Source organism: Trichomycterus rosablanca, chromosome 19 (genome assembly GCF_030014385.1).
Source record: "Trichomycterus rosablanca isolate fTriRos1 chromosome 19, fTriRos1.hap1, whole genome shotgun sequence".
Classification (NCBI taxonomy): Eukaryota; Metazoa; Chordata; class Actinopteri; order Siluriformes; family Trichomycteridae; genus Trichomycterus; species Trichomycterus rosablanca.
In genome coordinates this window covers 12,200,806-12,261,753 of record NC_086006.1, presented here as the reverse complement: position 1 = coordinate 12,261,753, position 60,948 = coordinate 12,200,806, and the positions used below count along the sequence as shown (strand labels likewise).

The following is a 60,948-nucleotide window of genomic DNA, read 5'->3' as shown; positions in this document are numbered from 1 at the left end:
AGCTTCTTTTATTCGCTTTTTTAGCTTCATTTAGCTAGTAAACAAAACACATTTACATTTTGTCTGTACATGACCAATTTATTAGCTTGTTTTATTCGCTTTTTTAGCTTTATTTAGCTCATTTAGCTAGTAAACAAAACACGTTTACTTTTTGTCTGTACATGACCAATTTATTAGCTTTATTTGCTTATTTAGCTTCATTTAGCTAGTAAACAAAACACGTTTACTTTTTGTCTGTACCTGACCGATTTATTACCTTCTTTTATTCGCTTATTTAGCTTTATTTAGCTCATTTAGCTAGTAAACAAAACATGTTTACTTTTTGTCTACCTGACCGATTTATTAGCTTCTTTTATTCACTTGTTTAGCTTTATTTAGCTCATTTAGCTAGTAAACAAAACACGTTTACTTTTTGTCTGTACCTGACCAATTTATTCGCTTGTTTATCTTTATTTAGCTTCATTTAGCTAGTAAACAAAACACGTTTACTTTTTGTCTGTACCTGACCAATTCGCTTGTTTATCTTTATTTAGCTTCATTTAGCTAGTAAACAAAACACGTTTACTTTTTGTCTGTACCTGACCGAGAAACAGTCTCACAAAAAAGTTTAAAATAAATGTAAAAAGAGATGACAAACAGCAGTCACTGCCTAGTGCCAAAATCAAGTAATTTAGTACCCAAGGTAAATAGTGTTAGATATAAATTAGATATTGCAATTACACACTTCAAGGATTTAGATCAAACGTTTAAAATATAGGCAAAGAGGAGTATATGGGGGCTGACCTCGTATATTTGATTTCTTACACTGTGACAGTGTGAAATAATAACTTATTGTGAAATAGGATAAAGTGAGTAATGTAAACTTTATATGATAAGGAAGGCAGGTCCATGTGCCATGGGCTGCTACTCACCCTGCCATTTTGTGCTGTTTCCTCAGGATACACAATTTATATGAACCTGTTCTACTACAGTGTTATTACCCACTTGTAATAACAATCAGTGGTTGGTTATTAGTTTAAGTTAATGTTAATATTTGCATTACAATAAATTCATTAATTTATTAATGAATATATTGTTTGTTTGTAAAAGAAAGAAAGCAAGACTGGAATATTTAGAAGCTTTGGCAGTAGCAGAGTCTCTTATTTTGAATAAGGAAGTCCGGGCTTGTGGTTACTCTTTTACTATAGTATTGTTTAGTTAGCACGGAGCTGTTGCAGAGCTCAGAACAGCACCAAGACATCAAGCACCTACAGTAGTTACTGACAGCACTCCATACTGGTTAAGTGATCATCACTACCGGCAATCTTAACTGGTTACGCGATCTTAACCGAATCGTTTATCACCAATATTAAGGTAAGTGGCAGATTAAATTTAAATTGTTAATAATCTGCACGTTTTAAAAAATTGCACTTATTGTTGGATTAAACTTTGGTCTTTTACCGCGGTGAAGTTAATTTTGGACATTCGCCTGACATTCAAGTTTTCTTCCTCTCGTTCTGTGTCAAAAGACATCCAAAAATTAATAAAAACTAATTCTGCAGTACACAAGAAACAACCTACAATTAGAGAGGTGCATTACATGAAGAAAGTGCAAATGTCATTGCAGCTCAGCAGTTATATGGGGGGGGCCATAACATTAAAACCACCTCCTTGTTTCTACACTGTCCATTTTATCGGCTTCACCTACCATATAGAATCACTTTGTAGTTCTACAATTACTGACTGTAGTAGGTGGGAGTGTCTAATAGAGTGGACAGTGAGTTGACACAGTATTTAAAAACTTAAGCACCACTGCTGTGTCTAATCCACACATACCAGCACAACACACACTAACACACCACCACCATGTCATTGTCACTGCAGTGCTGAGAATGATCCACCACCTAAATAATACCTGCTCTGTGGGGGTCCTGACCATTGAAGAACAGGGTGAAAGCAGGTTAAAAGTAAGTGTATAAACAAGGAGGTGGTTTTAATGTTATGTCTGATCAGTGTGTCACTTAGCTCTGTATGTCTCACTTAGCTAATGGAACACCTAGAATCTAGATTTTAGATCAATCATTGATTTGTTGTGTTGGTTTTACCTCAGTGCATGCATATTTTGACCCAGCTAATTGGTCATATTTGTAGAAAACCCTTAATAAACATAAAGTTAGAACCAAGTAGTGACTTTTCACTATTTCTTGCTATATATTAAAGGTTCCCAAATTCCATATAATCACAGACATATTGTTTAATTTAATTCCAGGTTAACTTCAATGGATTGTAATGGGATTCCAAATGAGGTCTTACAAAATGAAGAATTAATTAAATACTTGGAGGAGATAGCAAAAGACACTGCACTGCTACATGGGATATTAATGCGCACCAAAGAATCTCCAAACTCTTCTGAGGTAACAGTAGAATATCCTTGTTTCTTTTTTTTTAATTGCAAATAAAATTGTGGCTGCAGGCTGAACTAAAGGAAAGACACTGTGCAAACAGTCACATGTCTTGTTCAGAAGTCACAGCTTCATTTGCCCAAATCCTAATTTAGGACAAAATCTACACCAGTGACCAAGCACAGGGTCAACAGCAGGAATAAATAATAAATAAATTATATAATAAAGAGACTTGACTGAAATACTGTCTCTCTTTTGACCATGTTTGTCACTGTATAACAAAGTTAATTTTGCACTGATGCACTGGCAAAACATGTCTTATGTAATAAATTTGTGTTAAGCTGTAGTGTATGTAATAGGTGTGTGTTTTTGATTCATTGTAGGTGGTGAGCTATGCACCGTTTACACTCTTTCCCTCACCAGTGCCCAAATCATTCTTCCACCAAGCTCTCAAAGTCCAAACTCATTATAATCGCCTAGTAGACAGAATCAGTCAAAATCCACATTACCTGGAGGAGGCTCTAGCCAGGTTTGTTTGTTTATTTATTAGGATTTTAACGTTATGTTTCACACTTTTGGTTACAGTCATGACAGGAACGGTTGGTACTCGTTACACAAGGTTCATCAGTTCACAAGGTTATATTGCACACAGTCATGGACAATTTTGTATCTCCAATTCACCTCACTTGCATGTCTTTGGACTGTGGGAGGAAACCAGAGCACCCGGAGTAAACCCACGCGGACACAGAGAGAACATGCAAACTACACAGAAAGGACCCGGACCGCCCCACCTGGGAATTGAACCCCAATAGCTTATTACTGTAGCTTTTTTTATTTTTACATCTTTTACTATTGTAGTCTGAATATTGGCATACATTCTAATGCTCAGAATTTGCATGCATCTCAACAGCACCATCAAAGTTGATGATTTCACTAAAAGACTCTTCAACATTTACAGACAAGTTCAACAGGAGCCTCAGAGCAAGGTAAAAATGTGTTTACACACTTTCAATAGGAAATAAAAATCATATAACTATATAATCATGTATGTTTGCAAATGAATTTATCTTACTTGGAGGCTTTAGATGGGAATTTTTATTTGGCATAGTTTGACATAATGTTGTTTATTGCATTTTGGGTAATAAAATAAGAATGAAGCACTTATATACACCAATCAGCCATAACATAAAAACCACCTCCTTGTTTCTACACACATTGTCCATTTTATCAGCTCCACTTACCATATAGGAGCACTTTGTAGTTTTACAATTACTGACTGTAGTCCACCTGTTTCTCTGCATGCTTTGTTCGTCCCTTTCATGCTGTTCTTCAATGGTCAGGACTCAGGACCACTACAGAGTAGGTATTATTTGGGTGGTGGGTCACTCTCAGCACTGCAGTGACAATGACATGGTGGTGGTGTGTTAGTGTGTGTTGTGCTGGTATGAGTAGGTAAGTCACAGCTACGCTGATGGAGTTTTTAAACACCTCACTGTCAGTGCTGGACTGAGAAAAGTCCACCAACCAAAAATATATCCAGTCAACAGCGCCCCGTGGGTAGCGTCCTATGACCACTGATGAAGGTCTAGAAGATGACCAACTCAAGCAGCAGCAATAGATGTGCGATCATCTCTGACTTTACATCTACAAGGTGGACCAACTAGGTAGGAGTGTCTAACTGAATGAGTGGACAGTGAGTGGACATGGTATTTAAAAACGCCAGCAACGCTGCTGTGCCTGATCCACTCATACCAGCTCAACACACACTAACACACCACCACTATGTCATTGTCACTACAGTGCTGAGAATCATCCACCACCCAAATAATACCTGCTCTGTGGTGGTCCTGTGGGGGTCCTGACCATTGAAGAACAGGGTGAAAGCAGGCTAAAAGGTATGTAGAGAAACAGATGGACTACAGTCAGTAATTATAGTACTACAACCCCTGGCAAAAATTATGGAATCACCAGTCTCTGAGGATGTTCCTTCAGTTGTTTAATTTTGTAGAAAAAAAGCAGATCACAGACATGACAAAAAACTAAAGGCATTTCAAATGGCAACTTTCTGGCTTTAAGAAACACTAAAAGAAATCAAGAAAAATAATTGTGGTAGCCAGTAACAGTTAGATTTTTAGAACAAGCACAGGGAATAAATTATGGAATCACTCAATTCTGAGGAAAAAATTATGGAATCATGACAAACAAAATAACACTCCAACACATCACTAGTACTTTGTTGCACCACCTCTGGCTTTTATAACTGCTTGCAGTCTCTGAGGCATTGACTTAATGAGTGACAAACAGTACTCTTCATCAATCTGGCTCCAGCTTTCTCTGATTGCTGTTGCCAGATCAGCTTTGCAGGTTGGAGCCTTGTCATGGACCATTTTCTTTAACTTCCACCACAGATTTTCAATTGGATTGAGATCCGGACTGTTTGCAGGCCATGACATTGACCATATGTGTCTTTCCTCAAGGAATGTTTTCACAGATTTTGCTCTATGGCAAGATGCATTATCATCTTGAAAAATGATTTCATCATCCCCAAACATCCTTTCGATAGATGGGATAAGAAAAGTGTCCAAAATGTCAATGTAAACCTGTGCATTTATTGAAGATGTAATGACAGCCATCTCCCCAGTGCCTTTACCTGACATGCAGCCCCATATCATCAATGACTGTGGAAATTTGCATGTTTTCTTCAGACAGTCGTCTGCATAAATCTCATTGGAACGGCACCAAACAAAAGTTCCAGCATCATCACCTTGCCCAATGCAGATTCGAGATTCATCACTGAATACAGTGTATCACAAAAGTGAGTACACCCCTCACATTTCTGCAAATATTTTATTATATCTTTTCATGGGACAACACTATAGAAATAAAACTTGGATATAACTTAGAGTAGTCAGTGTACAACTTGTATAGCAGTGTAGATTTACTGTCTTCTGAAAATAACTCAACACACAGCCATTAATGTCTAAATGGCTGGCAACATAAGTGAGTACACCCCACAGTGAACATGTCCAAATTGTGCCCAAAGTGTCAATATTTTGTGTGACCACCATTATTATCCAGCACTGCCTTAACCCTCCTGGGCATGGAATTCACCAGAGCTGCACAGGTTGCTACTGGAATCCTCTTCCACTCCTCCATGATGACATCACGGAGCTGGTGGATGTTAGACACCTTGAACTCCTCCACCTTCCACTTGAGGATGCGCCACAGGTGCTCAATTGGGTTTAGTCCATCACCTTTACCTTCAGCTTCCTCAGCAAGGCAGTTGTCATCTTGGAGGTTGTGTTTGGGGTCGTTATCCTGTTGGAAAACTGCCATGAGGCCCAGTTTTCAAAGGGAGGGGATCATGCTCTGTTTCAGAATGTCACAGTACATGTTGGAATTCATGTATCCCTCAATGAACTGCAGCTCCCCAGTGCCAGCAACACTCATGCAGCCCAAGACCATGATGCTACCACCACCATGCTTGACTGTAGGCAAGATACAGTTGTCTTGGTACTTCTCACCAGGGCGCGGCCACACATGCTGGACACCATTTGAGCCAAACAAGTTTATCTTGGTCTCGTCAGACCACAGGGCATTCCAGTAATCCATGTTCTTGGACTGCTTGTCTTCAGCAAACTGTTTGCGGGCTTTCTTGTGCGTCAGCTTCCTTCTAGGATGACGACCATGCAGACCGAGTTGATGCAGTGTGCGGCGTATGGTCTGAGCACTGACAGGCTGACCTCCCACGTCTTCAACCTCTGCAGCAATGCTGGCAGCACTCATGTGTCTATTTTTTAAAGCCAACCTCTGGATATGACGCCGAACACGTGGACTCAACTTCTTTGGTCGACCCTGGCGAAGCCTGTTCCGAGTGGAACCTGTCCTGGAAAACCGCTGTATGACCTTGGCCACCATGCTGTAGCTCAGTTTCAGGGTGTTAGCAATCTTCTTATAGCCCAGGCCATCTTTGTGGAGAGCAACAATTCTATTTCTCACATCCTCAGAGAGTTCTTTGCCATGAGGTGCCATGTTGAATATCCAGTGGCCAGTATGAGAGAATTGTACCCAAAACACCAAATTTAACAGCCCTGCTCCCCATTTACACCTGGGACCTTGACACATGACACCAGGGAGGGACAACGACACATTTGGGCACAATTAGGACATGTTCACTGTGGGGTGTACTCACTTATGTTGCCAGCTATTTAGACATTAATGGCTGTGTGTTGAGTTATTTTCAGAAGACAGTAAATCTACACTGCTATACAAGCTGTACACTGACTACTCTAAGTTATATCCAAGTTTCATGTCTATAGTGTTGTCCCATGAAAAGATATAATCAAATATTTGCAGAAATGTGAGGGGTGTACTCACTTTTGTGATACACTGTATGACTTTCATCCAGTCATCCACAGTCCACGATTGCCTTTCCTTAGCCCATTGTAACCTTGTTTTTTTCTGTTTAGGTGTTAGTGATGGCTTTCTTTTAGCTTTTCTGTATGTAAATCCCATTTCCTTTAGGCGGTTTCTTACAGTTCGGTCACAGACGTTGACTGCAGTTTCCTGCCATTTGTGCCTCATTTGTTTTGTTGTACATTTTCTGTTTTCAAGGCATATTGCTTTAAGTTTTCTGTCTTGACGCTTTGATGTCTTCCTTGGTCTACCAGTATGCTTGCCTTTAACCACCATCCCATGTTGTTTGTACTTGGTCCAGGTTTTAGACACAGCTGACTGTGAACAACCAACATCTTGTGCAACACTGCGTGATGATTTACCCTCTTTAAGGAGTTTGATAATCCTCTCCTTTGTTTCAATTGACATCTCTATTGTTGGAGCCATGATTCATGTCAGTCCACTTGTTGCAACAGCTCTCCAAGGTGTGATCACTCCTTTTTACCTGCATACTAACGAGCAGCTTTAATCTGATGCAGGTGTTAGTGTTTGTAATGAAAATTTGCAGGGTGATTCCATAATTTTTTCCTCAGAATTGAGTGATTCCATAATTTATTCCCTGTGCTTGTTCTAAAAATCTAACTGTTACTGGCTACCACAATTATTTTTCTTGATTTCTTTTAGTGTTTCTTAAAGCCAGAAAGTTGCCATTTGAAATGCCTTTAGTTTTTTGTCATATCTGTGATCTGCTTTTTTTCTACAAAATTAAACAACTGAAGGAACATCCTCAGAGACTGGTGATTCCATAATTTTTGCCAGGGGTTGTACAAAGTGCTTCTATATGGTAAGTGGAGCTGATAAAATGGACAGTGAGTGTGAGAAACATTGATTTGTTGTTTCCAAAATGCATTGATACATTTTTTTCCTAAAATTTTGTGTTGAGGAATTTTGTTTTTGTGTTGTCTTATTATTTTGTTATTATGCTGTTTATTATGCTGCCAAGATTAGCATATAATTACACACTTGTAGACATTTTTATGGACTTAAAGTTGAGGTTGTGCTTGTTTAAATATCCATGCCATGTGAAATCAGGATTTTATGTGTTCTTACATTGGGGTCTATATTTTAGACAATAGTTCTTGGACTGAATCGTTCGGATTACATGATTGATCAGACAGCTGATGGAAAAACCGCCCTAAGGCAAATTGAAATTAACACTATTGCGGCCAGTTTTGGAGGCCTTTCCTCACGCACACCAGATGTTCATCGGTAAGTATATGTACTGATTACAATGTTTACAAAATGCTAAATGCTATTTATATTCAGTGTTCTTGTTTGATGATTTTTATTACAATTCTTTTAGACACATTCTTAAAGTTGCTGGTCGGTTAGAGGACAGTAAACTGATTCTGGATAACAATCCAGCTGCAGGTCTGGCCAAAGGCTTGGCAAAGGCGTGGGAGCTCTATGGCTCTGAAAAGTAGGTTTCACATTTAAAGTGAAATTTCCTCTTTAATGTTGTAGCCATGTAAGCATTTGATTTTTTTACAAAGAATGATGTCTTATAAGCTCAAGAATAAGGTATTAGCATTATTCTTTATTTATCTCACTGAAATTTTCTTACTGTCACTAGTACTAGGAAGTGCATTTGCCATATTTGCTTCTTAGGGTACTTACTTCTGCTTGACAAAGTTATAAAGCTCTAAATCATTTGTCTTTTTTCAGTTTTTATTTCTACCTGTTTATATTGTTTGCATGTATAGGTAGGGATTGAGCAATTTAAAACCACATACGGGGTAGAAAACAGTCTGCTTGTTACTAAAATAATTTAAATTGATTTATTAAGCCCCCACATAATATGAGCCAAACTATTGTTACCTATGGCATGTTTGGCTCACCAACTTAGAATTGCTGATTGGCTGAAGGCAACATAAGATGATAAACCTAGAAAACACAAGACAAACGTGCTATAGGTTGTATCTTCTATTATATCCCTAAAAAGCACTGGCTCAGGGTCAGCTGAGCACCAATAATACCTGCTGAAAAGCCCCTTACAAAACTCTTCCCATTTGTAATCCAAATAGGCACCAGGGGTAGTGCTGTACTGTTAAATAAGCTAAGATCAGGGCAGATATTTGGTCTTGGTGAGCATTAATCAGTGCAATGGCCTTCCCTCACACTTTGCTAAATAGCAGCAAGGGAGTTATTCGATGCAGGGATCTAGAGGGGATGGAAGTGGACAAAATGATAATTGAACTAGCCCCCCAAGGCCCTACCTATACCAGATGAGTTGTAATCCAGATACAGGACAAGCAGTTTAAAACAAAAACCCTTGTCATTACTTTCAACAAGAACACCCCTCCAGCAAAGCTAATAATCAGATTTTAACGGATGGACGTAGAACCATATATCCCCAACCAATTAGATGCTTCAAATGTCAAAAATATGGACAAGGCTTAGCAATGTGCAAGAGCTCCCGACCTTGCTGCAACTGTGGCAAAGTGGGCCGTGACATGCAGAAAATGCAGAGGCCCTTACATCTCATCAGACAAATTCTTGAGTCCTGGGTGGAGGATCAAGTCGAGTGAGACTAGTGGCTCGGAGGTTGCGTGGTACAGAGCGAGGTTTGATTAGACCTCGGAGGTAGCTTGGGGCTGGTCCATTTTTGGCTTTGTAGGTGAGCATCAGTGTTTTAAACTGAATGTGTGCAGCTACAGGAAGCCACTGAAGAGAACTCAGCAGTGGGGTGATGTGGCAGTGTTTAGGTTGGTTAAAAACCAGGCGAGCAGCTGCATTTTGAATGAGTTGCAAGGGTTTAATAGTGGCAATATAGGAGCACCTTCCAGGAGGGAGTTGCAGTAGTCCAGCCGTGAGATTACAAGTGACTGGACAAGAATCTGAGTGGCTTCCATGGGGAGAAATGACCAAATCTTCCTGATGTTGTAGAGGAGGAACCGGCATGCTCTCGTCATGTTGGCTACATTAGGAGAGAAGGTCAGTTGGTTATCCAGGACGACACCAAGGCTCCTTACATTATTAGACGGTCTGATTTGGTAGTCATGGGTTGGAGATTGATCAACCCAGATCAGCAGCAGAAAAATCAACTTGGGGAAGTGCTTGTCAGACGTACTTCCCATGGTAAAACAAGGAGAGACCACAACTGATAAAACCTCTAGAACTAAAAACACTACTGTTTTTTTTGTGTGAAAACATTAATAATCTATTCTTTGTACTTTTGTCAGTTAAAGTGAATAAAAAAAAAATTGAAAAGCTTTAAGAAAATTACAAAAATTACAGATTCTTGTATTTATTGCATTTTTAAAAAATGTCCCAACTTTTCTGGAACTGGGGTTTGTACATTAATAAGTATAAGTAAACAATTAAACCATTTGGAATAGGGATAGCCAGGTACAACCGACATTACATTTTTAGTAGTGTTACATTTTTAATGTGTTTAATCAGTTGTTTTTACTTAGAGTTAAATGTTGTGAATGGCTACATTCTAATCAATAAATTAAAACCTTGAACTATATAAATTAACTACCTTGAGCTTATTACAGAGCTGTGGTGATGTTTCTAGTTGAGGATGTTCAAAGAAACATTTATGATCATCGATATGTGGAGAATGAACTTTGGTCAAGGTAAGAAACAAAAGGACTGTAGAAAAGTGTTAAAGTTATTCTAATTAATGCCCAGTTAAAAAAAAACATTGATTGCTTTATAATCATTGTTGCCTTATTTAAATAGAAGGTTTTGGTTAAAACCAATAGCATTACATGCAGCATGTGTCTGATTGCAGAAACATTCCTGTGATTAGAAGACAGTTTGAAGATGTTAGCAGAAGGGGATCTTTGGACCAGAACAAAAAACTTTTTGTGTAAAGATTTCTCTTCATGACCAAATCATTTTAACTTTAACAAAAAAGTAAACACATGTGACTGAAATAAATATTTCTGTTTTTTAAGAGATGGACAAGAGGTTGCAATTGTTTACTTCCGTAATGGATATGTACCTCAAAATTACAAAACTGAACAAGTAAGTACACAATTGGGGGCCGCACAGTGACATTAATCTGGGCAACCTTAATTTGATTCTCAATTTTGGTCACTGTTGATTTTGGCTTCCTCTGTGGGTTTCCTTTAGCTACTCTAGTTTAGCTACTCTAGTCTAACCCTTTCAAAGACAATGTACACCGATCAGCCATAACATTAAAACCACCTCCTTGTTTCTACACACATTGTCCATTTTATTGGCTTCACTTACCATATAGGAGCACTTTGTAGTTCTACAATTACTGACTGTAGTACATCTGTTTCTCTGCAAGCTTTGATAGCCCCCTTTCATGGACCACTACAGAGTAGGTATTATTTGGTTGGTGGATAATTCTCAGCACTGCAGTGACACTGACATGGTGGTGGTGTGTGAGTGTGTGTTGTGCTGGTATGAGTGGATAAGACACAGTAGTGCTGATGGAGTTTTAAACATGAAGGTCTAGAAGATGACCAACTCAAACGGCAGCAATAGATGAGCGATCGTCTCTGACTTTACAACTAGGTAGGAGTGTCTAATAGAGTGGAACGTGTGTATTTAAAAACAGTGAGTATTTAAAAATCCAAATTGTTGTTGTTATGTTCCACAGAGCTGGGAGGCTCGGTTAATGATGGAGCGCTCATGTGCTGTGAAATGTCCAGACATAAGTACCCACCTTGTTGGCACCAAGAAGGTTCAGCAGGAGCTGGCACGACCTGGTGTCCTTGAGAGTTTCTTTCTTGATGAGCCAGGAACAGTGGCTGAGATCCGTGCCACTTTTGCTGGCTTGTACACGTTAGACATGGTATATAGTAATTTTTTACAACTTCACAGATCATTTCTGTACCTCTTATGACAGTGTTTTCATTACTTATTATCAATGTTAGGGGGAGGAAGGAGACCAGACTGTGACAATGGCTTTGGCCAATCCAGACCGTTATGTGCTGAAACCACAACGAGAGGGAGGAGGTGAGATTTCTATTACCACAGTATACAACACAATTTTGAGCTCATCTATTGTACTCTAATGCAACATGTTAAAATATCTTATAGTGGTTTAGTATGATTTGAAACAAGTACATACATTTTACTTATTAATGTCTAATACTATTACAACCCCAAATCAGAAAAAGTTGGGAGTTTCTTACATTTACTTTGACTTTTATTTGATTGCAGACAGGATGAACCTGAGATATTTCATGTTTTGTCTGCTCAACTTTATTTCATTTATTAATAAACTTCCATTCCTACATTTCAGGCCTGCAACACATTCCAAAAAAGTTGGGACAGTAAAGCATTTACCACTTTGTAATGTTGCCATTCCTTTTCACCACACTTAAAAGACATTTTGGCACTGAGGATACCAAGTGATTTAGTGTTTCAGCTTTTATTTTGTCCCATTCTTCCTGCAAAAACGTCTTAAGATGTGCAACAGTACGGGGTCGTCATTGTCATATTTTTCATTTCAAAATTCTCCACACATTCTCTATTGGGGACAGGTAAGCACTGCAGGCAGCCCAGTCCAGTACCCGTACCCCCTTCTTTCGCAGCCATGCCATTGTAATGTGTGCAGCATGTGGATTTGCATTGTCTTGTTAAAAAGTGCATGGACATCCCTGGAAAAGATGACGTCTTGAAGGCAGCATATGTTGCTCTAAGATCTCAATGTACTTTTCTGCATTAATGCTGCCATCACAGAAGTGTTAACTTCGCCAAGGGCACTGACACAGCCCCATACCATGACAGACCCTGGCTTTTGGACTTGTTGCTGATAACAGTCTGGGTGGTGCTTTTTGTCTTTGGCGTTTTTGAGCATTTGGCGTCCCTTTTTTTTTTTCAAATAAGACCTAAAATGCTGATTCATCTGACCACAATACACATTTCCTCTGTGTGATGGTCCATCCTGGATGCCTCTGAGCCCAGAGAAGTCGACGCCGCTTCTGGACATGGTTAACATAAGGCTTCTTTTTTGCACAGTAAAGTTTTAAGTGCTATTTGTTATTTCAATAATTTTCTCACACATTTGTTGACAAACTGGAGATCCTCTGATCATCTTTGCTCATCAAAGACTCAGCCTTTCCTGGATGCTGCTTTTGTACCAAACCATGATTACAATTACCTGTTGACATCACCTTATTGGAATCACATCATTATTTCGTTTTTTCACCTCATTACTAGCCCTAAATTGCCCAGTCCCAACTTTTTTTGAAATGTGTTGCAGGCCTTAAATGCAGGAATGGAGGTATATTAACAAATGAAATGGAGTTGAGCAGACAAAACATGAGATATCTTGGGTTTAAACTGACTGCAATCAAATAAAAGTCGAAGTAAATGTAAGGAACAAATACTGTCCCAACCTTTTCTGATTTAGGGTTGTAGAAAGAATATAATATTACTTTTCCTACCAAGGTACCTCCCTGAAAATAATTATTCTCAACTGAGTTACTGACACAATCCACTTCTTAATCTTATTCAGCACTGTTGTACTAACTGGCTCTGCATGAAAAAGAAAAGTAATTATACCCTTAATTAAAACTGATTAAGTTTATTTAAATGACATTTGGGTTCAAATAAAAAAGACACACCCAGATTTGTACACTGCCAGCCCTGCTAAATCTAAACATCTGTTAAACAGAAACCTTTTAGCAATGTCAAGTTAAAATGTCTTAGCAAGAAAATAAATTAAGTTACCACAAAAGGGACACAAAGCCATTTCTAAGATTTTGGTACTCCATTAAACAAAGGTAAGAACCATTCTCTTCAAATAAGGAAAGGCTGACACAATGGTAATTCTTACTAGGGCTGCCACTAACGACTATTTTTCTATCGATTAATCTATAGACAATTTTTATTGATTAGTCGATTAATCTAAACGATAAATTTTCCTCCAAAATATTACTTCAGAATCTCATTTAAGCTTCTTTTATTTTAACAACAAACTGTATGGCATAAAAATATGGCACAAAACTAAATGTAAAATGTAAATTTATGTCCATATTATCAAATTGCTTAAACTTATAGCAGAAATAAAATAGAGGTAGACACGTCTCATTAAGTCCAACGTACAGTAATGACAGAATGAGCCCAGATTCTAACCTACACATTTACTTAAAAATTACTTCACATTCTAAGAGATGTAAACAAAGTGGTAAGTGTTTAACATGAGAAGCTGTTTGCTCTTTGAGCGCTGCGGCAACCGCAAAAATCGCAAGCCCATTGCATGAAAGTGTGTGGCGGTCTAACTGAACTCGCTAAGAAATACGGTATTCCAAGATCTCCGTGATTAAGAAGCATAATGAAACAATATAGACATGCAACAACACGCTAGTGCTGCTGTGGTACCATCAAAGCTTTGCACAGTGTACAAACCACCTTTTTGTTTTGTGCCAGTTTTAAGTATTTCCAAACCTTTGATGATTTGGGTCTTGGAAAACTTTTAGCTTTTCTTTGAAAACTCTTTACAATCGGCCAGTGACTGCTTCAGACGGCATTTTTTTAAGACTGCGCTTAATGACGCCAACCAGTGACTAAACCAAAGATGATTTAGGTCATGCTGCGTGCAAGTAGTGCTGAGGGAAAATCATATGAACGGTTATTTGAATGGAAACAATGTAGAAATTAAAAAGGATCATTTATAAACATAGTTTTAAAAACGATGCATCGACTAGGTTGACCAATCGCAGTAGCCCTAATTCTTACCAGAAGTTGCTAACCTACTAAAATTGTTCCAAAAGCACATTGATGACGTATATACTAAACTGTTGTAAGGTGTTCTTAGCAGTAAATATTAACAGAAGTGTAATGTAAGCTTCATAAAAAAGTGGTATATGTATATAGGTATATATAATGGTATATGTGATAGAGTTGCAATTCAAAAAAACATTGATTACCAAGATTAAAATAACTTCTCTCATATATTATTTCATATTTGCCAACAACTCAAACTTTTAAAGTTAAAAAATAAACTTTTTGGACATATCCAACAAGCTAACACATCATTTCACTATAAAAATTGTATACCAACAGTCAAGGATTCTGCCCTCTACCAGAAAAACCTACAGAACATTCTTTGGACAGTCAGCGATCTGAAGCTAAAGCATAATTTTGTCATGCAACAACACAATAACCCAAAGCACATTAGCTCCTGAACCTCTAAAAGGCTTAATAGCAACACAATTAAACTTTCTGAACAACCTAGCTAAAGTCCTAAAATCCTAAAATTAACTTTGAATTCTTGGTGCCAAAAGGAATGGCAACATTGTTAAAGTAGTTAATGCTTAAACGCTGCATTTTTTTAATGTGTTGCAGGCCTAAAATACAGAAATCAATGTTAAATTTAGTGAGGTTAACTAGATAAAACATGAAATATCTGTACTGTCTGTCTGTACTGTACCATACTGTCTGCAATTTAAGAAACACTGCATTTTTATTTGCATTTTCCACACTGTCCCAACTATTTTTAATTTTGGGTTGTAGATCTGTCAGCAAATTAGTAATGTAATTTGTACCAGTGCAATGTTGGAACTTGAGTGAATTAGTACTGGCGAGCGTGATTAAACTGGAAATAGCTGTTCTTGCTCTCTTGCACTGTTCAAAATACACACTTTTGTAAATATTTAAACACTTCAAATGTCACACATCTCTCCTCACAGGGAACAACATTTATGGAGATGAGATATGCAGAGTGCTGGAACGCTTAAAAAACAGCTCAGAGAGAACCACCTACATTTTGATGGACAAAGTTCAACCAAAGCCCACATACAACTACTTGTTGCGAAAGGACGAGCCATTGAGGCTGAAAACATGCCTCAGTGAACTGGGTGTTTTCGGAGCTTATGTTAGGTATGCATAGTACATGTACAAACACACTATATAACACACTATATGTATGAGTTTGTTAAGTATAAATCACAAGTCACGAAATACAAGTCCAAGTCAAGTCACAAGTCTTTCGGTTAGAGTCCAAGTCAAGTCTCAAGTCAATAACATACACAAAGCATACACCGATCAGCCATGCATTAAAACCACCTCGTCGTTTCTACACTCACTGTCCATTTTATCAGCTCAACTTACCATACAGAAGCACTTTGTAGTTCTACAATTACTGACTGTAGTCTATCTATTTCTCTACAAATTTTTTTTAACTTGCTTTCACCCTGTTCTTCAGTGGTCAGGACCACCACAGAGTAGGTATTATTTGGGTGGTGGATCATTCTCAGCACTGCAGTGACACTGACATGGTGGTGGTGTGTTAGTGTGTGTTGTGCTGGTATGAGTGGATAAGACACAGCAGCGCTGATGCAGCTTTTAAATGCCTCACTGTCACTGCTGGACTTATGGTCCTTCAACCAAAAATATCCAACTAAAAACCACGTGGGCAGCGTCCTGTGACCACTGATGAAGGTCTAGAAGATGACCAACTCAAAAAGTAGCAATAGATGAGCAATAGTCTCTGACTTTACATCTACAAGGTGGATCAACTAGGTAGGAGTGTCTAATAGAGTGGACAGTGAGTGGACACGGTATTTAAAAACTCCAGCAGTGCTGCTGTGTCTGATTCACTCATACCAGCACAACACACACTAACACACCACCACCATGTCAGTGTCACTGCAGTGCTGAGAATGATCCACCACCTAAATAATACCTGCTCTGTGGGGGTCCTGGCCATGGGCTCATTCCTTAGGGTGATCAGGCGACGCACCACCAAAGGGCGGAAGGGAAGACATTTTTCTATCACATTCAACCAGTGTTAAACTAGCTGTGACTGTTCTGGACAGTCTGTCTTGCCTCCGAATATCGTAGTCCAATCAGCGTCGAGTTGTGTTCCGTACAGTACCGCCCCTTTTGGGTGATTTCAGTCTGATTGAAAATCGCCCTGGATTGCTCTCATAGACTCTCATATTAAGGCACTTTTTTTTCGACCTGTAGGCACTGCAATACAATCTGTATGGGTTCCGGGAGGGCTCGCACTTACGTGCTTGCGTCACACGTAACCTGGTGAAGCGATAATTGGAGCAGCTAGCGATTTTGTCAACATGACAACCATTACCTCAGTTCGGAGCAACTCCATCGTGTCATTTAGGGAAATGCCATTTAGTCGTCGTAGTAATCAGGATGAATTAGCAACTAAAGAATTAGGGCCACCCAGACCAAATTTAAACATCAAGCAAGTATCTGCAAAGGGGGGAAATCATATAAGTTACAAGTAAATTACAAGTGAGTAATGTAATTTTTAAATTGTTAATTGTGATTGCACTTATTGTATCTCCCCAATTGTTTAATTGTACTTCTTTATTCATTGCACATCAGCCCCGATGCCAATCTTTATTCTGGATCTGCTGCACCTAAAATAAAATACTATCTGATGAAGGCTGAATTAAATTGTTAGTGTGAAGGCTTTACTTAATTTTATGATTAATGGTAAAGCTGGTCTCTCTCCATGTTCAAAGTTATTTGTGAGGGCAAACTGACAGATGACTTAAGATGTTAATTATTTAAGCTTTAATTTACCCATTGAACGGGTCACCTTGGCCATCATTGCAACAATTGCCCCCCTTGAGAGATTTGGCAGGAGCCGCCACTGGTCCTGGCCATTGAAGAACAGGGTGAAAGCAGGCTAAAATGTATGTAGAGAAACAGATGGACTACAGTCAGTAATTGTAGAACTACAAAGTGCTTCTGTATGGTAAGTGGAGCTGATAAAATGGACAGTGAGTGTAGAAACAAGGAGGTGGTTTTAATGTTATGGCTGATCAGTGTAGTATAGTAACTATGTCAAGCCAGGGTAAGCTTTAGTTGAGGAGATTGAAAAATTTTTTATTTTATATAGCTGGAATGACGGCTAAGCGGCTAGAACAAACAAAGGAAACCTATCTTGGTGTGTGTTCAGATATCTTATGAAGTTTGATATGTGTAAACATGTGTGTGTGTATACTATAAAACCTACTGACCTGTTTCAACTCCATGCAGGAAGGGTACAGAGATGGTGATGAACGAGTGTGTGGGACACCTACTTAGAACCAAAAGCTCAGAACATGCAGATGGGGGTGTTGCTGCTGGAGTTGCGGTGCTTGACAATCCATTGCTGGTTTAAATCTCAACACCCTCTGTGAGAAGAGAAGGACTGCACAGAGCTACACACACAGGGCTTTCATTCCAGTGTAACTTATTCTGTTGTCTCACAGTAGAAAATACCAGCACAAATCAGAAAAACTTTGGGAAAGTGTGGAAAATGCAAATAAAAATATGCAGTGTTTCTTATGTTTACTTTGACTTCTGACTTGCTCATGGGACATTTAATCCATGATTAAGGTAAATATCTTGGTATTTTCTGATTTTGGCTGATGTAGTGGGTTTACTTCTGGTGAACTGGTGGTAGGAGCTTCCTTACCTTTGTCTGCTTCAACAACTGGAATCTTTCGTAGTCGCCATCCATTCTCAAAGACCCAACATTGGCTATAGTCAGTTAAGTAGTAAAATAGTCACAAAGTGGTAAAAGCTTTACTGTCCCAACATTTTTTAAATGTGTTGCAGGCCTGAAATGCAGGAATGGATGTTTATTAAAAAATGAAATTAAGTTGACCAGAAAAAAGACTTTTTAATTAAATATATTAGGTTGATTTTGTCTGAAATAAAAAAAAGTCAAAGTAAATGTAAGAAACACTGTGTCTGAAGGCTGAAATAAAAGTAGGAAACACTGTGTTGATATAATTTGTGATTTAAATAAAAAAAAAAAATTAGTTCTCTTGTCCATGTGCATTATTGTTTAATCCCCAGCTCCAGTACTTGGTGGAACATCCTTTCGCCTTAATAATCTCTAATAAGATTTTGGTAAGTGCTAAGAAGCTGCTGACTTGATAAATCTCTACCCATTCTACTCGTGCAAAAGCATTTAGGCTATTGAGGTTTGATGGCTTTCGTTCTGCAACTGCTTTCTTTAAATCCCACCAAAGTTTTTTAATGGAATTTAAATCTGGAGACTAAGAAGGCCAAAAGAGGTTTTAAACGTTTGCAGCTAATATTGGCAGCCTGTTAATAAAACCTAAAGTTTGGTAGTGCCAGCCCTCTGGGTGATTTAGGCCTTTAAAGTGTTGTTTACCTAACCTTGGAATCTTGTAATTCCAGATATATTAAAAAATCAGCCTTTCAACTTTGTAATAGAAGATCTGAAGAAAAAAAGGGTATGCATTGAAATAAGGTGGGAAAATGTTCATTTTAACAAAACGAGTAATAAAGATAATGTAGTTCCTTACTACATTTTATCTGGTTAAGTTCCTTGCAGTTATAACTAGTAAATTAAATCTTCCCTGTCAGATAACCCTACTGGATGCGGAGGAGCCATGATCTAGAGCAGGGGTTTTCAACCTTTTTGGACCCAAACACCCCAACACCTTTGCACAAAAAACAGGTGAAAGCTCTTGACAAGCTAAAATAATATAATACGATGCAACTTTGCTGATTGAAATATTTACTTCAAAAAGATGATAAAGCCATAGTCGTAAAATCGTAAACGGTACTTGTTTTGATGTAGATGAGAGCAGAAAATGTTACTTCACAGAGCCAAGTAGAGGCAAAAGTACATCAATTGCTAAGTTTGCTGGTTCAATATATTCTGCTTTGACTGACAGAAAACTCAGGTGAGCTAACTTTTAGCTCCACGGACAGAACGAGCCTGACTTGGCTGTCGCCCTGTGGTAACAGCAAGTTTAATTAAGCCTCCGACCAGTAAGGAAAGTGAGTCACACAAAATGTTTCAGTAGCTGGTGTCTATTTAACGAAGAGATGTCTGAGGAGAGAAACTTACGAATCGATTAATCGACTCCTGAAGCACTTGCAGCGATATTGTGAACAGAGCATCTCCCACTATAGACCTCTCTTAAGGACACACACACACACGTCCTATAACAGCTGTTGTTGTTTTTGTCACCGATTTATTTCCACTGTTAGCCCTATTTTTAATGTTTGTTTGTTTTTTTCAGACTGAACTGGATAACATTAAACGTACGTTTCTTGTGGATGAAAAATGAATTGCTTTAGTTTTAGAAGTAAAAAATCTTGTAATGTCGCGCCCCCCTGGACAGATACTCTAAACCCCTAAAAACCTCTGGTCTAGAGATTGGGAGTGTCATAAAGTTAGGCCATAATAATCCGTGGCCATACTCCAGCTGAACCCCTGACTAAGCAAAAACAATCCAGCAGAAGCAACCCCCAAGAATGGGGTGCACACCACCAACCCTCCAAAACAAAACAACCATGCTTTCTAGCAACACTATGTCACAGCTACATGCTTGGCATTACCTGAGAAATGTGACTCATTACAAACTTATCAGTGCACCTAAATAGATTTACTCACAACTTCAAATATACGTACACCAATAAATGTAAATACAAATAAAAAAGCAAAACAATGAAAGGTAAACCATAGCCTAGTGGTTAGGGAACTGGACTAGTAAACAGAAGGTCGCTGGTTCAAGCCCCACCTCTGCCAGGTTGCTGCTGTTGGGCCCCTGAGCAAGGCCCTTAACCCTCAATTGCTCAATTGTAACTGTAATGTAAGTTGCTTTGGATAAAGGTATCTGCTAAATGGCGAAAATGTAAATGTGAAATGTAAACCCGTTCAAAATTGGTGTTTATAATACTGTAGGTTTCCTAAAATATATTTAAAAAATAAAATAATAAAATAAACACCTTTAATAAAAACCTGTATGCTGAAACTTCCAAAGCACACTTCAGTCAGTTGAATTATTTACTGAACAGCGGAATGAAGGTAATATACACACATTTACATTTGCATAAAGAACAAAAGTTAAGTGTGGTCATCCCCAGCAGCTCAACTGAACAGAAAACCTGCAGTGAGTGAAAAGTTTAATCCTGAGATTAGCAGCAGCAGCCAACACTGGTGCCAGTACCTCATCAACCGAGAGCTGCAGGGTTTATGTCTTTGTTTCCTGTCGGATGCCAGTGTCAGATGAATCCATCTGATGGGCAGGTTAATGCATAATGTTGCTGGATATATAAGTTCAAACTTAACATTCCAGCAGGAATGCAGTTTTTCACTTTAGCCTATTTCTTAGCCACTGTATGTAAAGGTTAAAAACGTTCAAAACCTTCAACACAACTTTTATGAAGTAAAGTAAAAGTGACATTCATTCCCATAACCGTAGTGCAGTTGTAGGGAGGCATGAGAGATGCTCACATAGCTGTCTTTCTCCACTTTGGCCTGTTCTTGACCTCACACAGCAGGCTGTTCATGTCGTGACCGGTCCAAGCTTTGACATTGTCTGTCCAGCATTTTTGTGGCCAGCCTCGTCGTCTTCCTCCTTCAACTGTTCCCTGGAGGATTGTTTTTGACAAGGAATTGTGTCTTGCAACGTGTCCGAACCACTAAGATGTGTCCGTCTTTTCACTGTTGAGAGCAGGGGTTCTTGAGGTCCTGCTAAGGCGGTGACTTGTCCTCTGACAACTACTGCTTATGTTCCATCCACGAGATACCAAGGAGCCTGTTGTCAGAGTCCAGCTTTTGCATCCATAGGACCAGAGACTTGAAGAGCTTGAGTTTGGTGGTGAAGCTGAATTCTTTGCTTTGCCATGTTTTTCTGAGGCCCAAGTACTTGATGGCATCCACTTCTTCTAGCTTTTGGCCATTCATTGTGATTAAAGTGGAGGATTTAGTTTTTTAGGTGGTAAGCCTTCTAACACTGCTATGTTTATAAATTTAAATGCATATTTATATGATTTTAGAATTTTAATACTATAAGGCTATTTTACTAGCAAACTACATCTAAATACATCTATTTACTTTTCTTATTTATTAAATCTTCATTTACAATGTCAGATGGCTTTTATGATAATTTGTCATTTGTGAGCCACACTATTGGTCACATATAATAGTTTGGATGTACTTCTGGTTTTTAGCCCTTAAAAACATTTTTTTTTCCAAAATGGACATACTAATACTTAAGCTTCAATCTTTTACTGATTCAATAATGCTGGACCAGTGTGGGCTAACTTTTGTGTGTTTAATTTTTTGAGGCATAATTATGAGCTGTCTACAAAGGGCTATCATGTGGCTTTACTCATTTTGCAACATTAGCACCATCACACCAATGTAAGCTACCCATGCTATAGGGCAAGTATTATCATATTTTTATTTCCCCAACATGAGCATTTTAATTCCGTTATGGTTGAGTTTAGTTCAAGTCCTTTCCTCTTGCCACTATTGTCTTGAGAGATCTGTTTATAAGATTGACCTATCTTATGCTTATCAAAAACACTATAGTAATAATAATAATAACAACAATAATAAATAATGTGTGCATGTTCTTGGCTTAACTGGGGTAGCCACATTAGAAAGCTATCATGCACCAAAGCCTCACAAAAGCAGTCATGGCAACAGAGCATCAAAGAGGCTGTTGCCATGGCAGTAATGACACCACCACTGAATGATTAATTAAAGAGATTCAGAAATGTTTTGTGGATATGCATAAGTTTGAAATGCAAATAAAGGGCTCAAAATGTGTATATCATTTTTTAAAATGATTGAAAAACGAGTTTGGCAATAAACTCTCACTATAAACTGTATCCTAACAGAACACTCATGCTACATTTTGTTTTTAATAGGTTTGATTTACACACACATTTGATTAAAGATTGAAAAATTATTTTGTAATGGTTGTGCAAAAAGTAACTTAAAATGTTTAGATTAGAGCATCAGGAATGCCTTAAAAGTACATTTGTCCAATTTTTTTTTTTTTTTTCATTGTATGTGAATGGTTTCTAGTTTTGCAGCAGTAAATAAAATTGGGGAGTGGTCTCTGCATTTGGACAACATCAAGCTTGCTTTGAAACCGAAGAACCCATTTCTACCCAACACACTCTTCATTTGTATAAGACCATACAGAACATCTGGTTCAGCATGACTCTTCGGGAGGTAAGGACAATTTCAGCAAAAGACTAAATAAACACATAACTATTACTGTAATTAAATCATAATTCAATATTTCCATTTTTATAATGGTTTGTCTGTGATAACATTTATAAACATGTTAAATTAAGTTTAAAGAGAAAGTAGAATGTTGAGGGAAGACACTTTTGGTACATGCTTTGTTTATTTTTCAAAATTTAGATATTTATTAATTAGGAAAAGGCAACCATTTTCTATTTAAGTGTTTTACAATAACACACAAGGTTCTTCTTACTATGATTTCACATTATTGCACAATGTAGAAGTGCCTTTTGTTATTTTAAAAAGAATAACAATTTTACTAAGTAATTTTACTAAAAGAGTGATCCATACACTACACAAAAAACCCATACTTACACAGGAACCCTCTGCTTGCCTATAAAATTTGAGCATGTAAGCTTTGCAAGTTTGTAAGTTAATTGAATGTATTGTATTTTCACATTTCCTATTGTATGCTCATATAACTTTTGGAACTAGTTATAAGATTTTCATCTCATCAAACTTTGTGAATACAAAACAACAGTTAAACAGGATGGGTTTGGTTCTCCTGTTTCAGTTCATTTAAAACTTAATCATGCTTTAAAAATAGCATACATTCACAAGAAAACACTACAATTTGTGTAACTGTGCTACCCACTTAGCCACCGTGCCACCCTAGCTACTTCTATAGTGTACTACTTCTCTTCTTTCCTGCTCTAATGTTTTCTTTACTTCTTTTTACTCCAATGCTCAATTCACTATTTATCCATCTAGCATGATCTAATTATGCAAAAACAAAAATGACACAATTGAAGTTTAAATGTTCTTTTAAATAAATGTATAATCTTTACATTATGCTGAATTACGAAGCCCCTGAAGGGACATGTATACATTAAAAAAAAAAAAAAAAAAAAAAAATTAAGTAAAAATGTGGTGAGAAATAAGCACTTTCTTGCACTGGGGTTGGCACCATATTTACATAAGGTGGGGAAAAGGGACAGAGTATGCCAATTTACATTCACTATATACAACATATACACTGATCAGCCATAATATTAAAACTACCTCCTTGTTTCTACACTCACTGTCCATTTTATCAGCTCCATTTACCATATAGAATCACTTTGAAGTTCTACATACCTTTTTAGCCTGCTTTCACCCTGTTCTTCAATGGTCAGGTCCCCCACAGGACCACCACAGAGCAGGTATTTTTTAGGTGGTGGATTATTCTCAGCACTGCAGTGACACTGACATGGTGGTGGTGTGTTAGTGTGTGTTGTGCTGGTATGAGTGGATCAGATACAGCAGCGCTGCTGGAGTTTTTAAATACCATGTCCACTCACTGTCCACTCTATTAGACACTTCTACCTAGTTGGTCCACCTTGTAGATGTAAGAGTTGAGTTGGTCATCTTCTAGACCTTCATCATGTTTCACAGGACGCTATTTTTGGTTGGTTGACTATTCTCAGTCCAGCAGTGACAGTGAGGTGTTTAAAAACTCCAGCAGCGCTGCTGTGTCTGATCCACTCATACCAGCACAACACACACTAACACACCACCACCATGTCAGTGTCACTGCAGTGCTGAAAATGATCCACCACCCAAATAATACCTACTCTAGTGGTCCTGGGAGAGTCCTGAGCATTGAAGAACAGCATGAAAGGGGGCTAAAAACGCATGCAGAGAAACAGATGGACTACAGTCAGTAATTGTAGAACTACAAAGTGCTCCTATATGGTAAGTGGAGCTGATAAAATGGACAGTGTGTGTAGAAACAAGGAGGTGGTTTTAATGTTATGGCTGATCAGTGTATATACTTGTCTTCTGCAATATGTTTAAACTTTGTAACATAAACTGTTCCCTTACAAGTTTAAAATCAAATTAGGCAAGCATTCAAATGTTGTTAGAATGGTATCTTGTGAAAATTACCCTATTTTGGTTAAATCAAGTAAAAAAAAAACCAGGCAAATGCTTATGAGAAATGAATCAGTACAACCCAGCCCACATTGATATGAGGTGCAATTTGCAAAATCTTGTAAAGCTTTAGTATTTCAAATGCCAAACATGGTTCACATTGTGTCTTATCATCTTTATACATCTCTCCACAGTGCAGAAAGCTCTGGTGGAATATAATTCATTTATTTGTCATTATGATTATTATTATTATTATTAATTAGAGATGCATGAGTACCGATACTGGTATCAGGTATTTGCCTGATACAGCGTTCATTAACTTGTACTTGTACTCGCAAACGAGGCTCCGATACTAAACATCCGATACCGTGTGCCTAGTGCACGTTGCTGCGTTATGCCTGGTTCACACTACACGATTATTGCCCTGATTTTTGCTCGACGACTGGTCGGCGCTAGATTTGCCGGCTCGTGAGCAACTCGGCATTCGCTCGGCGATCAGAACTCGGCTCTCGATCGCTAAGTGTGAACTATCCAACAACTTGATCCGACCGGCTCGCCAAGCGCTCGGATCGAGTTTTCTAGCATGTCAGATATCTGATCTGAGATGTGCGACTGGGAATGAGTGACATGTCGAACAGCCAATGAGAACGCAGGATACGGTGTGAGGGGAAACGCAGGAGAGGAGTGTAAACAGGTGGGACAGGGGGATAATATAGTTTATATCAGAATACATCAGCACACACACACGTTTTACAGTATTTCTGACCTGATCGTTCTCTACAAAACATAACAACAAAACACCAACATTGCAAAAATATTTATTAACCTCCAACTCCATTAACTCCATCTTTCTAAATAGGTATTGGTATCGGTATTGGCAAGTACAAAAATACATGTATGTACTTGTACTCGGTTGGGAAAAAATGGTATTGATGCATCCCTATTATTAATAGTTTTTATTATTATTATTACAAACACTGTACTTCTACTTGACTCTGTTTAACATATACTATATACTATAGTATTTGGACACCACCAACTGCATGTCCAAAAGGATTTGGGCACCACCAACTGCATGCTGTCACAGACAAACATGGTAACCTGCCTGAGCAAAAGTATTCACACCCCCACCAACTGCATGACAAAATGTTTTCGGACACCACCAACTGCATGACCAAAAGTATGTGGACACGACGAACTGCTTGACCAAATGTATTTGGCCACCACCAACTACACGACCAGAAGTATTCGGACACCACCAACATGCTTGCACAGACACACACGCACTCACCTGCATGACTAAAAGACACCACCAACTGCATGACGAGTTAGTGTTTTACTTCACAACCGGGAAAAGTTAGGAGGTTTTTAATTATAAGCACACATTTACAAAATAACAGATTATATTCCTAATGGGACAACACACGGTTATAAATTTAATAGCATCTGGAAGAACATAGACTAAGGTAAGCAGTGGTTATGATTTTTTTGCTGTGTTTTGGATTTTGGCCGCTGTGCCATGATTTATTGCGTGCTTTTGTTTTGCAATGAAAACCAAACGTATCAGTTTAAGCTTTTAACTGGTACCTTCTTGTTACGGAAATTACATTCATTTGCACAATGACTAGGAAAGTAAAGGCACTAAGTAAAACGGCAAAATACAGTTGCTAATCTGTTGTTGTTTTTTATCTGAACTTATTATTTGTTTATTTCTAAGCTACATTTCCAATATATGTTTTGTGTATATTATATTGACTCGTGACTTGACTCGGACTCTAGTCTAAAGACTTGTGACTTGACTTGGACTCTAGCTTAAATACTCGTGACTTGACTCGGACTCGTATTTTGTAACTTGTGAACATCTCTGCTGTGTGCTAGCTTTCACAGAAACATGGCTTGACGCTACGGCATACAGGAGAGCCGGATATGATCACCAAAGAACCATTAGGTCCACCCAGAGATCTTACAGAGACAAGGTGGTGTCAAACTACGAAGGATCTGACCACAGACGCATGTGGAATGGTTTATGCTCCATCAAAGACTACAAAGAGAAAACCTGTGATGTCAGTCCCTCTGCCTCACTACCTAATGAACTGAACACCTTCTTTGCACGGTTTGCACAGGGCATGTGTAATATTACTATCATATCACCTCAGATTGCAGCTTTACTATAACTTCTTCTGCAGTATTGTTCATCAGTCGCACAGTGGTGTCTGGATGTTTTTGGTTATGCAGTTGGTGGTGTCCAAATACGTTTGGTCATGCATTTGGTGGGGGTGTGAATGCTTTTGCTCAGCCAGGTGACTGTGTGTGTCTGTGCAAGCAGGCAGTTTGTGGGGTCTGAATACTTTTTGTCATAGTTTTTGGGGGGTATGAATACGTTTGCTCAGATAGATCACTGTGTGTGTTTTCAAGTCACTGCATTCACGCTAATAATAAGACTAATGTATAACAATAGTGTGATTGTAATAATAATAATGACCAAGAGAGAACAATATTGCCAACTCCAATCACAGAAACAGATTCTGTACCGAACACTCACTGTTAAATTTGTAATGGTGATTTTAACTGTTATTGACCCAAAACTGAATTACTCAAACCCTAAATCACAATTACCACAATTATTACTGAGTACTATACCAACTATGTACTGTACAATATACTGACCAGCCATAACATTAAAACCACCTCCTTGTTTCTACACTCACTGTCCGTTTTATCAGCTCCACTTACCATACAGAAGCACTTTGAAGCACTCATCTGTTGCTGCTGTTTGAGTTGGTCATCTTCTAGACCTTCATCAGTGGTCACAGGGCGCTGCCCACGGGGCGCTGTTGGCTGGATATATTTGTGATTGGTGGACTATTCTCAGTCCAGCAGTGACAGTGATGTGTTTAAAAACTCCATCAGCATTGCTTGCTTGTGTCATATCCATAATGTTTTCTATGCACTTTTTTTGCTCAAGCTCAAAAGTAATTGTGGTACGATAGTGCTATTCATGTTTTTAAAGAAACCATTCTTCTCTTCTTATTATTTATTATTATTACAAATCAGTCTCAATGCTATGGTTCCGCTATCAGGGGTTTTAATGTTTCTCAATCACCTCATTAATTAGGAGGTAAGGAACCGCCGGTTCTGGCTTGGCATGCTATCTGAGGTACTAGGCTCTATGATCTTTGTATCAGCTGTATTGGGCTCATCGCTTTCATTACCTGACGGGGCTGCCTCAGCTCTGACAGCAGGCATGGCAGCAGTAAGCCTGGGACACTGCTTTGGAGAGATCAGTGGAGCCCAGGTGAGAGGTTCATACTTTCTTATTTGTATTCATTTAGTGTTTTAACATATAAATGATCTTTTGTTCACTCACTGTTTTTTATGGTCGTAGGTGAACCCTGCTATAACTGTGGCCTTATTAGCTACACACAAATTGGATGCCTTAAGGGCCATAATCTACGTGTTTGCCCAGTGTGTAGGGGCAACTGTTGGAGCCGGAGTCCTCTACTTGGTCCTGCCCCTAAAATCCCCAGCTGAGATCTATGTCAACAAGGTATGGATCTGAAATTTCAGTGAGTAGACAACAGAAGTAGTATAACAGTACAGTAACACCACAAGCTAAACCAGTCTAGTGTCTATAAAATTATAGTTGTATTAAAGAATAAAACATGTTTAGTGTTTACTGTAGTGTCAAACAAAAATACTACATAAAATGCATAATATACAACACTACATAGTCTTTAAAATCTGTTTCAAAAGGGAAAAGTCACGTGACAAGCCTCAAATGTGTTTGTATCTTTGGAATGAACTCAAACATTAATTAAGACTTTCTTGACCGAGATCAGTGCCTATTCAATTTAATCTTTTGCTGTATAATTTAACTCAATTCAATTTTACTTTATTGCCATTATGCTAGTACAGAGTTGTACAGTATAGTGAAATGCTGTTGAGCTATTTCTGTAGTGCACTGATAGATAATGAGGAAGATTAGAGGAAGAAGTTTAAAGAATTGTATCCAGGTGAGATCCTCGGCTATGTGGGCAACAAGGAACTTGACACTACTCATTTTGTCAACTATCTTCCTTATTATGCTCAATGGAACATGCACTCTGATCCCTTTGATCAGCTTTTTAGTTTTGCCCGCATTGAGGGAGAGGTTGTTGGTCGCACACCACTCTCAGAGAAAATTCACCTCTTCTTTATTCAGTGCCTCATCCTTTTAGAAGATATTGCCGACTTTATGGTATGGGTGATGTGTTTTGCAATGCAGTCGTAAGTGTTAAAGCATTGGTATAAGGAAGCATCCTTGTATCATTGGTACAATCCCGCATACACTGCACATAATTGCCCCTTTGTGTTCATAGGAATATTATGTGGAAGGCATTGTTATTATAATAACAAAAATATAATTGGACTATTTGTGCTTTATTTACATGTGAAGTCTCTGTGTCCACTGTAATAATGTACAGAACTGAAATTGAAGTGGTAGACAGTATAACCAAACAGTTAATGCATAAATTCAATACACTGATCAGCCATAACATTAAAACCACCTCCTTGTTTCTACACTCACTGTCCGTTTTATCAGCTCCACTTACCATATAGAAGCACTTTGTAGTTCTACAATTACTGACTGTAGTCCATCTGTTTCTCTGCATGCTTTGTTAGCGCCCTTTCATGCTGTTCTTTAATTGTCAGGACCCCCACAGGACCACTACAGAGCAGGTATTATTTGGGTGGTGGATCATTCTCAGCACAAGTCAGAGCTGATCGCTCATCTATTGCTGCTGTTTGAGTTGGTCAACTTCTAGACCTTCATCAGTGGTTACAGGATGCTGCCCATGGGGCGCTGTTGGCTGGTTATTTTTGGTTGGTGGACTATTCTCAGTCCAGCAGTGACAGTGAGGTGTTTAAAAACTCCATCAGCATTGCTGTGTCTGATCCACTCATACCAGCACAACACACACTAACACACCACAACCATGTCATTGTCACTGCAGTGCTGAGAATGATCCACCACCCAAATAATACCTGCTCTGTATTGGTCCTGTGGGGGTCCTGACCATTGAAGAACAGCATAAAAGGGGGCTAACAAAGCATGCAGAGAAACAGATGGACTACAGTCAGTAATTGTAGAACTACAAAGTGCTTCTATATTGTAAGTGGAGCTGATAAAATTGACAATGTGTGTAGAAACAAGGAGGTGGTTTTAATGTTTAATATTCTCTTGGCTGAAACTGGTAATTCATTCACTAAACTGTCACATATACAATAACCAATGAAGAGAGAGATTGAAACTCCACCCAAAAATCTGAATTCGGAAGCTCTGATTGGTTAATACAGCTGTTTATCAAGGCCTGGACCAAGACTGAATCTCTTTAACAAATGAACTGATTCATTAAGTTGTTTGAGCACGACACCATAATGAAATAGAGTGAGCAAAACGAATGAATCTTTACCATAGGTAAGAGCACAGCTCCCTGATTCGATTCCAATGAATAATTCGTTTGAAAAGAGTCGTTTCTGACTTGTTGACTCAGTTTGCATGTGTGTGCTTGCACGAGCCCACCCTCTCATACGCAAAAGAAAGTGTTCTGCGCAGCCCTAAAAAGGGCAATTTTGTAAATGCTCAACAGGCCGGATCAAACAGCCTAACGGGCCTTATGTGGCCTGCCGGCTGTAGTTTGCCCACCACTGTCTTAGGTGCAGGTTTTACCTGGCACGTCTGTCACAAGGCACTCACCAGATCATGACACTTATCTCTTTCTAAAACGTATGCAGTGGGCACTGATGCATCCCCATACCATGACAGATGTTGCGTTTGCACCTTTCGCTGATAAAAGTCTAAATGGTCTTTCGCACAAAAAACTCAATCATTTTTCTTTTAGTCCATTAGAGATGAGCAAGGGCCTGGAAAACTTGGTAGCATTTTTGCATTAGCATGTTTCCCCTGCAGATTTGTCTGAGAGCTTGAATGTCATTTTTTCTAAATAAGAGTTTATAAATAATACAAATGTGTTACAGGCTTTTTCTTATTGTGACTGCTACTTCTTATTGTTGCTACTTTTTCATCTCTTAAAATATTTGTCTATTTTACAACATAGGTACCCACTGAAGTAAATGCAGGACAAGCTTTAGTGATGGAGATACTTGCCACCTTTCAGTTGGTCTTCACCATCTTCTCTGTGGAAGAACAACAGAGGAAAGAAGGGTTTCATCCTGGCAATCTAGCAACTGGTTGCTCCCTCACTGCTGGCCTGTTCACTGCAGTAAGTTAAAACTTGCACAATAAAAGATAACATTCAAGTATTATCTACTTAAAAAAGAACTAGATACAGCACTCACCTGTGAAGGTAACAACAACAACAAGAATAATAATAATAATGATGATGATGATAATACAGACAGGAATGTAGTGAGAATGTACAACCCTAAATCAGAAAAAGTTGGGACAGTATGGAAAATGCTAATAAAATAAAAACACGTTTATTACATTTACTTTGACTTTCATTTGATTGCAGACAGTTTAAACCCAAGATATTTCATGTTTTGTCTGCTCAACTTTTGTTTGTTAATAAACATTCATTCCTGCATTTCAGGCCTGCAACACATTCCAAAAAAAGTTGGGACAGGGGAAATTTAAGGCTAGTAATGAGGTGAAAAAACTAAATAATGAGCTTCACTGCACTCGTCAAAGTGTAGGTGATAAGATGCATACAGCATGCTGCCCACGTGTCGGAGGGGGCATGGGTTAGCTTCGTTCTCCTCAATCCGGGTGGGGATCGGCATTGGTGGAGAGGAAGCATGATGCAATCGGGCAATTGGACACGCTAAAAGGGAGAAAAAAAGGGAGAAAATGCATAAACAAAAATATATTTAAAAAATGCATCCAAGAATATGAACATATGTGTATGTGTGCACAGGGTAAAATATCTGGAGGAAGCCTGAACCCTGCTCGCTCACTAGGACCTGCCATTATAGTTGGATACTGGGAACACCACTGGGTGAGTCATGATTAACAAGACGAATTTTAAAAATTCCATTTTCATATGCTCCATGGGTAAGAACTCTGCCATTTCTGAGTTTAGTGGGTAAACTGTGCATATTGAGATCAAATGCTTCTGATCCATAATTATTTAGACAATTAATTTGCTTTGACCTAAATATTCACAGAATTCACAATGATTCTGTGTATATGCATAGGCAGACATCCAATGGCCCCTGAGAAATTAGTATCCAGACAGCCAACTTTCACTGAGCCATCAATACAAACCCCATTTCTGGAGAAGTTGGGACATTTTGTTGAATGCAATTAAAACAAAAATCTAACATTGGTAAATTCTCTTGAAGGTTTTTTTTTTGACAAAAGTTCATATAACTGACTTTTATTGTTTTGGCTGACCAACTTTTGTAAAAAATTAACTAATTTTGAATGAAGGCCTGCAACACACTCAAAAACACAGACAGGGCACATGTTCGCACTGTTTGAAACATTTTTTCAATAAGCAGGTGAACTGGTAACATGTGAAGGTATTATAAATGGGTATAAAAGCAGCATCCACCAAGGCTCAGATGGGTTATGGCACACAACTTTGTGCCAAACTTTGTGAGAGAATTGTTAATTCAAAAAGAACTATTCTCAAGACTTTCTAAAGACTAGAAACAACTGTTAAAGGTACATGACCTTTGAGTCTCCAGATGGTATTGCTTGACTTTAAACAGATCAGCCAAAACATTAAAACCACCTCCTTGTTTCTACACACATTGTCCATTTTATCAGCTCTACTTACCATATAGAAGCACTTTGACTGACTGACTGTAGTCCATCTGTAGTCCATCTGTTTCTCTGCATGCTTTGTTAGCCCCCTTTCATGCTGTTCTTCAATGGTCAGGACCCCCACAGGACCACCACAGAGTAGGTATTATTTGGGTGGTGGATCATTATCAGCACTGCAGTGAAACTGACATGGTGGTGGTGTGTTAGTGTGTGTTGTGCTGGTATGAGTGGATCAGACACAGCAATGCTGATGGAGTTTTTATACATCATTGCTGGACTGAGAATAGTCCACCTACCAAATATTCAGCCAACAGTGCCCCGTGGGTAGCGTCATGTAACCACTGATGAAGGTCTAGAAGATAATCAACTCAAACAGCAGCAACAGAGCTCTTTATACCATACCATATTGTATACCAGCTTTTCTAATGTCTTCATTATGTGGGATTAGTGACTTTAGGTTGACCTTTTTGTTTTGGTGTAAACATTGGAAGTGTAGCTTGAACACTCCAATGAATTAAGCATTTCATAGTCCGAACAGCTGGAAGGGTAATAAACAAATGCTAATGAAATAACAAAAAAAGAAGGTGCCTGGTAAAACACAAAAAGCAAACAATAACAAACAAACAGAGAGACACTGAGCGCTGTAACAAGCAGCCACTCTCATATAGCGCCGGAAGTATTTACAAAGTACCCCCAAAATATAGAATGACTTACATACCTTTTATGTAACCATGTCTTCACTCTTAAAGTCTACAAAAAAATCAAGAGCTCTAAATAGTTTTATTATCCGTTGTGTACAGAAGAAAGAATTTGTAAAAAATTCTAAAATGTTCTTAGGATTTATCCAGTATGTTCCATCTTAGTCTATATTTTAGATTTAAGTTATTATATTTTGTTTTGTTTTATATTCTACAGTTTAATAATTCTATATGTTATGGTAAAAATAGAATTTTTGTTCAGTTAGCTATTTGTTACTCTGATAGAATCATTGTTATACATGTAACATGTCATGTTTCATTGCAATATTTGTCTTTCATTGTATGAGTTTCCTGCATTAATTTATCTGCATCTGATTTTCACTCCCTAAGGTGTACTGGCTTGGACCAGTGTTGGGCGCAGTTTTAGCTGGAGTGTCTCATGAGTTCTTTTTCGCTACAAGCTCCTCCAGGCAGAAACTGGTGGCGTGTCTTACTTGTAAGGATATTGAGATAGTGGAGACAGCCAGCGTATCCCGCTCATCTCTGTCAACCCTCACACAGATAAGGGCCAAGCAAAGCAATACACATGAGCACAACTGAACCCAAGAACATGCAGAGATGTTTTGGAATGCAGCCTTTTGTTTTCCATTTTTTTCTTTTTAGGGTAGGGTTACATTTTGATATTAGTATTTGTTCTCTTTTTTGTTTTTGTTGTTGCTGTAAAATAATTTAAATTATAATAGATAAACACATGCATAGATTACCTTAAATCAGCGCTCCCCAACCTTTTTTGCACCACGGACCGGTTTCATATAAGATAAAATTTTATGGACCGGCAACGAGACGCTGCTTCCACCTGGGGGTGATATGAGATGATAAACACTCGTGTGTTGGAAAATGAAGCAGTGTTTTCATTGGTGATGTAGCGATCTCTAATTATTTATTCTTTCTGTGCGGCCCGGTGGTTGGGGACCACTGCCTTAAATGACATTTAATGTACTGTAACCACTGTTAGAATCTTTTTTCCTACCTCTACCAATACAGTTCTTTGTAGGTATTAATTTGTATGTATTAATTTCACTGCCTTACAATAAAATATTTGGAAATGTGGAATATTTGTATAATATCTTAGCTCTCTTTCTTTGCAATTGCTCTCATGTGAGTTACAAAGACATGAAAAAAAAAGACCAGATCTGATATACAGCAGATCACCTCCACTATGCTTGAACAAGCAAACAGAACAGGATGGACACTAAACACAACACACTTAACGAAAATGGTAACTTTATAAACTTATTAGAACTTAACATAAAATGCACTATGTACAAATTTACATGTGATGTGAGTGTAAATGTGGTAAGGCAAGCTTGGTTTATTTATACATTTTGCCTTACCACATTGAAGTTATGACAAAAAAGGAAATGGTTTGTTAAATCCTATTAATTTATGAGATTTTCACTTCTGGAAAAATTTTATTTTCATTTTCCTAGTATAATGTGACAACAGGCAAAGATATATTGGATATATAGGATGTATTGATTTTGGTTAGGCACTGTGTGTTACCTACGAAATCACCATATGTTGTTCTGTAAGGAAAATGCCAAATCCATACTATAGGTATACACTGATCAGCCATAACATTAAAACCACCTCCTTGTTTCTACACTCACTGTCCATTTTATGAGCTCCCCTTACCACATAGAAGCACTTTGTAGTTCTAAAATTACTGACTGTAGTCCATCTGTTTCTCTGAATGCTTTGTTAGCCCCCTTTCATGCTGTTTTTCAATGGTCAGGACTCTCCCAGGACCACTAGGTAGCGCCCCATAGGCAGCGTCCTGTGACCACTGATGAAGGTCTAGAACAGGGGTTTTCAGCCTTTTTAGGCATGCGCCCCCCCTCGTGTGCCAAGCGCGACTTGCGCCCTCCCCTTGGTGGAACACCGCTCAGTTGCGTATACCAAGCGCTGATTGCGCCACGCCCCCCTCCCCTTGAAGCACGGCTCAGGCGCAGATGCCAGGTGCTGCTTCCACCACACCCCCTTCCCCTTGGTGAGGCACGGCTCGAACACGGATGCCAAGCGCGTCCTCCTCCCATCCATGAACCACCGCTCCATCTCATGTGCCACCGGTTCATAATAATAATCTCGTAATGCCACACACCCCCAGGGGGTGCGCCCCACAGATTGAAAACCCATGGTCTAGAAGATGACCAACTCAAACAGCAGCAATAGATGAGCGATCATCTCTGACTTAACATCTACAAGGTGGACCAACTAGGTAGGAGTGTCTAATAGAGTGGACGGTGAGTGGACACGATATTTAAACTCCAGCAGCGCTGCTGTGTCTGACATGATGGTGGTGTGTTAGTGTGTGTTGTGTTGGTATGAGTGGATCATTGTCACTACAGTGCTGAGAATGATCCACCACCTAAATAATACCTGCTCTGTGGTGGTCCTGACCATTAAAGAACAGGGTGAAAACAGGCTAAAAAGGTATGTAGAGAAATAGATGGACTACAGTCAGTAATTGTAGAACTTCAAAGTGCTTCTATATGGTAAGTGGAGCTGATTAAATGGACAGTGAGTGTAGAAACAATGAGGTGGTTTTAATGTTATGGCTGATCAGTGTACTGTATATTCAACAATATGTATTAATTTAAGGACATTACAGACATTTTACTAAAAATCTTGAAAATGAGCTTATGCATCATGTTCACTGAATGTATACTTTTACTGTTTCCAAACATGTGTACATATGCCTCAGAGCATGTTAGGATGGTAATTGTCTAACTATAACCTGCACTTATCCACTTATCTAGGTTTTCTTTTGTCCCCACTGCAGTGCATATACAGTGTATCACAAAAGTGAGTACACCCCTCACATTTCTGCAAATATTATATCTTTTCATGGGACAACACTATAGAAATAAAACTTGGATATAACTTAGAGTAGTCAGTGTACAACTTGTATAGCAGTGTAGATTTACTGTCTTCTGAAAATAACTCAACACACAGCCATTAATGTCTAAATGGCTGGCAACATAAGTGAGTACACCCCACAGTGAACATGTCCAAATTGTGCCCAAAGTGTCAATATTTTGTGTGACCACCATTATTATCCAGCACTGCCTTAACCCTCCTGGGCATGGAATTCACCAGAGCTGCACAGGTTGCTACTGGAATCCTCTTCCACTCCTCCATGATGACATCACGGAGCTGGTGGATGTTAGACACCTTGAACTCCTCCACCTTCCACTTGAGGATGCGCCACAGGTGCTCAATTGGGTTTAGTCCATCACCTTTACCTTCAGCTTCCTCAGCAAGGCAGTTGTCATCTTGGAGGTTGTGTTTGGGGTCGTTATCCTGTTGGAAAACTGCCATGAGGCCCAGTTTTCGAAGGGAGGGGATCATGCTCTGTTTCAGAATGTCACAGTACATGTTGGAATTCATGTTTCCCTCAATGAACTGCAGCTCCCCAGTGCCAGCAACACTCATGCAGCCCAAGACCATGATGCTACCACCACCATGCTTGACTGTAGGCAAGATACAGTTGTCTTGGTACTTCTCACCAGGGCGCCGCCACACATGCTGGACACCATCTGAGCCAAACAAGTTTATCTTGGTCTCGTCAGACCACAGGGCATTCCAGTAATCCATGTTCTTGGACTGCTTGTCTTCAGCAAACTGTTTGCGGGCTTTCTTGTGCGTCAGCTTCCTTCTGGGATGACGACCATGCAGACCGAGTTGATGCAGTGTGCGGCGTATGGTCTGAGCACTGACAGGCTGACCTCCCACGTCTTCAACCTCTGCAGCAATGCTGGCAGCACTCATGTGTCTATTTTTTAAAGCCAACCTCTGGATATGACGCCGAACACGTGGACTCAACTTCTTTGGTCGACCCTGGCGAAGCCTGTTCCGAGTGGAACCTGTCCTGGAAAACCGCTGTATGACCTTGGCCACCATGCTGTAGCTCAGTTTCAGGGTGTTAGCAATCTTCTTATAGCCCAGGCCATCTTTGTGGAGAGCAACAATTCTATTTCTCACATCCTCAGAGAGTTCTTTGCCATGAGGTGCCATGTTGAATATCCAGTGGCCAGTATGAGAGAATTGTACCCAAAACACCAAATTTAACAGCCCTGCTCCCCATTTACACCTGGGACCTTGACACATGACACCAGGGAGGGACAATGACACATTTGGGCACAATTTGGACATGTTCACTGTGGGGTGTACTCACTTATGTTGCCAGCTATTTAGACATTAATGGCTGTGTGTTGAGTTATTTTCGGAAGACAGTAAATCTACACTGCTATACAAACTGTACACTGACTACTCTAAATTATATCCAAGTTTCATGTCTATAGTGTTGTCCCATGAAAAGATATAATGAAATATTTGCAGAAATGTGAGGGGTGTACTCACTTTTGTGATACACTGTACAGTAGTGTTCAAAAAAATAGCAGTGATTTTAAAAAAGAGAATAAAGCACAAAATCATTATAATAACTTTTATTTCCATAAATGCAAATGCACTGAAAATACTACACTTTCAATTCTAAATCAAAACATTAACAAAATTTAGCCAGTTTGTGTTAATCCTTTACAGAAAGTTAAGAAAGGCTGTTCAAAATAATAGCAGTGCCAGCATTTTTCTTTAAAAACTCAAAAAATTTATGTATAAACTGAAAAAAATGTTTGAGGTTTCACTTTACTTTAAATTACTAAACTAATATTTAGTGGCATAACAATTGTTTCCAAGATCTGTGTTGCATGGAGTTGACCAACTTCTGGCACCTCTGAACAGGTATTCCAGTCCAGGATGATTAGACTACATTCCACAGTTCTTCTGCAATTTTGGGTTTTGCCTCAAAAGAACGCATTTCAGATATCAGCCCACAAGTTCTCTCTGGGACTGAAGTCAGGGGATTGGGCTGGCCACTCTATTACCTCAATCTTGTTTGTCTGTAATCAAGATGTTTTGGGTCACTGTCATGTTGAAACACCCATTTTAAGGACATTTCTTCTTCGACATAGAGCAACATGATCTCCTCAAGTATTCTGATATATTTAAACTGATCCATGATCCCTCGTATGCCATAAATAGACGTAACACCATGGTATGAAAAACATCCCCATATCATCATTTTGTACCACCATGCTTTACTGTCTTCACAGTGAACTTTGGCTTGAATTCAGTGCTCGGGGGTCATCTGACATACTGTCTACGTCCACTGGACCCAAAAAGAACAATTTTGCTTTCACCAGTGCACAAAATGTTGAGCCATTTCTCTTTGGACCAGTCAATGTGTTCCTTGGCAAATTTGAACCCATTCAGGACATGTTTTTTTCTTAACAACGGGACTTTGCAAGGAGTTTTAGCTGGTAAATTGGCTTCACTTAATCATCTTCTGTACTCACTGGTAACTTCACATGTTCCTTGATCTTTCTGGAGATGATCGTTGGCTGAGTATTTGCCATTTTGGCTATTCTTCAATCCTTTTGAACAGTAGTTCCACGCTTCCTTCTGCGTCTTTCAGGTTTTGGTTGTTCACTTCAAGGCATTTGAGATCATTTTAGCTGAGCAGCTTATAATTTGCTGCACTTCTCTGTATGTTTTTTCCATCTACAATCAACTTTTTAATCAAAGTACGCTGTTCATCAGAACAATGTCTGGAACAACCCATTTTACCCAGTATTTCCACTGTGGGACTAATAAAGGATTATCTTATCTTATCTTACTTCAGAAGGAAATGCGCTATGACCAACCTGTGCAACATTTGCCACCCTCCTACCTTAAATAAGGGCCAAAATTGACACCCGTTCTTCTGCAGAATGCATGACTTCACCAATTGAACTCCTCACTGCTATTATTTTGAACAACCCCCTTTCAATCAATGCTTCGATTACTCAGAATGAGCGGCATGCATGTCCTCATTGTTGGGTTTGTTTTGTTTTCATTACTCTACTACACTTTCAAGTAAATTATTTGCTATGTAGAAATATCACTTCTACTAAAAACAGTGATTCATCAGGTTAATGGTGTTGGACTGCTATTTTTTTGAACACCACTGTATATAATGCAAACTATTAAAACTTACAAAAACAGGGTTTAATTAAGAAGTCTTGACCATTTATATATTGACCATTTTCATTTATTTTTATATGCCACACTATTAATTTCAAGCAAGAATAGTACATACATGATTGGCTGACCGTAACAGGAAGCATTTCATTTTAAGCATGAAAGGTATAAGATGGAGGGGCATGTCAAATGTAGCTCAACCAAAGAACAGCATGCAGGATTAAATGTAGATTATGACGTAATAAACTACAAGATTATTTATCTGATTCATATCTTAGACACACTACTAGAGAATTTTTGTCTATGAACACACATCTGTGCTTTGTTAACAAGACAGTCGTGCACCCTATACCAGTATTACAATGAAATTAGCATATTGTTCTAATTAAAGCATTTATTGATGTTTTCATTAAAGAATAATTAAATTGATTCTATTTCATTCGTATAATTTGTTATGTGTAGAGTGTTGTTGTGACTGAACAGTGTTAAAGGGAAATTAGATGCCTTGTGGAAAAACAATTGTTAAAAGCAGAGTGGGATAGTAGATCTAAGAGTTGTTGATTGACATGTTCTCTACTTTGTTTTGCAGATCAGGGTTTTCTGCCTGGTTCTTTTTTTTCTTCCCTCCTTCTTGTTGTTTCTTCTGTTTCTTTAACAGCTCTTGGTCAATAGGCGCAGGCTTTACAAACTTGATTATTTCATTTAGGCCTAAATCAGAGAAACAAAAATTATAACAAATGTGTTAGCAAGGGAATATGCAACATACATTCATACAAGATATTTTTACCTAGTGATGTTATATTATTTAAACATGTGTTTATACTCTGATCAGCCATAACATTAAAACCACCTCCTTTTTTTCTACACTCACTGTTCATTTTATCAGCTCCACTTAGCATATAAAAGCACTTTGTAGTTCTACAATTACTGACTGTAGTCCATCTGTTTCTCTACATACCTTTTTACCCTGCTTTCACCCTGTTCTTCAATGGTCAGGACCCCCACAGAGCAGGTATTATTTAGGTGGTGGATCATTCTAAGCACTGCAGTGACACTGACATGGTAGTGGTGTGTTAGTGTGTGTTGTGCTGGTATGAGTGGATCAGACAGAGCAGCGCTGCTGGAGTTTTTCAATAGTGTCCACTCACTGTCCACTCTATTAGACACTCCTATCTAGTTGGTCCACATTTGTTTCAGACCTTCAAAGAATTTAAAATAAATCAACACAAGACATAGCTTTAAATAATCATTTAATTTCTTTTAAAAAGCTATTCAACACTAACTGCCCCTATATTAAAAACTGAGGACATCAAGGAAACCACATTAAGAGCCATGGTCTCAAAATGAAAAACAGTATTAAATCTTCCCTAAAGTATAATTAAATAATATATTTAAATAATAATATATTAAAAAAATAATATATACATACACTTATCAACCATAACAGTATGACCACCTCCTTGTTTCTACACTCACTGTCCATTTTATCAGCTCCACTTACCATATAGAAGCACTTTGTAGTCCATCTGTTTCTCTGCATGCTTTTTTCAGCCTGCTTTTAACCCTTGTTTTTCCAGTGGTCAGGACCATGGTATGAGTGGATCAGACACAGCAACGCTGCTGGAGTTTTTAAATACCGTGTCCACTCACTGTCCACTCTATTAGACACTCCTACCTAGTCGGTCCACCTTGTAGATGTTAAGTCAGAGACGATTACTCATCTATTGCTGCTGTTTGAGTTGGTCATCAACTAGATATTCATCAGTGGTCACAGGACGTTGCCTACAGGGTGCTGTTGGCTGGAAATTTTTTGGTTGGTGGACTATTCTCAGTCCAGCAGTGTGTTTAAAAACTCCATCAGTGCTGCTGTGTCTTATCCACTCCTACCAGCACAACACACACTAACACACCATCACCATGTCAGTGTCACTGCAGTGCTGAGAATGATCCACCACCTAAATAATACCTACTCTGTAGAGTTCATTCTCAGAACTGCAGTGACATGGTGGTGGAGTGGTAAGGTGTGAAGAAACAAGGAGGTGGTTTTAATGTTATGGCTGATTAGTGTATATAATGCAAACTTAAAAAATTAAACTTACAAAAACATGGTTTAATTAAAAAAAAGTCTTGACATCATATATTGACCGTTTTTATTTATTTTTATATGCCACACTATTAATTTAGAGCAAGAATAGTACATACATAATTGGCTGACCGTAACAGGAAGCATTTCATTTTAAGCATGAAAGGTACCAGATGTAGGGGCATGTCAAATGTAGCTCAACCAAAAAACAGCATGCAGGATTAAATGCATTATTTAGCAAAAAGGTAGATTATGATGTAATAAACTACAAGATTATTTATCCGATTCATATCTTAGACACACTACTAGAGAATTTGTTTTGTCTATGAACACACATCTGTGCTTCATTAACAAGACAGTCGTGCACCCTACACCAGTATTACAATGAAATTAGCATATTGTTCTAATTAAAGCATTTATTGATGTTTTCATTAAAGAATAATTAAATTGATTGTATTTTATTTGTATAATTTGTAGAGTGTTGTCATGACTGAACAGTGTTAAAGAGAAATTCGATGCCTTGTGAAAAACAATTGTTAAAAGCAGAGTGGGATAGTAGATCTAAGAGTTGTTGATTGACATGTTCTCTACTTTGTTTTGCAGATCAGGGTTTTCTGCCTGGTTCTTTTTTTTCTTCCCTCCTTCTTGTTGTTTCTTCTGTTTCTTTAACAGCTCTTGGTCAATAGGCGCAGGCTTTACAAACTTGATTATTTCATTTAGGCCTAAATCAGAGAAACAAAAATTATAACAAATGTGTTAGCAAGGGAATATGCAACATACATTCATACAAGATATTTTTACCTAGTGATGTTATATTATTTAAACATGTGTTTATATGTTATACCTATATATTTTCTGTAATTACTCATAAAATGTCTAATTATCCGAAATACAACTGTGTCACATTCACATTGCATCCACATCATGTAGGGAATGTAGCTTTTCAATGGGTGCAAGGCACACAGTAACACCAGTCCATTGCAGGGCAGACACACATCCCCATTCACCTATTCAGCTATAGGGCAATTCAGTGTCTCCAATTAACCTGACTGCATGTTTTTGGACTGTGGAAGGAAATCGGATCGTCATCTAACATGACAGGAGGAAACCCAAGCAGACACAGGGAAAACATGCAAACTCCACAGAGAAAGGAGCCAGACTACCCTCCCGGGGAAAGAACCCAGGACCTTCTTGCTGTGAGGCATAAACACATCTGTTATGTTGTTAAAGCAATGGCTCAAAATGCACAGCTTAACTGTTTTAACATTTCTATACTTTAGATGACTTATTACAACCCTGATATTTACCACCTATACCTTTTCAAACAAATTTGAATAAAATATTATTCAACAATCATGATTTTTTTCTTTAACAATTTTGACAACATGAATGACAGTGAAGTTCCTCAAAACATTTCCCCAAAAACATTGCATAGCTTATTTCTTAATTTTTGTTGGTGCCCTTTTACGCCAATTTTATTAAATATTATAGGACACATAGCATGTCAAGTTTGTTACAGGTACTTTAAGAACCCCTCAATAACTTGCAGTATATTTATTGATCCATGTAATACACCCTCTAGTGGTCAATCAGTTATATGTTAACTGCTGCAGATATTTACATGACATTTAAGCTTAGTGTGCACTTACAGGGGGTATGTTTTCATTTCATGGGGACAAGCTAGGGTTACAATTAATGTTCTAAGAAACTTTTGTATATGTCAATGCACTTCAGTCATTTAACATGTAAATAAAAGCTCACCTGGTGGCATAAACTCCCTCAGTGACTCTGGAATGACAATACCATCTTCTGTTTGGTAATTTTCCAAAATGGCACATATTACACGGGTAGTGGCACACATGGTTGCATTGAGCATGTGCACAAACTCAGCCTTGAACAAAGAAAAAATTTTTATTACACTTTTTTCCCTAAATAACTCCATTAGTAGTACATACTACATTTTTGTTATTTTTATTTAGGGATATCACACAGATCTTACCTTGTCCATCATTTTCTTTGTCTGGCCATAGCGGATACGCAAGCGACGGGCCTGATAGTCTGTGCAGTTAGAGCAGGACACTAGCTCCCTAAAGGCCTGAGAGCCCGGAAACCAAGCCTCCAGATCCAGCTTCTTACTGGCCGCATGGTTTAAAGAACCTACCAGACATAAACCAAAGCATGTTTAGGGGAATTTCAACAAAACTACAGCACATTCTCAACAAATGTTACCTTATGACAAAGCCTTTTTTTTTTTTTTTTTTTTTTAAAGCATTTTCTCCCCTTTTTCTCCCTTTTAGCACGTCCAATTGCCCGATTGCGTCATGCTTCCTCTCCACCAATGCCGATGCCTGCTATGATTGAGGAGAACAAAGCTAACCCATGCCCCCTCCGACACGTGGGCAGCATGCCGTATGCATCTCATCACCTGCACTTTGACTAGTGCAGTGCAGCTCAGCGTTGTGTACGGAGAGACACACCCTGAGAGAACTCTTTTCTCATCTCTGTGCAGGCGCCATTAATCAGCCAGCAGAGGTTGTAATTGCACCAGTCATGGGAGAGAGACCCCGTCTGGCTTAGTCCCGCCCATATCTGAACAACAGGCCAATCATTGTTCATGTGGCCGCTCAGCCTTAGCCGGCAGGCAGAGCTGAGATTCGATATGATGTGTTCGAGATCCCAGCTCTGGTTCTAGCGTGTTTTTACCGCTGCGCCATCTGAGCGACCCATGACAAAGCCTTTTAAGCATGTTCAACAAGTCACAGTTAAAACAAACATAATTAAGTTTCACAGTTTCAGTTAATAAATTTTTTAAATTTTTTTTAATGTAAAGGTTAAAAAGCAGACCAACCCGAGACAATGTTGACAATGCGGTAGGGAATTCCGAGTGACTGGTAAAAGCTTTCTGCAGTTCCAATCATCTCATCAAACATCTCCCATGATTTGTTGTCATGTGGAGAGGCATACACAAACTGTTCTATCTGTGGAAACAACAGCCATGTTATTTTACTTAATCAAAATACGGTAACATTGTAATAATTTATTGTGCAAGTCTAACTGAATTTATCCCACTTGACAAAGCAGCAGAATATGAAAACAGGGTCAGATTGCACAAAAAGTTACTGAGCCGTGTAACAAAGGGTCTGCCTCCATTACCAGGTACACTAACCTTCTCAAACTGGTGAACCCTGAAGATGCCACGGGTGTCTCGGCCATGAGAACCCACTTCCTGTCTAAAGCACGTAGAGAAGCCAGCATAGCGGATAGGCAAGTCCTCCGGCTTAAGCCACTCATCTCTGAGAAAGGCTGCAATTGGTTGTTCTGAAGTGGCAATCAAATATTTTTCATCAACAGAGGTGTCGTCAGACCGTTCACTGCCCTTTCCAATCACCTACAGGAAAAAGTTCAGTAAATCCATAAGAACACACACACAAACACCATGCTGATGTCATAGGACCACAACAGCTTACTATTAATAAAGGAACAATGAATTCTTGATTGTACCAACATTCCCATACAAAGTTAAAAAATAAATAAATAAATAATTTAAAAAAACGTTTTTAAAAAATGGGTTCACGATTTATAGCACTACAGTATACACTAATCAGCCAACATTAAAACCACCTCCTTGTTTTCGCACTCATTGTCTATTTTATCAGCTCCACTTACCATATAGAAGCACTTTGTAGTTCTACAATTACTGACTGTAGTCCATCTGTTTCTCGGCATACTTTTTTAGCCTGCTTTCACCCTGTTCTTCAATGGTCAGGACCCTCACAGGGCCACCACAGAGAAGGTATTATTTGGGTGGTGGATGATTCTCAGCACTGCAGTGACAGTGACGTTGTGCTGGTATGAGTGGATCAGACACAGCAGCGCTGCTGGAGTTTTTAAATACCGTGTCCACTCACTGTCCACTCTATTAGACACTCCTACCTAGTTGGTCCACCTTGTAGATGTAAAGTCAGAGACGATCGCTCATCTATTGCTGCTGTTTGAGTTGGTCATCTTCTAGATAATCATCAGTGGTCACAGGACGCTGCCCACAGGGTGCTGTTGGCTGGATAGTTTTGGTTGGTGGACTATTCTCAGTCCAGCAGTGATGGTGAGGTGTTTAAAAACTCCATCAGCATTGCTGTGTCTTATCCACTCATACCAGCACAATACACACTAACACACCACCACCATGTCATTGTCACTGCAGTGCTGAGAATGATCCACAACCCAAATAATACCTACTCTGTAGTGGTCCTGGGAGATTCCTGATCATTAAAGAACAGCGTGAAAGGGGCTAACAAAGCATGCAGAGAAACAGAAATAATTACAATCAGTAATTGTAGAACTACAAAGTGCTTTTATATGGCAAGTGAAGCCGATGAAATGGACAATGTGTGTAGAAACAAGGAGGTGCTTTTAATGTTATGACTGATCGGTGTATAACTATGTACAGTGGTGTTCAAAAAAACTAGCAGTCCAACACCATCAACCTCAATGTTTTTAGTAGAAATGCTATTTCTACATAGCAACAAATTTACTTGAAAGTGTAGTAGAGTAATGAAAACAAAACAAACCCAACAATTAGGACATGCATGCCGCTCATTCTGAGTAATCGAAGCATTGATTGAAAGGGGGTTGTTCAAAATAATAGAAGTGAGAATTTCAATTGGTGAAGTCATGCATTCTGCAGAAGAACTGGTGTCAGTTTTTGCCCTTATTTAAGGTAGGAGGGTGGCAAATGTTGCACAGGTTGGTCATAGCACATTTCCTTCTGAAATACTGGGTAAAATGGGTTGTTCCAGACATTGTTCTGATGAACAGCGTACTTTGATTAAAAAGTTGATTGTAGAGGGAAAAACATACAGGGAAGTGCAGCAAATTATCGGCTGCTCAGCTAAAATGATCTCAAATGCCTTAAAGTGACAACCAAAACCTGAAAGACGCAGAAGGAAGCGTGGAACTACTGTTCGAATGGATCGAAGAATAGCCAGAATGGCAAATACTCAGCCAATGATCACCTCCAGATAGATCAAGGAACATCTGAAGTTACCAGTGAGTACAGAAGATGATTAAGTGAAGCCAATTTACCAACAAGAACTCCTTGCAAAGTCCCGTTGTTAAGAAAAATACAAGTCCTGAATGGGTTAAAATTTGCCAAGGAACACATTGACTGGTCCAAAGAGAAATGGCTCAACATTTTGTGGACTGGTGAAAGCAAAATTGTTCTTTTTGGGTCTAGTGGCCGTAGACAGTATGTCAGACGACCCTCGAGCACTGAATTCGAGCCAAAGTTCACTGTGAAGACAGTAAAGCATGGTGGTACAAAATGATGATATGGGGATTTTTCATACCATGGTGTTACACCTATTTATCACATACGAGGGATCATGGATCAGTTTAAATATATCAGAATACTTGAGGAGATCATGTTGCCCTATGTTGGAGAAGAAATGTCCTTAAAATGGGTGTTTCAACATGACAATGACCCAAAACATCTTGGTTACAGACAAACAAAATTGAGGTAATAGAGTGGCCAGCCCAATCCCCTGACTTCAATCCCATAGAGAACTTGTGGGCTGATATCTGAAGCGTGTTTTTTTTAAGGCAAAACCCAAAATTGCAGAAGAACTGTGGAATGTCGTCTAATCATCCTGGACTGGAATACCTGTTCAGAGGTGCCAGAAGTTGGTCGACTCCATGCAACACAGATCTCGGAAACAATTGTCATGCCACTAAATATTAGTTTAGTAATTTAAAGTAAAGTGAAACCTCAAACTTTTTTTCATGTTATAGATAATTTTTTTTAGTTTTTAAAGAAAAATGCTGGCACTGCTATTTTTTTGAACAGCCTAATATTCATTTTTCTTAATTTTCTGTAAAGGATGAACACAAACTGGCTAAAATTAAAGTTAGAATTAAAGTTTCAGTGCATTTGCATTTATAAAAATAAAAGTTATTATAATGATTTTGTGCTTTATTCGCTTTTTTAAAATCACTGCTATTTTTTTGAACACCACTGTATTTCATTGTATCGCATTATTGGTAATGATGTACAGTGGCTATAAAAGACAACAAACCTTATAGAGTTCATCGTCGAACTGGCTAAGCTGAGCGACTTCTTGCATAACCTCTTTTCTCATGAAGAATGGAGTGTAGAGCATTGTGTAGTTCTTGCTGTAGAGAATCCGCAGGGCATAGTTAATCAAAGCTTGTTCCAGGAAAACTAAAGGACCCTATAAGAATTGCATCAACAATCATTAAACAAGAGCATCAGTAATGAAAAAAAACATGAAAAAATGCTTTGTTTTATCATATAAATTCGTCTTTTATTAAAGGTCAAGTCTGTGGCAGAATGCAAGAGTTAAGGCACTTTTGTTTAGGCACTCAAATTCCATACCCTCTATATGGCCAAATGTATGTGAACAACCCTCATCATTATTGGGTTCAGGGGTTTCACACCCACTGCTAACAAGTGTTTAACATTATATGCATCTAACTGTGTGGTAATAGTTAAGGATAGCTATTTCCTGTACTAGGAACTCCAGATGAATATTCTTACTGGAACACTTTACTTGTGGTCTTCCCAGAAAGGTGGAGGCTGTTAAAGACTTAAGGAATGAGTCACTTGCTTCTTAATTCCAAAGAATCTGAAATTGAATATTCAACAAGCTTATGATAAGCTGTTCACATACTTTTGGCAATATAGTCTTATTTTGTTAATTTTTCAAAAGCAACTGCAGCAACTGGGTCTAGAACTGTCCAACACATTATTTAAAGCTGGAGAATGAGATCAGAAAATGTTAAACACTTGGCAAATCTGCAATAGCTGGCAGCAAAGATGGGTCAGCTATTTTTCAATGCCCTCTGTCTTCTGTCACTTGTAGCAGACTAACCCCTGATAATGCAATCCACATTGTAAAGTCAATTCAGCTTATTCTTGTTCTTTCTCATATTCTGAGTCTTTTTACAAATTTTGTCTTAACACTTCCTTCAATGTTGTCAAGCAGGCCTCATCACATGCCCATGACTTAACATGGTTCAGTAGCTTCTTTTCTGCTCTGGCCATCTCATAAACTTTTTTTTTTATGCATTTTTCCTCCCGATTTAGCGCATCCAATTTGTCTTCCGTGGCTGACAGACTCCAGATTTGCATCCAAGGAGAGCACGCCGCTGCCCACGCCTTCTTTACACGTGTACAGCCCTCCTCTTCTCGTCCGGGCTTCCTGCACGGGTGTCTCTTCTGCCAATCAGGGTCCTTACACAGTGTATGAAGACCCACATACAGTCTGGTCCCCACCCTGCAGATACAGTGGCCAAGTATCTGCTGCAGGCACTGCCAATTATGCCCGCCAGATGCCGCTCAGCCGACCGGTGGCAACAGCCTGGGAGTTCAGAAACTCGGTGCTGGTGCGTCAGCGGAATATCCCGCTGCGCCACCGGGGCACCCCATCTCATAAACTTGCTTAGTAGTCGTCATCTTCCACATTACCCCTGTACTGTGTGCAGCATTTCTACTGTGTGATGGTTCATCCCAGACAAACACTGATATCTGGTATAAAATTCTCTTAAAACTGAACCACTAGAAAATACACAGGGATATATAGTGTCTGTGTTTGCTATTAATAAATTATGCTCCAGTTGTGTACTATTTTGGACCAACCTTTAAAAAATATCCTCTGCTGCCTGCTACTATAGCACCTTTGTCTCCTTCATATCCATCCACCATGACAACTAGGTCCACATGAGAGTACTTCTTCTGTACTGTGCAGTCACCCCAGGTGCACTCAACCTTGTTATCTGCATCCTAATAAGGAAGTTAAAATTATATTTATCAGCAAATATCTACAAACAATAATAAACAATAACAATAAACAACAGTACAATGTTATATAAAGGTTGACCATGACCATAAAAAGGTGTTTGCCTAATCTTACCTCATCATTGCTAATAGGAACAGATGGGTGCAGGAGGTTGCCGATCTCTCTCAGGTACTCAAAACGCTCAGCCTCTAGCTTCAACCTCTCATTTTCAGTTTTTTGAATTGCGTCATCCACCAACACCCGAAGCTTCTTAATCTGAGTCACAGTTAATGTCTGTAAAGGCACAAGATATACAGATTTAGAGAAGGACAATATTATGTTAAAACAAATATCACACGTGTGTGGGTTTATTTTCTAGAAATATGGCAAACTCTTCTAAGTCACAGACATACACTGAACAGCCATAACATTAAAAACCACCTCCTTGTTTCTACACTCACTGTCCATTTTATCAGCTCCACTTATCATATAGAAGTAGGGTTGGGCGATATTGCCGATTTTCATACCGTCATCAAAAAATACAGCGGTATACGGTATTACCGCGCAGGCGCGTAGGGGGAGGGGGCGTCTGTCTGTTAGTGATGGGTCGTTCGCGAACGATCCGATTCTCTTGAACGGCTCTTTGAAATGAACTAAAGGAACCCGATATATAGGGTGTGTTCGAAAAGCTAGGGAGCTCTCTACATATATTTTTATTTTATAATGACTGATTAATTCCGTCTACTGATGCAAAGCGGAGTGGGTGAAATACAGCCGATTAGAACTGCGCAGTTATCACGGGGATCGAGCGACACACACACACACACACACACACACACACACACACACACACACACACACACACACACACACAGATAAAGAGAGCGCTAGTAGTATTATGACAAATAATTGAGAAAAAACTCGTTTAATGATGTTAAATCTGATTGGTTCATGGCATGTATGTTTTAAAGCAGAAACAAACACAGGCACAAACACATCTCTGCACAAGAGAGGATGAAACTTAATGCAATGCAACCACAGTCTGTCTTTTTCCTGTAGTTTCCTTTTAAAATAAATCTTTTTTCTCATTGAAGTGTTGTTTGAATTATGCCTACATTTAAGGCAAGGTAGCAAAATGTTCATGATCGTTCATCATTGATATTAATATCGGGGCTGTCTTATACTAAGCTAACAGTTAGCATTTTGCCATTCAAACCAATGGGATGGGATAGCACAGTGCGCAAGCATGTCAACTCACAAGCTCGATTTTGCAAATAAAAACACATGTGCAAGTTTATACAAGTTCAATAATCATTTATTTACGTTTGAAAATAATTCCGTTTCTCCGCACCGTCAGCCATGTTTTAAGCCAAGGACACTTCCGATGCTCACTCGTTCTTGAAATGATAAGATACCGAACTACAGCTTATTAAGGTTTCAAACAGCCTCCTTCTCGGGAGCGCGCATAGGATGACGTAAAACGCGTCTATGTAGAGCGCGCACTAGTTTTTGTGTTATCACCTCAGTGATCACCTCCACAACCAATCAGCGAGCTCCAACCGCCTACCTTTCCCACCCCTCCGTTACTGTGGATGCGCGCATGTCCTAAAGTCTCAGTTTTTAAGGTAAACCTGAAGCAGAAATTTGGCGCTTCACGTTTTAAAAAAATACCGTCACCATTTTTAAATACCGCGGTATACCGTCATACCGCCCAACCCTATATAGAAGCACTTTGTAGTTCTACTATTACTGACTGTAGTCCATCTGTTTCTCTACATACTGTTTTAGCCTGCTTTCACCCTGTTCTTTAATGGTCAGGACCACCACAGGACCACCACAGAGCAGGTATTATTTAGGTGGTGGATCATGTTATGGCTAATGTTATGGCTGATCAGTGTATATATACACCTATACATCCATTACACACAGTCGAGTCATATTATTATGACCGGCTAATTTCCAGAGTAACCGCCATGTACAGCTTGGACAGCAGCTAGATGGGCGGGGAGTGACTCAGTAAGATCCTGGTAGGTTGTCACAGGTATCTGGAGCCATACTGACTGCAGTGCATCCCATAGCTGCTGAAGGGTGCATATAGGGGGGAGGGGGTGTGTGATTCATAGAGCGAACACAGGTGCTCAATTGGGTTTAAGTCTGGGGGATTAGGGAGCCAGGGTAGTACTTGGAAGTCTTAGTCATGCTCTTCCACCCAATGTCGAGCATTTCTAGTCGTGTAGCATTGTCTTGCTTAAAGATCCAATTCTCCCCAGTAAAATTAAAGATAAGACCAAAGGATATTTACTACTTGTACAATGTAATTGACAGGTTCAACATAAGAAAATATTTAGACTCCAAATTTTTATTGTGTTTTGGATCCGATTTTAAAAAGAAATGATTTAAAAAGAACGTGTGCGAGCAATGAATTTCAATAGTGGAGAGAACTTATGAGCAGTAATAATTAAGACAGGTTTAGTGCCATGTCGTTCTTTTCATACATTAAGTCGTGTTATGCTTTTTTTTAACGATAAGCATTTTAGACTCTCTCTGAAAAGCTGATTCTTACAATTCTCAGAACCCCGAGCTATAATACAAGTTTACAAGTGAAACAGGAGGAAAAACCAGCTAAACATATACATGTGGACGCTTTTAGAGTGAATTTGACAGTTAATCCACACAAATGCAGATTCGTCTCAGATTTGAGCAAAGCGGCGGTCGCACACATGTCAAGTTTAAGGTAAATGTTGAGTTTAAAGGCACAAATTTCTCGACGAAGGGCGTCGAGTTTCAAAGATTTCGAGTTCAGGGTACGTCTAGTTACAAGGTACCACTGTGTGTAGATGGATGTATGGATGTATGGATGGATGGATGAATGGATGGATGGATGGATGGATAGATAGATAGAGATCAGTTTAAGGTTTTGACAGGGCTAGTAAATGTGTTAATACAAAACTGAACCTGACTCACCGCTAATGTTTCTGCTGTTATAGTCTCCAAGTTCTGAAATTCCTGTGGCAGTGTGTCATCATCACCAACTGGCTCCTTTTTCTGCTCAAGGTGAAGAACATTTCAGAAAAAAAAACAAATTTTTCAAAAAAAAAAAAACACACACAAAAAGGTATTTAGCATAATTTAACTCAAAAAGTAGCTTTGTGCCATTTCATTGCATGAATATAGACTGGCATTAATTAGGTATGTAATCAAGTAACCATCAAGCAAAATCTATTTTATGTGCAACTGGTTGTGAAAACAGTACAAATACAGAAACTGGAGCTGGAGATAATGCTTTCTCATTATTTGAATAAAATAAAAATTGCACATTACATGACTGACCAGCCGGGAAATCACAAGCCGCCCTCACGTAACAATGAGCCGCAGAGGTGGAAAGCTCATGGAAGACGAGGCAGCGTCTTCAGAGAAGTGGTTTTAGACCAGCACTTCCCAGCATACTTCTTTTCAACGTGCGCTCTCTCAGCAACAAACTGGACGAATTAAAACTGCTGGTAAAAACGACTAATGTAGGGGTCACCAACCTTTTCGAAAGTGAGAGCTACTTCAAGGGTACTGAGTAATACAAAGGGCTGCTTGTTTGATACAAACTTCCTGAATAACATAAAGTTGCACGGTTCACCTTTAATGATAATATTATGTTTAATAATGATAAATATTCATATATGTGAAGAGACTGTATGATCACGTTAATGATTCCTCACAATAATTATTAACAATGATTTACCATGGTAGGAAATGTTTAAACATGTAACATTATTTATTTCTATTAATCAATTACTTACTGTAGTCCATCTGTCTCTCTGCATGCTTTGTTAGCCCCATTTCATGCTGTTCTTCAATGGTAAGGACCCCCACAGGACCACCACAGAGCCGGTATTATTTAGGTGGTGGATCATTCTCAGCACTGCAGTGACAATGACATGGTGGTGGTGTGTTAGTGTGTGTTGTGCTGGTATGAGTGGATCAGATACAGCAGTGCTGCTGGAGTTTTTAAACACCTCACTGTCATTGCTGGACTGAGTATAGTCCACCAACCAAAAATATTCAGCCAACAGCGCCCCGTGGGCGTTGGTCTAGAAGATGACTAACTCAAACAGCAGCAATAGATGAGTGATCGTCTCTGACTTTACATCTACAAGGTGGACCAACTAGATAGGAGTGTCTAATAGAGTGAACAGTAAGTGAACACGGTATTTAAAAACTCCAGCAGCGCTGTTGTGCCTGATCCACTCATACCAGCACAACACACACTAACACACCACCACCATGTCACTGTCACTGCAGTGCTGAGAATGATCCAGCACCTAAATAATACCTGCTCTTTGGTGGTCTTGTGGGGGTCCTGACCATTGAAGATCAGGGTGAAAGCAGGCTAATAAAGTATGTAGAGAAACAGATGGACTACAGTCAGTAATTGTAGAACTACAAAGTGCTTCTATATGGTAAGTGGAGCTGATAAAATGGACAGTGAGTGTAGAAACAAGGAGGTGGTTTTAATGTTATGGTTGATCGGTGTAGAGCTATAAACAACCAGAAAATTCACAGCCAAAGGCAATTGTAATTGTGGCAGGAGAATTCAATCACGTCGAAAAAAAAAAAAAGTGCTGCCTAAATTTCATAAGAAGATCAACTTCCCGACCACAGGTGATAATATACTGGACCAGGTCTACACTAACATCTCGGGGGTTTATAAAGCTGCAGCTTCTTTGCACCTTGGAAAGTCTGATCACGATGAACTAAAACTGACCCAGCCTACAGATCTCTAATCTGTAGGTCAGGGGCTTGAGATCTACTATTTTCAGTTGACAGATCTTCTTTTAAAGGTTGGCCTCATCATTTTTCAAAAAAAGCTTTGAAGCTTTTTTTTTTTTTTTTTCAATGCGCTTCATTTGCCTATATTCATATTCAGCATTACAGGGCACACTAACTTTATTCTAATGATTTGTACTGAATGGTGTCAGCCAGGTTTGTGTAATCTGGACAGTAGCTGCTGATGCCAATTCTCAAGCAGCCTTCCAAGTGTTCATCAGTAAGAGTGGACCGATATTTATACTTAATTACTTTCATGTGGGAAAAGGTTAAATCACATAAGTAGGTTGATCCAAAAAATGCTGTTGAATACATGGCACATTTTCTTGTTTGGATATTTTTCCTCAGCCAGCAAGTTCCAAAATTGTCCAGCAGAGGCCCTTGACTTTGAACGTCAGATGGTGGGGTTAACACTGCAGATCTGCAGTACAATCAGCACCCTGAAAAATGTACAACTGTGCAGTATCGATAACATCTGTTGAGTCTTCAAATTGCAATGAAAAGCACATGCAGCAATTACAGCTTTAATGTGTCTTGGGAAAGAAGCTACGAGCTTGGCACACTTGTTTCTGGACATTTTTGCCCATTCCTCTTGGCAAATCCTTGCAAGCTCTGTCAGGTTAGATGGGGAGTGTCGGTACACAGCCATTTTCAGCTTGTTCCACAGATGGAAGTGGCTGGGCCATTCAAGGACATTCACAGACTTTCTCTGAAGCCACTGATTTGTTCTCTTGGCTGTGTGCCATGTGCAGGTCGTGGTGGTGTTGGATCATGCTTTCATCTTTCCCTCTATCAGGACTAGTCGCCCGAAAAACATCCCCACATCATGATGCTGCCACCACCATGCTTCACTGTAGGGATGACATTAGCCAGGTGATGAGCGGTGCTTGGTTTCCTCCAGATGTGATGCTTGGTATTCAGGCCAAAAAGTTCTGTGAAATTTTGGTTTCATCAGACCAGAGAATCTTGTTTCTCATGGTTTGAGAGTCCTCTAGGTGCCTTTTGGCAAACTCCAAGCGGGCAGTCATGTGTCTTTTACTAAGGAGTAGCTTCCGTCTGGCCACTCAACCATAAAGGCATGACTTGTGGAGTGCTGCCTGGATGGTTGATAGGGTCTCCCATCTCCACAAAGATACGCTGGAGCTCTGTCAGAGTGACCCTCGGGTTCCTGCTCACCTCCCTGGCCAAGGCCCGTCTTCTAGGTCTAGGAAAATTTTTGGTGGCCACTGTGCACTTTGGGACTTGTAAAGCTGCAGCAATTTTTCTGTACCCTTCTCCAGATCTATGCCTCGACACAATCCTGTTTCTGAGGTCTGAAGATAATTTCTTTCAGTTTGCTTGGAGTTTGCTCTGATATGCACTGTCAACTGTGGGACGTATATAGGCAGGTGTTGGCAATCCCCAATCATGTCCAATCAATTGAATTTACCACAGGTGGACTCCAATTAAATTGTAGAAACATCTCAAGCAGTATCAGAGAAAACAAAATGCACCTCAGCTCATTTTTAGGTGTCATATCAAAGGGTGTGCACACTTGATATTTTACATTTTGAATAAATTAGCACAAATGTTTAAAAACCTGCTTTCACTTTGTCATTGTGGCTATTTTTGTGTAGAATTTTATGACAAAAAAAGAACTCAATCTATTATAGAATGAGTCTGTAATGTAATAAAACGTGGAGAAGGTGAACGTGATGTGCAGACTTTCCGGCTTGACTGTAGCAGCAGAACAATGATCGGAAGCACACAATCGAGTCCACCTCTAAATGGCTCAAATGAAACAAAATCTTACCTTCATTTTTTCACCAACAGACTTGCTGCATATATTCTTTGCCTTGTTGAGGTTATCAGCAGTGAAGCGACCTGGTTGAAAGAGGATATTTGGCATTGGATGGCTATTTGTTCAATGCAACTGCATTTCAATAATACGTTTTTAAGTACATAATTTAAAGATAAACATTTTGTGACAGCTTCATAGTTTTCAGCATGGTTGCAACACACCTTTACACATAAATTGCAGCTGGAACAAATTTAAGGGTCCTTATTGAGTTCCCAATGGTTTTATCATGTTGTGATTAATAACATTAGCAATATAATGACAGTATTTTCAAAATATTCTGCAACTCAAATACTGTATCATCCATTTTTATTGTTGAATTGCTGTGTGACCCAACCGATAATTACTTATTCAAGGCCAAAATCTGTCTTTTCAGAAATAGTTAGTTATACATTCGTGTCTTTAGGAAGTTTAATATTTCTAATGTACAATTTTACTTATAAATTCCATAATATACACTGATCAACCATAACATTAAAACCACCTCCTTGTTTCTACACTCACTGTCCATTTTATCAGCTGACTGTAGTCCATCTCTTTCTTTGCATGCTTTGTTAGCCCCCTTTTATGCTGTTCTTCAATGGTCAGGACTTTCCCAGGACCACTACAGAGTAGGTATTTGAGTGGTGGGTCATTCTCAGCACTGCAGTGACAATGACATGGTGGTGGTGTGTTAGTGTGTGTTGTGCTGGTATGAGTGGATCAGACACAGCAGCGCTGCTGGAGTTTTTAAATACCATGTTTACTCTATTAGACACTCCTACCTACTTGGTTCACCTCATAGATGTAAAGTCAGAGACGATCGCGTATCTATCGCTGCTGTTTGAGTTGGTCATCTTTGAGATCTTCATCAGTGGTCACAGGACGCTGCCCACGGGGCGCTGTTGGCTAGTGGACTATTCTCAGTCCAGCAGGGACAGTGAGGTGTTTAAAAATTCCAGCAGCACTGCTGTGTCTTATTCACTCATAACAGCACAACACACACTAACACACCACCACCATGTCAGTGTCACTGCAGTGCTGAGAATGATCCACCACCTAAATAATACCTGCTCTGTAGTGGTCCTGGGAGAGTCCTGACCATTAAAGAACAGCATGAAAGGGGGCAAAGCATGCAGCATGCAGAGAAACAGATGGACTACAGTCAGTAATTGTAGAACTACAAAGTGCTTCTATATGGTAAGTGGAGCTGATAACATGGACAGTGAGTGCAGAAACAAGGAGGTGGTTTTAATGTTATGGTTGATCGGTGTATTTTTCCTCAGAGCCATTTTCATTCAACCGAAAGGTTGCATCAGAATGCACCTAGAGGTTTGACATCATACCTAATAGAACTTCGTACAAGATAGTCTTGAGTAGTGTCAGTACATTCATTTTACATGTAGATTAAAGTGGTTTTAAAAAGCGAGGATATTAATCATTTGCAAAGCGAAACAAGACAGGTGAGTTGTTAACATACGACACCGGTGTCTCATATGTAATATGAACAAAATATTAATAATGTATAATTATTTAATTGCATGTGTATGCATAATACGTGGTCGTTTGGTTTCAGTGGAATTAGCTATTTGTATATTTCAATTAGAGGCAGGACGACAGACATGTGGGATGTTGCATCAGCTAGCTGTGTTAGTATACTAGCGCGATACTTACACTTCCTCCATTCTGTATCCGTCTGAACCAGTTTATCCACCAGGGACACATCTTTGAATCTTTTCCTTTGCGTCTCTCTTACAATTTCTGGATCGCCTCCTTTATCCGTCCGAAACAGGTCCAGATCGAGCACCATTATGCTGCGATAGTGAGAGATTCAACTGGCAGGGAAGCGGCCGGCGTGGAGTAATGGAACAGGATTTTTCTAGTAGGGCGGGACCAAGTGTGTTCTGCCTGTCACTGGCAGAAAGGCAACTGGCTCTCAATCGGTCTTTGACAGGTGACGTAAAACCGAAGTGGATTGTGGGTCATACGCCATTTTTAGATGTATTCCGTGGTGAAATACACCGATCAGCCATAACATTAAAACCACCTCCTTGTTTCTACACTCACTGTCCATGCTTTGTTAGCCCCCTTTCACCCTGTTCTTCAATGGTCAGAACCCCACAGGACCACTACAGAGTAGGTATTATTTAGGTGGTGGATCATTCTCAGCACGGCAGTGACACTGACATGGTGGTGGTGTGTTAGTGTGTGTTGTGCTGGTATGAGTGGATAAGATACAGCAATGCTAATGGAGTTTTTAAACACCTCACTGTCACTGCTGGACTGAGAATAGTCCACCAACTAAAAATATATCCAGCCAACAGCGCCCCGTGGGCAGCGTACTGTGATCACTGATGAAGGTCTAAAAGATGACCAACTCAAACAGCAGCAATAGATGAGCAATCGTCTCTGACCTTACATCTACAAGGTGGACCAACTAGGTAGGAGGGTCTAACAGAGTGGACAGTGAGTGGACACGGTATTTAAAAACTCCAGCAGCGCTGCTGTGTCTGATCCACTCATACCAGCACAACACACACTAACACACCACCATGTCAGTGTCACTGCAGTGCTGAAAATTAGTGGTGGGCGGATCGATCCAAATATCGATAGTATCGATACCAACGTTGGTATCGGAATCGGATCGATACTTTAGTTTCATTTTTTTCTCCGCTACATTCAGCACGTTTCTCTCGTTGTATCCAAAAGTACACGTGTATGTGTGTGTGCTCCTTCACATCTAATACACACACACACTTTGCTCCGCCTCCCTGCTCCGCTGTGTTTTATTGTCGTGCCGTCACGTGACGCCACTACATACAGTAGAGAAAATACAGTACATGCATAGAGAAGTGGATATTTTCATCAGTAAATTAAAAAAAGTTTTAAAACATTTGTTCTTCAGTTTTAATGTTGTACTGTACTTTGCTTTAAGCCAGAGAAGAAGTGCAGTGAATGGAATGAATTTAGTTTTTTTTTTTATATTATTGTTTATGAACAAAATAACTTTCTATGAAAAAAATATTTCTGTACTTTATTTTACAAAAAGCCAGAGTTCAATGAGAGGGGGAATTATGTTTTCTTATTATGTAATTGTTTCTCAACAAAAAAACCCAGACTTCATTAAAGTTTATTATATTAATAAATTACCTTTATTCACCTACAAACTGTAGTGGGTTTTTACATGCGCATGATTAACTAATTAACTAACTAACAAAATCATTTATTAGTCAAAGCACATTAATGATACATTTACCTCATAAATTATGATACACTGCTCTTCCCTACATGAAAGTAAATAAACCGATTTGTAAGTAAAAAGTATCGGTATCGGATCGATATCGGCGATACTGGCCCTGTATTTACTTGGTATCGGATCTATACCAAGTAAATCGATCGGTATCGGATCGATACCAAAACATGTTCTTCTAATGTGTTTGTTGTCTGTTGTGTTTGTTAGTACATTTACATTGTATGGAGTATTTTGTATAAATTTAATGTTTCATAATTGAACTATTTATGTTTTAATCGAAAGTTCTCATTGAACTTTGTACTTCTGTCTTGAAATAAACAAGGTGTTAATAATGTGTCCTGTTTAGATTTTTGCAAATTTCTTAAGTCGAGTAAAATTTATTTGTATAGCACTTTTTTACAATGAACATTGTCTCAAAGCAACTTTACAGAATCCAGGACCGACAGACCAAAAACTCCAGAAATCAGACACAGCCAGAGGCCAACATGCAGCACCAGCAAATTTGACGAACATGAGAGCACCAGACTGCTCAGACCCCAAACATCCAGGACCGGAGCCACACACCCCTAGTTTGAAAAGACTAATCAAAAGCCTGAGTAAATAAATATGTTTTCAAGCTCGACTTGAACATTGAGACTGTGTCTGAATCCTGAACAGAGGGAGGGAGATTATTCCAGAGTTGTGGAGCTTTGTAAGAAAAGCTTTGAGCTTTTTAATTCTAGGAACTATAAGTAACCCTGCAACTTGTGAACGTGCTGGGTTGTAGTGCTCAATAAGTTCACTTGTGGGGCCAAGCCATGTAGCACTTTATAAGTTAGTAAAAGTATTTTGTAATTTATGCGGAATTTAACTGGCAGCCAAGGTAGTTTTATACCACAAAATGAGAAAAGATCTATAAGAATAAAAACAGCACATTTTCCAGAATCAACAGCTAAAAATAAACCATTTGTTACCTTTAGAAGAACAGACTCAGTACTATTGTGGTTATACAGTAGCTCTAAAGCCGTATTGAAATGTGCATTGGATACTATGTGTGCTTAAAGATGAAAGTTAAAAAAAAGACAACCTTCTCCAAAACCTTTGACAAGAAAGATAAAATTGGTCTAAAGCTGTTCAGGAACAATGGATCTAGGCCAGGCTTTTTCAAACAGAAGCTTAATTACTGCATGTTTACAACAAAGAAACGACACCATAAATGAGACAGTTGTTTATTATAACCCTTGGACCAACAGATGGCAGCACATCATTAACAAAAGGTGTGGTAAACACACCCAGGGAGAAAGTGGTAGGCCTCGTACGCAAAATCTGCATAGTTAGATAGGTTATTGACACAGGCACAAACTAACTAATGCCAAGTTCACACTACACGACTTTCTGATTTGTCGGGTCGCTGTACAGTTCACACTACACGACTGAATCTTTTGCACTCGGGAGTCTTTCAGTCGGTGTATATTTCACACTACACGACTGATCGGCGATAGGGGGTTTCACACTACATGATCCATCACCAACTGGAATCACAGGCGAGCTTCTCTGGTCTCCCAAACTACGTTTTGTCACGAAAACAAACGCGAGAAGTGACGAGGGGTTTAATGATATCACATCCAAAAATGCACGTCAACAAGTAGCGAGTGATCAAAGTGTTTGTGCGCTGATGTGCAGCGTAAAACCAAAGAGGGAAAATAAATGAATCTGAGTGGATTTGGCAACACGAACAGTATGGATTGTTCTACGTATAGTAAGTTGGAGGTTAATAAATATTTTTGCAATGCAACGTTGGTGTTTTGTAGAGAACGATCAAGTCAGAAATACTGTATAACGTGTGTGTGCCGGTGTATTCTGATATAAACTATATTATCCCCCTGTCCTACCGGTTTACACTCCTCTCCTGCGTTTCCCCTCACACTGTTGTATCTTGCGTTCTAACTGGCTGTTCGACAGAGCACTCATTGCCAGACGTGCAACTGAGATC

At 39.1% G+C, this 60,948-nt stretch overlaps 3 protein-coding genes across 4 annotated transcripts; 2 read left to right on the top strand and 1 right to left on the bottom strand.

Moving 5' to 3' along the window:
• Positions 1–1,212: 1,212 nt before the first annotated feature.
• Positions 1,213–18,547, top strand: gss (glutathione synthetase). Its single transcript, XM_063015069.1, has 13 exons — positions 1,213–1,353; positions 2,249–2,393; positions 2,765–2,910; positions 3,292–3,367; positions 7,906–8,045; positions 8,140–8,256; positions 10,337–10,417; positions 10,576–10,653; positions 10,742–10,811; positions 11,416–11,610; positions 11,693–11,774; positions 15,458–15,647; positions 17,778–18,547. Exons 2-13 carry the CDS (start codon positions 2,259–2,261, stop codon positions 17,899–17,901), a joined length of 1,434 nt encoding a protein of 477 aa, XP_062871139.1. The 5' UTR covers positions 1,213–1,353; positions 2,249–2,258; the 3' UTR covers positions 17,902–18,547.
• Positions 18,548–22,708: 4,161 nt separating this feature from the next.
• On the top strand, positions 22,709–34,237 carry LOC134333727 (aquaporin-4). The gene is made up of 6 exons (XM_063015858.1): positions 22,709–22,737; positions 27,779–27,958; positions 28,049–28,210; positions 30,762–30,926; positions 31,581–31,661; positions 33,523–34,237. The coding sequence occupies exons 1-6, from the start codon at positions 22,723–22,725 to the stop codon at positions 33,730–33,732; spliced, it is 813 nt and encodes a 270-aa protein (XP_062871928.1). The 5' UTR covers positions 22,709–22,722; the 3' UTR covers positions 33,733–34,237.
• Positions 34,238–39,278: 5,041 nt separating this feature from the next.
• On the bottom strand, positions 39,279–57,589 carry sars1 (seryl-tRNA synthetase 1). 2 transcript variants are annotated; one of them, XM_063015700.1, is made up of 12 exons: positions 57,398–57,589; positions 55,700–55,770; positions 52,054–52,134; positions 49,225–49,383; positions 48,951–49,094; positions 47,368–47,523; positions 44,463–44,684; positions 44,145–44,274; positions 43,296–43,453; positions 43,058–43,187; positions 41,888–42,018; positions 39,279–39,921 (listed from the first exon to the last, which is right to left on the bottom strand). In XM_063015700.1, the coding sequence occupies exons 1-12, from the start codon at positions 57,531–57,533 to the stop codon at positions 39,916–39,918; spliced, it is 1,524 nt and encodes a 507-aa protein (XP_062871770.1). In that variant the 5' UTR covers positions 57,534–57,589; the 3' UTR covers positions 39,279–39,915. The 2 variants fall into 2 exon arrangements, with proteins under 2 accessions (XP_062871770.1, XP_062871768.1); XM_063015698.1 differs by lacking the exon at positions 39,279–39,921 and having other exon boundaries at positions 41,347–42,018.
• Between the last annotated feature and the right edge of the window lie 3,359 nt (positions 57,590–60,948).

What these genes read in the sequence shown, in the direction of transcription:
- sars1 (XM_063015698.1), bottom strand. Translation starts at nt 57,533, where the DNA reads ATGGTGCTCGATCTGGACCTGTTTCGGACGGATAAAGGAGGCGATCCA. An exon ending in GGGTTCACCAGTTTGAGAAG is followed by an intron (nt 44,275 to 44,462) that starts GTTAGTGTACCT and finishes TTGTTTCCACAG; the next exon opens with ATAGAACAGTTTGTGTATGC. An exon ending in CATTGTCAACATTGTCTCGG is followed by an intron (nt 43,454 to 44,144) that starts GTTGGTCTGCTT and finishes TATGTCTGGTAG; the next exon opens with GTTCTTTAAACCATGCGGCC.
- gss (XM_063015069.1), top strand. Translation starts at nt 2,259, where the DNA reads ATGGATTGTAATGGGATTCCAAATGAGGTCTTACAAAATGAAGAATTA. An exon ending in AATCTCCAAACTCTTCTGAG is followed by an intron (nt 2,394 to 2,764) that starts GTAACAGTAGAA and finishes GATTCATTGTAG; the next exon opens with GTGGTGAGCTATGCACCGTT. An exon ending in CGCACACCAGATGTTCATCG is followed by an intron (nt 8,046 to 8,139) that starts GTAAGTATATGT and finishes CAATTCTTTTAG; the next exon opens with ACACATTCTTAAAGTTGCTG.
- LOC134333727 (XM_063015858.1), top strand. An exon ending in GAGAGATCAGTGGAGCCCAG is followed by an intron (nt 27,959 to 28,048) that starts GTGAGAGGTTCA and finishes TTATGGTCGTAG; the next exon opens with GTGAACCCTGCTATAACTGT. An exon ending in CTGCTGGCCTGTTCACTGCA is followed by an intron (nt 30,927 to 31,580) that starts GTAAGTTAAAAC and finishes ATGTGTGCACAG; the next exon opens with GGTAAAATATCTGGAGGAAG.